General features: G+C 51.3%; 2 protein-coding genes and 1 long non-coding RNA gene across 6 annotated transcripts; 1 reads left to right on the forward strand and 2 right to left on the reverse strand.

The window, feature by feature from the left end:
- Positions 1-1,781: 1,781 nt before the first annotated feature.
- On the reverse strand, positions 1,782-20,928 carry LOC144301048 (uncharacterized). Of its 3 annotated transcripts, XR_013367789.1 has the most exons (4): positions 20,746-20,928; positions 19,933-20,051; positions 3,341-3,491; positions 1,782-2,425 (listed from the first exon to the last, which is right to left on the reverse strand). It is a non-coding gene; the product is annotated as an uncharacterized LOC144301048 (long non-coding RNA). The 3 variants fall into 3 exon arrangements; XR_013367788.1 differs by having other exon boundaries at positions 19,933-20,922; XR_013367790.1 differs by lacking the exons at positions 19,933-20,051; positions 20,746-20,928 and adding an exon at positions 9,819-10,399.
- Positions 20,929-25,341: 4,413 nt separating this feature from the next.
- Positions 25,342-32,351, reverse strand: EMX2 (empty spiracles homeobox 2). 2 transcript variants are annotated; one of them, XM_077877478.1, is made up of 3 exons: positions 31,177-32,324; positions 29,102-29,286; positions 25,342-26,864 (listed from the first exon to the last, which is right to left on the reverse strand). In XM_077877478.1, exons 1-3 carry the CDS (start codon positions 31,583-31,585, stop codon positions 26,697-26,699), a joined length of 762 nt encoding a protein of 253 aa, XP_077733604.1. In that variant the 5' UTR covers positions 31,586-32,324; the 3' UTR covers positions 25,342-26,696. The 2 variants fall into 2 exon arrangements, with proteins under 2 accessions (XP_077733604.1, XP_077733605.1); XM_077877479.1 differs by lacking the exon at positions 29,102-29,286 and having other exon boundaries at positions 31,177-32,351.
- LOC144300840 (uncharacterized) lies at positions 31,584-44,366 on the forward strand. Its single transcript, XM_077877040.1, has 3 exons — positions 31,584-31,691; positions 32,178-32,727; positions 42,996-44,366. Exons 1-3 carry the CDS (start codon positions 31,584-31,586, stop codon positions 43,142-43,144), a joined length of 807 nt encoding a protein of 268 aa, XP_077733166.1. The 3' UTR covers positions 43,145-44,366.
- The last annotated feature ends 25,559 nt before the right edge of the window (positions 44,367-69,925 follow it).

Below are 69,925 nucleotides of genomic sequence, written 5' to 3' on the forward strand. Positions count from 1 at the left end.
AGCACAGGGCGGCCTCTTCATGCCCCAGCCTTGTGCTTCTTTTCCCCCCAACCTTCAACCACTCAGGAGCCCGCCAGGTTTGGAGGAGAGGAGAGGGAAGAGGAAAAGAGGACTTCCTTGTTCAGATGTAATCATGTGCTGCTGGATGTTCAAAACCCACTCATCCTCTTGAATGGGTGGGGAGGAGGGTGCTTTTTCTGGGTTTTCGTGAGACTTTCCTGCTGGGAACTTCTCTCCATCAGGCGTCCCTGACAGTTATGGGGAGGGGATATCTATGAGCTTTTCTCAGCAATTCTAGAAGCTTAGCAGGAAACACACATTTTCCAAGGTAAATCTGCATGGGTCACTGAGACATGGAGTTTCTTTCTTTTGAGCTGAAATTTTATTAGTACTTCTTATCTCCTGCTAATCAACAGGTCTGTTTGGCAGTATGTGGCTTTGATTATTTGTAAATGGAGACATGCATTCATTCATAAGCCGTGGAGTTTAGTCTATACATGGCCCAAAGAAGTAAATTATTATAAGAGTTCCACAGGAGAAGTTTCAAACAGGGAAATGGGCAGATCAGACCCAGATTTTAGAAATACCTTTGCAGGTGCAGTGGAAAAAAAGGGTTAAAGTGATCAAGAATGGAGGTGGGAAAGCCTGACTGCTCTAGCCACCTGGGAAGAGGCTGGTGAGGGACCATTGTGTATCATCCATCCACTTGTCCGTCCATCCATCCATCCATCCATCCATCCATTCAACAAGTTTACTGAGCAGCTATAATGCGCCAGGCCCTGCCCTGTGTGTTGAGGACTCAGCAGGGACAAGCCACAGAAACAAAGCCTGTCCTAACCAGGCACGCTATCCGCGAGGAACTAGTTGTTACACCATCGCACAGATGAATGTGTGGTTAAGGATTGGGATGGGCACCAGGAAGACAAGTCCAGGGTGCTAGGACTGTAGGACAGGGTCCTGATGTTGATCACATTATGTTTTTAAGGTCTGGGGAGATAAGTAGCACGCTGGAAGAATGCATCAGCTGTAACCAGAAAGTCTGCCTCTCTTGATCAGAATGAGATGGGACTGGGTCAGCCTCTTGCACCCCCACAAGGTCCCATTCTCATGAGGGTTCCAGCAGCAGGATACGTGTCATTTAGTATTCAATAAGTGCATGAATAAATAGACACCTACAACCTAGTCTAGCATTTTATCTGTTTAACAAACACTTACATAATAACTAATTTACCATGTGCCACACACTGCTCTAAGAGCTTTACGAACATAACTCAGTTAATCCTCATAACACCCCTTAGCTAGTAAATATTATGACCAAACCCGTATTACAAACCATGACCCTGAGGTTTAAACAGCTTCAGCCTGGCTCCAGGGTCTGTTTACACACAGACTCTCAACAGGCTCTCAACCCACCGCTCCCACACCAGCAGCATCCACGTCACCTGGGAGTTTGTTGGAAATGCCAATTCTCAGGCCCAGCTAAGAAGGTCAGCACTCAAAAAGTAAAATAAAATAAAATAAAATTAAATTAAATTAAATTAAATTAAATTAAATTAAATAAATAAATAAATAAATAAAATAAAATAAAATAAAATAAAATAAAATAAAATAAGTCAGCACTCCTTTCTCCACAAGCCCACGGGCTGACTCAGATACCTGCTGTAGTTGGAGAAACCCTGGGCCACACCTGCAGAATTTACCCAATCAGAAGAACTACCTGTGATCTTGTTAAAGTGACAACTTCTTAACACCACCCCGCCAACCTACTAAATCAGACTGGGTGGGAGAGGCCCTGGGAATCTGTATTTTTTAACAAATTCCCCATGGGGCAAGTTTTGGAAACATTCATCCAGGTTTTAGAAATTCACCACCACACTGGGAGAAAACAGAGAGGGCTGGACACCGAGTGTGAGTGTGGGTGTGCAGGCCGGTGGGTGTGGCTGCCCAATGGCAGGTTTATCTTTCCTGAAAGTCTGGTCAAACGCAGCTGCAGTTCCATCCAGGAGTTGAGAGGACAGCAGGTCGCAAGCAAAGTCGCAGGTGTCAATCTCCCTGGCGGGACCCGGGGTGCAGGCTGTGCACAGCTTCCTAAGCAGAAGAGCAGACTGTGTCTCCCGCAGGAATGTGAGCGCCGCCCCAGTCAGACACTCGCAGGCCAGGCTCGGAAGCCCAGTGCTCCGGGCAAAAGTGCCTTTATTGCTCTCTTGGACAAGCATAGATCATCCTTGCCAGGGATTTCCTGTAATAAATACCTTTGTCATCTTGACCAAAGAAGCTGTTTACCTGAAACGCCCAGGGCTGAAATATTACCTCTGCCCCACTCTGTGCAGTCACCTGGGCTCTTGCAGTGTTGGAGTTTGGGGGAGGCCACCTATGAATAGTGTCATGTCCCCTCCTGCTCCTGGATTTCTGTTTTCACCTACAACTGAAAACCAAGAGGGGAAGGATGAAAAAAAAAAATGGGTATAAGTTGGCAGAACTTTTAAAATTAGCATTTCTACATTAAAAGGATAAATCCGGTCATGTGGCTTTTAACACAACTTTTAACTTATGATGCACTCCGGAATGTTCATGATGCTCAACCGCCCAAAACAGATGGAAATGTGCTAGGCTGGGCTGCAGAGGCCTGGGGTTTAGGTCCTGCTCCTGCCACCAGCTACCAACCAGTGTGGCCTTGAGCAAGTCTTTGAAGCTCCCCAAACTCAGATTATTTAACTGTCAGGTGATGGTAATCACACCCCACACGGCCTACCTCTTGGGCTCTGTAGGGGGCTCTAGGAGAACATGGCAGTGAAAACTGCTTTGCAAACTGTAAAGTGCTGTCCAGGTATAAGGGGTTGTCGTGGCAACAGAGCAGGAATGGGCCCCATGCAGATCCCACAGCTGGAAGTGTCAGACGCAGAAGAAGGGGGGTGGACAGTGAAAAATCCCAGGGTGAGGGTGGGAGACATCCGCTCTGTGGGAACAGCTGACTTTCACAATGAAATCCATGTCCTCAGCTTATCAGTATGACACCCACTGGGCCATAGCCAAATGGACCCAGGGAATCATTTCTCTTCCCAGAATGAGTCCAACTCTGGCAGTACATATGTTACAGACGTAAGAGGTCACATGCAGTGTCTGCTGAGGCCGGCTCACGCTGGCTTACAAGAACCACCTGGGTACCTCTTCCCCACTCCCACTGTCAGTGACATCACTTTGGTAGTATGAATTGGCCATGGTGGAAATGTTTACACCACAGGATTGGCAAACACTGCAAGTTGGGGTGCTTGCTTTCTTTTTTTTTTTTTGCCCCCCCCAGCCCCCCCCCGCCCCAGAGAGCAAGTTGTTAAAAACATACCAGTGCACCGCTAGAACGCAGCAGAGATGGGATATAGCTGTTGGAATCTGAAGGTCACTGCAGAAGTCAAAGTGTGGACAGGAAAGTTCTTCCTCCACTTGGGAGTAGGGGAACCACGAGCCCATTAAACTTCAGATTAGTATAGGGAGACCTTTCAGAGGAAAGAGCATTTATTTCATAAACCACTTACACAATGAGGGATTGCCTTCTCTCTATAAGACACTGAAGCAAGCCCCAGTCCCCTAATGCACATGCTCCAATATTAGACCCAGGGCCACCACCTCCAGGCAGTCTTCTGATATTCCTTACCATACTCTCCCATACTCTACAGGGAATTCCAGAGTCTTCTCAGCTCCTACATAAACAGTAGAAGGTAGTTTCTCAGAGATCGGGTTCTGGAGTCAGAATGCTCCAATTAAAAACTCCGATTTGAAGGACACCTGGCTGGCTTTGTAGGAGGAGCATGTGACTCAATCTCAGGGTTGTGAGTTCGAGCCCCACATGGGTGTAGAGATTCCTTAAATAAATAAATACATGGGAAAAAACATATTCTGATTTGACCACTTACGAGCTAGTCATGGGACAGTCGATGAGCCCATCTGTGAAATGAGGCTAAGACTGGAGAATTGCCACGAAAGGGCAAATAAATGCTTGGGAAGTACCTAGCACCGTGCCTGGCACACAGTGAGCTCATTAACCCTGATGACAGCAGTTCCTCCGAACTACATCATTTCACGTTTCACAGACAAAAGCAGCGTCTCTGCAACTGGATGAAAGTTTCTTGAGGACAGGGGCCTTGTTTTCTCCATGTCTCAGTTGTCCCACAGGGGGAAGGCCTAACCTGTAGGAAGTCCCCTGGAAATCATGTGGGATTCAGTGGAACGAAAAGCAGGCACGTTTTTCCAGAACTTGGCCTCATCTGGGAGAAGCTGCCCGGCCAAGACTACACCTGTCCTGGAGGCAGCCAGTGTCCAGTGCCTGGTCTATACTGGCGTACAAAGAGCCCACCCTCAGCCTTGGCTCAGGATACCTGTGAGGGGCCAGCCCAGCTCCAGGTCCCCATGGCATCCACCAGAGGCTCTGTTACAATTGCGCCGCAGCCCTGTCTCCCTCTGCCCAATCCTGCCTTCCTCACTCCTTCACAGGTTTGGTTCCTAACCCACCGCCCCCCCCACCCGAGGAGAGGTCCTGCATGCTCACCTCTGCTTCAAACCCAAGGCAACACCCAGCACGTCTGCACCCCCATCCGAGCCAGGACCACTCCTCAGTGCCCACCTCCGCCATGTGGAAGAGTAGATGAGATTTCAGACCTCTAAGCTCACTGTCCATTCTCCCACCAATTCCAGCACATTCTCAGATGACCGCTTCCCCACCTGTATGCTGGCCACAGCTTCACTAAGGGCTCCCCTCGAAGGTCAGAGGTTAGCAAAGCAACCCCCACCCTGGCCTCCCCACCCCCACCCCCGTTTCTTCCCTGGTCCCATGTCTTTCCCAGTGTTGATCCTCCGTCTTGTTCAGACCTGTGTGAGATCAGATTCAGAAGCAGACCTTGAGATAAGAATTCATTTACAAGGGATTTAGTAAGGAAGTGCTTCCGAGAGAGAGGAGGGAAGCAGTGGGTGAGGTAGGGCAGGGAGGAGAGAGGGGAGAAGTAGGGTGCCATTCCACGTGAAGCCCCCGTGCCAGCTTGATCCCCCAGGAGCTCTGCAGAGTAAATCACACTCTGGAGTTTGTCTGGGTCTCCAAGCGAGGGAGCCGGGCTTCCAAACTCTTGCTCTAGTCCAACACTGGCTATGGACCACCCAGGGGATGTGAACTCTCAGGCATTTTCAGCCCCATGCTTGGGCAAATAAATGGCTCGAGCGCCTCAAAGAGCCATTGGAAGCAAACCACCCAGAAGCAGGCGGGCGGTCATACACACAGAAGGCAAAGGGAGCCCATGGGTGTGGGCAGAGCTTCCGCAGCACCCACTACAGCTTTGCCACTGATCCCTAACTCCAGAACGGAAAAACGAAGACTTTGGGGGGATCCTGCGCTGTCAGAAATCTCAGCCCTGCCTTCTCCTTGCTGTGTGACCTTGAGCCAGCCTCGGTACCTCTCTGAGCCTCAGTCTGTAGGATCAAGATAATAAGGCAAACAAACCATCGCTACCTCTCAGCGTCCTTGTGTGGTTTAAATGGAATTATGTGGGGCGAAGTGTTTTGCAAACCACAGGGGCTGGATTCCTGTCCTGCAAAATGCAGCCTGCTGTCACCAACATAATCAAGCCCCATTCCAAAACTCAGCTTGGGACTTCCTCCCTTCTCCCCAGCGCACTCCCCCTTGCTGACTTCATTTGCTTTCTCTCCTTAAAGGCTTCTATGTTTGCCCTGCAGGCTGTTAAAACTCCTAATTCAAAATAACCCGATAAAATGCTCTGGGGGGCTTGCTGGTTCCAAATAGATATACAAGGAGCAAGTTGGCCTGAAACACAAAACTTGGAATTCCAACTAGGACAGAGGCAGAAGAATGGCCCCAGATCGCTGAGCTCTCTGCAGCCAGCTCATTAAATCGTGTTCACGGGGACACCCAGCCCCAGGGACGAGGCCTGCTGGTCAGGGGCTGCCAGAGGGGCTCCTGGGGAGCAGTCTCCACACATCTGACCTGGAAGCCAGCCCAGAGAGGACCCCTGGCCTGGGGTTGCAGTGCCCCCACCCACACTGCCCATCCTGCAGCTGAGGGCCCCTTCCCTTTTTCCTGGAGCTCTGCCTAAAGCTGACCCAGATCCATGGGGCGGCAACCCAATGCACTCCTACCCCAAAGCGCTGCTTATGCCTTGTGGAGGAAAATGCACCAGATCCCCAAGGGCAGGTGAAGAGGACCAAGAACCTGCTGACTTGATCCATTTTATCCCGATTTCTATCAGCCTGCTGACACGGAAGCACCACGGCAGCACAGGGACTGGCCTGGGAGCCCAGGTGTTTGGCCTGAGGCCCTCCCTGGCTTCACGGAGGACTCCTGGGCGGGTCACTTCCCTTCTCAGGGCCTCAGTGTTCTCACCTGCACAATGGGAGTATTATGTCTCCCATCAGCAGGGTTCTGAGGAGCACAAGGGAAGGAGGAGGCTGTCGGTGAAGGTGGAGGTAAGAAGAGGCTCAGCAGCGGCTTCCGATTCAGGATCACCTGCCGAGGGTTCTGCACGCAGTCCCCCCAGCGAGCCCTGCGGGATAACCATCACCCCCTCTGCAGATGAAGAAACAGGCCGGCTGGCTCCCAACCCCTGCTCTTTCTGCCTTCGAGGGAAGGCCCAGAGGGGGGCCCAGGTCTGGAGATATCAGCAGGCAAGCATTCCATCATTCATTCACTCAGTCAGGCATTCTGGAGCTCAACCACAGGGTGTGATGCAGGGAGCGTTTTCCCTCCTGCAGAAGCTTGGCTTCCCTTCGGTCTGGGGTCTGATCTGCGGTGGCCTCTACCATTTAGGTCGGGGCCACAGGACAGAGCCTGGGCAGAGGTGCCCCTGGGGGTCCTCGACCCAGCTGCTGTTGGACTTTTGCTGGGCACCTCACCAAGGCAGAGAAGACTTGCCCGTGAACTAACGGGCCACGCTGCAGATCAGCAGGTCTCAGCCTCGTGACAGTAACGACAAGAGCAGCAGTAGGCAGCTGGTGCCAGGCACAGAGCTGGGCACTTCCGATATACGCGCTCCCTCTCCTCTGCCTTCCTGTGAGGGCATTTGCTGTTCAAGTTCGCACAGCCCGTGAGGAGCCCTGCAGGGCTGGCAGGCCCGGACCCCCGTCTTTCTGCCTCCAGATCCCATGCTCTAATCTGCCACCACTCTGACCCTGACAGGCTGATGATTTTGAGCAAATCCCTCCACTCCCTAGGCCTCGGTTACCCCATGTGCAAATGACTAGAGCAGGATCTGCTGAGCTCTCTCGCAACTCTGACCATCAAGGGTCTTGATCTGAGAGACACAAGGCAGAGGGTGGCCGCCAGGACCCAGAAAGGACCTCCTACCAGAGAAGGGGACACAGAGTCCGGCTGGGCCGAGCCTCTGCTGAATGGAAGGGAAAGCCTCGGAATGGGCGTCAGCCTGGCCAGACAGCTTCTCCCTGGAAGCCAAATTTCTCAATGACGCCCAAGTTAAAGCCCCTTTGTGACATCCCCGTGGCAGGCTGCTTGCTGTAAGGGATCCCTGCACTAATGAGCTCGGAATGTCAAATTCCATCAGTCAGGCAGCGTGGACAGGAAGCGATGAAACGTCCCGTTCAGGGAGGAGGTAGGGCTCTCTTGCCTTTTTCTGTTTTTTTGTAACATTTGTCACTGCTACACATGAAAATAAAAACCAGATGGAATCCTGAGGGAGAGAGGGCCTTCTCCACCCCTGGGCAGTAGGACAAAGCCCAAGGTGGGCACCTAGGGTCACTGTGGCCCAGGAGAGGCTGCCTATCAGCTTCTCGGCAGAGCAGCCTCCTGGCCGGGGACACCTGATGGCAAACACCTGGCTCTTACCTGCCTCCTCCCTGCTGGGCCTCGGGAGGTTGTAGAGTAGGTGAGGAGCTGAAGTTTCCCCAGCTCTTCCAAACTCCATCCAGACCGTGAATGCTCCCATCCCCTTTCTTCCTCCTGGTGTCTCTCTGTTCAGCCCCTAGGTACACAGCTAGGGTCACTCACCACACTCGTGTGAGGCCTGCTTGTAAGCTCAGGACACACTGGACGAAGACCCAGCCAGGACCACAATGTGAACCTCACCTCCTCCAGGAAGCCTTCCCTGACTACCTGCAAAGTCATTTTATACTTTATGACCAAGGTACCTAACTTCCCACTTAGCACCAATTTGCCCTGCTTATTAAATATGTCATGTGTGGCTTGCATAGATCCTCACTCGGGCTGCTGGCAGCTCCTAGGAGATACGAAGCACTTGGTACTTGCCCTGGGGACCGCCTTGGTCCTCAGCGCAGTGCCTGATTGATTACCACTGCTCTACAGATGTATGTGGGCAGAAAGCAGTGACCGCGTCACTTGGCTACGCTGTAAGCGCTCACATGCCTGTTGAAGGGCTCGTCTCCCGACCACCTACTATGTGCTGTGCCCTGGGCAGAGTATTTTAACTGCATTAACTCAATCCCACAACAACCCTAGCAGGTGCTATTCCTCCCACTTTACAGATGAGGAGAAGAGAGCCATGACTTGGTCAAAGAAAGAAATAAAGCAGGAATTTGCACTCAAGTCTGCAGGCCCCAAGCCCCTACCCTTCACCACTTCCCATGTATGTATGATTGGAGGCTCATCACGCCTCTGAGGGGGGCTGAGAACCGCTTCCGATCCAGGAGGGGAGAAGGGAGGATAGAGTGGAGGGTTGACCACTGCTCCCTCCCCAAGCCTCAGTTTGCCACACAACTCATTTGGTTTCCTGCACATGGTGGTGCCAACTGACTGGAGCTCCCCCCTCATCTTTGACAGGCTGTGACCCCACAAAACAGGAGAGGCCAGCGGCCAATGTCCTAGAGGCCCCAGCAGAATCTCCCTGGGCCTTGATTTGCTCATCTGCAAAGTGGGAGGGACCCTGCGTGCTCAGAGGGTTGATGAACAAAGAGAAAGAGGGCTGACCTTAGCTTGGGGACCTATGGAGGCTAAGATGGGATCTAAGCTGGGTCATTCCTACTGTCCCTTTTTTCTCTAGATCAGTTCCACCTTGTAAGAGCAGCAGCGCCCCAGGCAGCCACCACCAAAACAGCTGGCCAACAGAGTGGTGAGCAGGGCATTGGTCAGTGAAGGAGGAAGGAGGACCAGCTCTTGGAAGACAGTGCAGCCAGGCCCCTATTCCCCCAGCAAAGCCCTGAGCACTGCTCTGGATCTCTTCCTATATTTTCTCCACTTTCCCCAAGCCTCTAGTTAGAGAACATTCCAGATGAACTGCTTGTCTCCAAGCCAGGAAGCTCTCCATAGGTTTCAGTCCAATTCATCTCAGCCTTGGGGGCCTCCAGAATAGGATTGCCAGGCATCCTGTATATCAGAATATCTTATACCTGCTAAACATGTCCCACACCCCGTGTGGGCCAGCAGGATGTCCTCCACAAACAAGATTTAGCTTTTTTTTCTTGTTCTTTTTTTTTTTTTTTCAGGATTCAGCTTTTATCAATCAATAAAAAACATTCAGCCCTTTTAGAGCTCTTTTCTTAGTTTATCTGGGCATCCTATATTTTTATTGGCTAAATCAGGCAACATCATTCCCAGAAGCCAGGTATTTAGAGACCACTAACCACACCACACACCACACCCTGGGGGAAGGCAAAGTGGGTGGTTTCTACACAGATCACATAAGCAGTTCTGTGTGTGTGTGTGTTATGTGTGTGCCTGTGTGTGCCCCAAACCCCCTGGGAGTGTGCTCTGCGTGTAGGTAAGTATGAGCCTGTTTGGCACAGGGGTTGAGCTATCATCCTCATTCATCGCTGAACAAATCATAGTGGGAGAGGGGGTGGAGGGGACGACTCACCAGGATTTTCCAATCCTCTTTCCTGTTGGAATTGTTCCTTATAGACGAGGATCCCTCCTGTGAGGTCCACCTCTGAGGGTCAGAGGCTCCTCCTGAGGACCTCTACACATGCTGTTCAAGGAGCACCACAGACCTGTGGTGAGCAGGCTGAGCAGATCCTTTGGTCCAGCTCCTTCACTGTGCAGATGAGAAGCCCAGAGAGAAAGGGACTTGCCCAAAGTTACATACCCATCAGAGAAAGGTCTAGAACTAGAATCAGGGCCCCCTGCTTTGAGTCCAGGACTCCTCCTACTGCACAAACTGACTCTTTCTGAGAGCAGGACACAGTCACAAGAAAGCCGAACTCTCAAGCAGTTACTGGCAGCCACTTGATCCCCAAACCACAGAAATGATTATAATATTGGCTAGCATTTACGGAGCTCTTACCTCTTACTGTATGCTGGGCTCATTTAATTTACATGGCCAACTCCATGTCACAAGTTTTATGATTGCCCTCATTTATGGATGAGCAAACTGAGGCTGAGAAACGCCCCAGGTCACAAAGCTGTTAGGTGAGTGGCATGCGCTTTGGGCCCTGGTAAGAAGCTGGCATCCTCAGGCTCAATAAATTGGGCTCCATAGACCATTCGAATGCCTCCGCAGCTGGCGGGAGGGAGGGCCCGTGAACATGGCCATCATCAAATCTCCGGGGTCCAAACCTCCTCTCTCCAAGTCAAAGGCAGCTATATGGTCTAGCCACCTCTCCTCTTGCCCAAGTCATTCATTGCAGCTAAGGTTCTTTTTTTTTTTTTTTTTTTTTTAGATTTTATTTACTTATTCATGAGGGGCATAGAGAGAGAGGCAGAGGCAGAGAGAGAAGCAGGCTCCCCACAAGGAGCCTGATGCGGGACTCGATCCAGGACTCCGGGATCACGCCCTGAGCCGAAGGCAGACACAACCACTGAGCAACCCAAATGCCCCTGCAGCTAAGATTCTTCAACCCACCTGACTGCGAGATCTTCCAAGACTCACGCCCTAGACAGGAGGTGGAAAGTGATCATGTTTCTAACTTGTAAGCCTTGCCTTGCAACTCGCCCCTTGAGACAAGACACTTTCTCCTCTTTCCTTCTGAATGGCTCTTCCCTATGCGTCCCCCACCTCACCTCCCCCCCCCCCCGCTTTCCCACCATCCTCAGCTCAGGCCAGCCACTTAATTCAGCAGCCATTTGTTCCAGCGCCCCTGACACCACACAGGTGTCCTGTGTGCGTACCTGCTTTCAGAAAAGTAAGTAGTTTTTTGGTGGGCAGCCAGTTAAGGGGACTGGATCCGGACAGAGAGCAGAACACAGCCCCCTCCCCAGGGGACTGCCCCTGGGCATGTTATCAGGTGCTCTTGAAACCCAACGCCTGGCCCTGTGGGGCAGCCAGGTGTGCCCCAAGACAAGGAGGCTGGTTTTCCTCTCCAGGAAGAAGCTGCCTCTGTGGGGATGGGGGGAAGGGGCCCTGCTTCCTCCTGCCAGGTGGGATCTCCCCTCCGAGGACCCTCTGGCTGGATCTGCTTGATCTCTTCTCCCCCTGCCCCACTCTATTTCCCCCCCATTCCTCCTCATATCCCTCCTGACATTTCTGGATCACTGGGAGTTAACCTCCTCCCACACTCCCCTGCATTCTGCTCCCCAAGCTTCCTCTAACTGCTGCTGCCCTGTGAGGTCCCCCTTCCCTCTAGGCCAAGCCCCTCATGCCTCTGTAGAGCTCTGTAGAAGATGCAGCTGGGCTTCATTCAAGGTCAGACAGCGCCTCAACTAAATCCCTGCTGTCTCATGTCTGCTGTGTGACCTTGGGTAAGATGCTGAACCACTCTGAGCCCAGGTGTCCTCATCTATAAAATGGGGATTAGAGAGTCCTCATGTCTGAAGTTATTATCAAGAGGATTAAATGAGATAAGGCACGTCAAGTTCAGAGCCCAGCACGGAGCACATTTAACGAGCATCACTGCCAACACTGAAATCCTAATAGTATCTTACAGCACAGCCATGTTCTAACGTCCCCCTGGTCTTGACTCTTCGTTTATGGTTTCCCTAGTATTGACTTATTGCAGCTTTATTTTTACCTTATAATTTGTTTGTACGTCATATGTATCATGAATTAAGCTTAATTATACTCCCTGCAGGCCACCTCAGATGTTTTTTGTCATGAGATACACAGACCCACGGACACCAACAGAAGTAACGGGGAGGGAGAGAGGGAAAAGGAAGAAGAGAGTAGAAGGAGGACTGGGAGGGGGGGTACTGAGCAGGTCTGGCTAGAGCCAGGCACCGAAGAGGAATGAAGATGAGTGAGGCCAGCCCTGCTCCCACATGCATCTTAGAGTCCATTGCAGAGCCTGGATTTACCCACTTAGAGAGAGGTAAGCATTTGGGGCAGCAAGGTGGAGAAAGGGTGGCAGGCTTTGTACAAGCAAAGGCTCCAGAGGGCTGGCTGGGCAATCCAGGTAGACTTCCTGGAGGTGGAAGATGTGGAGCCTGCCCTAAAAGCACAAGGAAGGTGTCATGGGACAGAAAGGGGACAGAGGGAGGCATTTTAGGCCCTTGTGAGCAAACACTGAGATGAGGAACTTAAAGGAATCCCCAGCAGGAAAACACCCTACCCTTCCCCGTTGCCTGGACATAACACACACACACCCACATCCCCACACACATAGACACATACACACCCATACACACACACACACACACACACACACACAGCTCTCTGGAGGGGCCTCTCCATCCCCTCAGCACCCACACTGTCATCCACACACACCCAACAAAGCTCCCAGGCCCTTGACTGCAGCCTCATGGACCTTCTCAGGCCAGGCCTGGCACCTGCTGCCACCTTGGCATGCGACTCATAGGCTGCTGGGAGGGCCGAAAACACAAAAGAGGGTGGAAGAAAGTGAGGGCTGTGGGGAGACATGGCTCAGTGAGTCACCAGGACATCCCGCCTCGAGGGTCTAGACTCCAGACAGACACCACAAGGGCTCCTCCCTCTCGTGTCCCTCCCCCTTTGGGCCTCCTGTCTGGGGCACATGGAGGGGCTGCTGATCTGTCCCCAGAGGATCAACCCAGAAAGTCCCCCGGCTCTGCTCCCCCAGAAGCCTTCGAGGCCCCCACCCCACCCCCAACACCCCACCCACCCCCCAGCACTTCCCTGCCAGCCTGGCCCTACCTCAGCCCAGATACCCATTTCCACTCCACCTTCCCAGCACAGGTAACCAAGGGGCTCTCGGGGCTCAGGGCTCGGGGCTCGGGGAAGAAACTCGAGAGCTCGGCTCCTGTTCCCCTTGAAACAGAGAACGAGGTCAGGAGACACATTTCCTAACTTTCAAAAAGAACTGTTTGGGATAATTAATCAACACATCACCAACACCAAGGGATTGTTTTATATCAGAAGACATATAATTAAGGAAACAATAGCAGGCTTGTTGTCTATTTTGTTCCTAAAGAATGCTAATTATGTTTAGCACCCTGACACATCCAAAGGTTCGCCCCAATTTTTAAAAATCAAACAGAACTTGGCTGCGAGGCATCTCTTCGCCTCTGCTTAGAACAGGGAGGGTCAGAGAAGCAAAACAGGCCTCCAACAGGTCTTCGTGGACTTTTTCGGCCTCTGATTGCTACCCCAGCGAGGACACTCGCCATTGCTAAACTGCACTCACTGTTGCTCAATTACACCTTCGGATCAGCACCTAATTTGCTTAGGGTGCAACTGAGCTGCTGTGGGTGGAATGGCTTTGCCAGGACACTACTTAGCAATGCAGCCACCGCCAGAGGAAATGGGAAGCCAGGCTCAGCAATGCTTGGAGAGGCTGGGGCCCCGTGGCCATCGTTTCCAGGGCCCCAGACCCTGCTAGGCCACAATGGAAGCAGCCCCTTCCCAAGACCCCTGGAGCCCTGCTAATGTCTGCAGTATGGCCAGACTGGCAACCTTAAGATCTTTGCTCCCGCAATGTCCACAATAGCCAAACTGTGGAAGGAGCCTCGGTGTCCATCGAAAGATGAATGGATAGAGAAGATGTGGTTTATGTATACAATGGAATATTCCTCAGCCATCAGAAACGACAAATACCCACCATTTGCTTCAACGTGGATGGAACTGGAGGGTATTATGCTGAGTGAAATGAGTCAATAGGAGAAGGACAGACATTATATGTTCTCATTCATTTGGGGAATATAAATAATAGTGAAAGGGAATAGAAGGGAAGGGAGAAGAAATGTGTGGGAAATATCAGAAAGGGAGACAGAACATAAAGACTCCTAACTCTGGGAAACGAACTAGGGGTGGTGGAAGGGGAGGAGGGCGGGGGGTGGGGTTGAATGGGTGACGGGCACTGAGGGGGGCACTTGATGGGATGAGCACTGTGTGTTATTCTGTATGTTGGCAAATTGAACACCAATAAAAAATAAATTTATTATTTAAAAAAAAAGATCTTTGCTCCCTACGAAGGAAAGGAGAGGCACCCACATTTCTTCCCAAGATGCCCACACAGGGATCTTCCTGGAAGGAAATTCTCCAAATGGGAGGAGGGCATTGGCATGTGCAGATGGGCCTGCCCCCATCCCAGATGGACTGCCTCTCTTCCTCATAACCCTGGGGTGGGGAGCCCAGACCCATGGGAGCATAGGTAAAGGCCATATCTACTCACAGATCAGCTCATGAGCTCATGGAGAGCAGAATTACTAAGGAATCATAGTGTTGTGGTTAAGCTGTTACAAGACTCTTATGAAAGACACAACCTAAAACTGTTACTAGGAAAGGTATGAGGTCTGGGATTTGCTTCAAAACAGCAACAGGATGGTGAGTGCCTGGGAAAGAGACAGAGAACAAGATTGACCTTGAATTTATCATGTGTATGAGTCTGCTCAGGCTGCTATAATAAGTGCCACTGACAGGTTACCTTGAGCAACAGAAATTTCTTGTCTCATACTTCCGGAGGCTAGAAATCCAAGATCAAGATGTCAATAGGATTGGTTCCTTCTGAGGCCTCTCTCCTGACTCGTAGATGTCCGCTTCTTCTTGTGTCTTCCTCATATCGCCTTCCCTCTGTGTGTGTCTGGATCGTGCACACACATTTCCTCTTTTCTTTTAATTTTTTATTTATTTATTCATGAGACACACACACACACACACACACACAGAGGCAGAGATACAGACAGAGGGAGAAGCAGGCTTCATGCAGGGAGCTTGACTTGGGACTGGATCCCGGGACTCGAGGATCACGCCCTGAGCCAAAGGCAGGCGCTTAATCGCTGAGCCACCCAGGCATCCCATTTCCTCTTTTTATAAAGAACACCAGTCATGATGGGATTTTATAAGAACACTAGCCCACCCTAATGACCTCATTGAACGTGATCACCTCTGTAAAGACCCTATCTCCAAATAAAGTCACATTCTGGACTGGAGCTTAGGACATCAGCCTGTGAACCTGGAGAGGACAGGATTCAATTCATAACATAATTTTTGGAGATGGAGGGTGTATACCTCAAACTATGCACTCTGCGGTCTATAAATCTGTATTTTTTTTATAATAATAAGAAAGGGAAGCACACAGGGAGGCAATGCTCCAAACAGTTGTCATGCCACCAGATGAACTCCAGGGAGATGAGACTTATTCTCTAGGCCTCAAAGAAAATCCTAAAACTCAAATCTGTTTCAGAAGAGACAAAGCAACTTTGAAGGTGGTGAACTTCCCAGCCCTGGAAACATCCAAGCCCAGGCTGCGTGATCACCAGTGGGGCCTTCTGTAGGATTCCTTGGAGGGGGGGAGCTAAGCTTCTGACTCATGGTTGCAAAAAAAAGCCAATGCTGTGTTGGGCCACAGTGACAGAAGTACAGCAGCCAAAACACTGGTGAGAGTCCTGTTCTTCGTAGGACTGAAGGCAACCACCTGGATCCGGGTGCTCCGTTCCAGGAAGCCTCTTGCAAAGGAGACATTAAGCATTTAGGAACGACAGCCTTACATCTGGCGAGGGGCAGCCAGGTGCTTAGGGAAGTAGAAAGCATGCCGTGGCACCTAAAAAAGACTGTGGAATCCATTTCCACCAGTTTTTTTTTTTTTTGCATCCTCCTAGAAAGATTATAAGCAACTTCAAACAAATATACACGCCCTTTATGTATTTCTTTTAAACTAATGGTATTCTCTGCGTACTCCTTTTGCTTTTTTCAGTGGACCTTTACATATCTTAGAGATCCTCCCATATTAGAACATTCTTTTTAGCTGCTGTATAAATTCTAGTCTGGGGGTAAATTATTTTACCAATCCCCTCCCGATGGATATTTAGATTGCTTCAAATATTTCCCTATAGCAAACAAGACTTACTAATTAATCTCATACACATATCACTTCATAGATGAGTGATTAAAGCTGTAGAATAAATCCATATAAGTAAAAGGGAAAAGGAAGAAAGGGAGGGTGCCAGGAGGAAAAGAGGGAGGTAAGAAATGCCTAGAGAGAGGCGCTGGGCTCCGGGGAATGGCTCTCCACCCTTCCTGGAGACAGATATGGAAACATGGATAAAAAAAAGCACAATCAGAGAGGCAGCAGAAAGGATATAGGGTCAGGGTGAGCTGTCTTAGTTCCTATCTCTTTGGGTGACCCCAGCACCACCCCTGTTTCGCGTCTTTGGTAGAAGAGAGCAAGTCTGGGACTGGGAAGGAAGCGCACAAGGGCCTCTTCCGCCCCAGCTGCCCTCCATCGCCCCATTCACTTGCACTAAAGAGAGAGGTTGGAGAAAGCAGTGGGCAGGAGGTCAGGGACAAGGGACCTATGGCGGAGGGAAGGCATAGGCAGATGTGATGTAATGCTTCTGAAGTGCTGGCCCACAGCAAGTATTTGAGGCAGAAGCAATGGCTACTCACTCCCTGCTCCCAGTTGGCCTACAATCTAGCACAGGGGCCAGGGAAGGGGTCAGAGCTTCTGAGATGAGCATCGGGGCCAGATGCAAACTCCAGAGGCTCCTGGCCTCATCTGTTCCCTTTCCCGGGGCCAGGAATCTAGTAACTTCTCTGGACTGTTCTTCCTGGGGTTTACACTGAATTTGCTCTGAAGAAACCTGTTCAGACAGATGATGGACAGTGAGCAAATGAGGACCTAGGTCATGAGGCTGCACATACAGATTACACATGTGCATGCTAGTCCAACTGCTCCTCTTCTGGCCTATAGTATATTCTAGATAAAAATCTCCTTCTCAGCTGGGAAAACTCAAGGTTGGGGCAGAGGGGAGCAGGTTGTATGAGTGGCAGGAGGGTGGGCAGAGAAGAAGGACCTTGAAAGTGCTCTGGCTTTCCATAAAATTCAGCACTGACCACCCCACCCCATGCCACCCCAACACACACACAACCAGGAGGCCCCTGGAGCTGAGGAAGACCCTCTGGGTTGTCCCAGATGACCAATAGGGAAAGTGACATCTCCATCAGCATGACATGGTTTCCGAAGCTGTGGCCTCCACTTGAAGCGATCCACAGCATTAGTCACCACTTCTGTTTCTCATGAAGACACAGGCACAGTCATTTAGAGCAGAGGCCAAGAAGCGGTGCAGGGTGAACCCTTTCTAAGGCAGACCAAAGGGGGCCAGGGAGGCCAGGAGAGCTAGGGCAGCAAAGCCAGCTGCACCCCCAAACCCTTACACGGCTCCCACCAACACACAGCCTTGCCCTCCTGCTGTGCTAACCCTATGCTCGCCTACACACACACACTCTTGCAGGCTCTCACGAATGTTCCCAAACACTCATGCACTCCCAAACATTCACATGCACACATGCCCTCGCAGCTCATTACTTGGCTCCTCCCCCTCCCAGGCCTGCAAACATACTTGCGGTTACCACCCCTCTGCCTGACTCCAAGTAACTCCATAGTGGCAGATAACCAGGGCTGTGGCATCCAGAACCCCAGGCTGGAACAAGGGCAAGGGGCAGTCCCCCGCTTCCGCCCTGTGGGCACCCAGTAAAGGAAGGACTAATCAGAACAAAGCTGACTCTCAATAATAAAGGCACCTTCAATAATATCAGAGCCAACACACAGAAAGCCCATCTGAACTCAAGTGTGTGGAATACAGAGTGTGCCGGGCTGCTGCCTAAGGGGGCGGAGGGCTGAGATCCAGCTCACACCTCACTCTCCTAGGTACCCAAGGAATGCCTCTTCCTCAGCTTTGTAGACACAGGAGGGGCTGCAGCCTCCTCGTCCCCATAGCCTTGTGTCCACTTACACATCCATGTGTGTGACCCACCTGCTGTGTAAGCACATTTCAGGTACAGCCACCTGTGCATGCTAGGTACACAATCAAAGTCAGGCACAAAACTCTCTTCCTTAGTATGTTCATTCCAAGGGGCCCAAGCACAGATCCTTCAGCTTGTCCTTGTCCTGGGCTGCGCTGCTGATCAACCCCCATCCCAGGCTGGCACCCCATAGGCAGGGCCGTAGGAAACCTGCCTCAAGAACAGGATCCAGTGAGCAGGATCCCCCACAAATGACTCCACCTGTCCCCTGTTACCCGGCAGTAGGATGAGGCCTCTGCCCACACAGTCCTAGCTGAGGGGAGAGGCTGGGCATTGTGGGGCCCTCTAGGTGGCTGAGAACATGGCCTGCCCACCTTTGGAGTCTGCAGTGGGTGCCTGTGGGTATCTCAGGAGAAAAGGAGGCACTGTCTCCAGGAAGCCCTAACTCCTACCCCTCAGGACCTTGCAGCCTCTTGGAGTTAAACAGAGGGGAGGCTATGTCCAGGTCCACCATTTCTAAAAAGGCCAGGCCCTCTGACAAGGCTGCAGGTACTGATCCACCCCCTTGCCCCCCTAACCCCCCCACGCCCCCCACAGGTGGGCCCAGGGAGCCCAGGGGAAGGACAGGAAGCAGGCCTTGAGTCTCCTGGCTTTAATGACCTCACTATGTGGTGACTGCTGACTTCCTACTTTCCACGAACTCCCTGCGGGAAAGGGGCTCTCCCACCTGAAGAGACCTCATACTGGCCCAGGAGTCCCCACGTCTGCCCAAGTACCCTGAAGACAAGCAAGGGGAGGGGGGAGGACAGAGGATGATGCCCCAGCCAATAACCCCCTCCTACCTCCACCATTCACCCGGGACAGGACAGGGTCCAGCACAGAACCACCTGCCCACTGCTGGGGGTCAGGGGTGGGGTGGGGGGGCAGTCCTGGCCGCCTGCCTGCCCCCCAGTTCCAGACTAGCTCCTCGGGTTTACCGGGGGGAGGGGAGGAGCATCCACGCTCTCTGGGGAGCAGAGCGGAGCCCCGAGAAGTGACCCCGTTTCTGAATGAAATTGAGCTGCCATTTTCATCTTCTTCCCAAATGTCAGCAGCGTTAGATCAGATTAGGAGCTAATCTCTTGCCAAAATTCATTTCCGAACAAGAGAGGTGGCCGCGGGCGGGCGGGTGGAGGTTGGTTGGTTGTTTCAGTATCCCTCCCCCGCCCCCCCAGACGCACACACTCTCCCGCCGCCGCTGGGGTGGCAGTGGGGGGTGGAGGCCGAGCAGCCCGAGGGGCCTGGGGCAGGTGGCCCGCGTGGGGATGGCAGGCCAGCCGCCCGCCGCGAGCCCCGCAGTAGCGCCGAAGCAGCGCGATTCCTCTCCGAAAGCTCCGAGGGCTCCGAGGCCCCAGGATGAGCCCCCAGAGCAGAGGGGGCGAGGCACTAGAGGGCCGCAAGCCCACACCGCATCCGCACCCGCATCCGCACCCGCATCCTCCCTGCTGAGACCGGGGTCCCTCCCCAAACCCCTCCCCCAAACCCCCATCCTCCCACCCCGCCTGCCAGGGCGGTAAAAGGGAAAGGCAAGGCAATTGCACCTAAAGAGAGAAGAGGAAAGGGGGGAAATAAATGCCCAAACGAACTGGTCAGTACCTTGCAGGCCTCATTTGACAAGTGACCAGCACACAGCCGCTGGCCTGAATGCATAATTACCCCCACGCGAAAATTCCCCATCTAATTTGATATTTGGTTCTTTGCAGAAGCTATAGCCTTCGTAAATAATATACAAAGTAAGAAACCTAATCCCGCCTGCTAGAATGTTTAATTCATCATTATGCGAGCTAATTGGAAGGTGATTATATGGTAATTGCTCATTAGTGGTGTATATTTATCGCTGTACCTTATGTCAAGGCCATGGGAATTGTGTAGAGTCTGTTCTCTCATTTCAAGGATCAGTTTCAGAAGCAGGAGCGAAGCAGGCAAGATCAAGTTCTTCCTGACGTCAGGTCCAGCAGAGGGCTATGGAGACCCGTGCTATATATAGGGCCTGAAGTGGGCTGGGGGCAGGGGTGGCCTGGGACTGGGCTGAGGCTGGGAGCCGGGAGGTCCGGGGCAGCCAGCCCACCGCCAGGAATCCCCGGCTTCCCAGGGAAAGAGAGGAAAGATGGGGGCTGGGGGCCTGGATGCTTGTCCAAGCGCTAGCGCATCCCCCACTCCAGGCACCCCCTGGGCCCTACAGGTGCGTCTGGACCTCTGGGCTTCTGCTGGGAGGAGCCCTTATCCCTGCGCTTTCTCTCGGACTCCTCCCCGGGTGTGCCGAGGGGCAGCAGGTGTGGGGTAGAGAAGGGGACGTGGAGGCTTGATGTGGACACTGGGTAGGAGATGGGAGCGAGAAGGTAAGGTTTGATTTGGAGGAGCTAGAATTCGGAGCGCTGGAGGCTTGGGCTTCCTCCTCCAAACGATCCCACAAAAGTGGGCCGCCTCCTACCTCCCAAAATTTTCTCCCAATTCCCCCAAGAGAAGCGGGGCACTGGCCCGACGTGAGAGCACTGTTGGTGCCTAGGGAGGGGAACCGTGAGTCGCTATGGGGGAGGCGGCAAGGCCAGGGCGAAAGAACCCTAGAAGCGTGAAGAAAGGCGGGAGGGAGGTGAGCCCAGCCCGGCCCCAAGGCCAGCGCCCGAGCTGGGAAATTGGGAGAGGCGGGAAGGCAGACCTGAAATCCCGAGGGAGCGGAGGAAAGACGTGTCCTGGGTCGGCGGGCGGAGGTGTGGGCAAGGACGGGGCGTGGGCCTGCGGCCGCAGCTGGGAGGACCGGCCCGGACGCTAGAAGCCCAGCCTCCCGCCGAGCATCCTTGCACGTGGGCGTGATCTTTGGCGCGCTCTGGCGCCCCCTCGGAGGAGTGCGACGCGCCTTGCCCTACCAGGACCCCGGGCCGGGGCGCCCAGCACCCCTGCTTGCAGCCCCCGGGGCCCTCCCAAGCCCCCTTCCCGCTCCCGCTGGGCAATAGGCACTAATGAACAAAAGGCCAATTAGACGCCGGGCGCGGCTGATGAATGGACCTTTCGCTTTCAAGCGTGGCACCGCCTCGGGTTTCCTGGCGAACAGGGTCGCGCCGGGAGAGGCCGCCTCCCCGAGCGGGGTCACGGCTGGGGTCAGCGGGTTCTCAAAACTCCCACTTCCCGCTGGCTGCGGGTTTGGTTGGAGGAGGTCAATCTGGCGGCCAGGCCCTGGGCCCACCAGCCGGCCCGCAGCTCGGCCCGGCACCCCCACCTCGCAGGCCCTCTCCTCTCCGGCCTGCCCGCCGCTGCTCCCAGGCGGCACCCAAGTAAGTCGAAGGCCCGCTGCAGAAACACGAAAGGCCGGCCTAGAAAAAATGCGCAGTTACCAAAAACGGCTGTTGTTTACCCAACTCCGGAGCGAGTGGTGCACCGCGGAAACAATACGTGAACTCGAGCTTCTTGCTAGACACACGCGCCTAGATCCTGAGACGAACAAATGCTGCCCTGGTGCTGGGCACGGACGCCGTCACACGGGGACCTCCACCCAAACACAGAGAATTGTTCCCACGGGTCACACACACGCACACACAGTGAGGCCACTCCCATTCCCTGAGATTCACAACTACAGCAAGACTCCCAGATACACACTCTTGGACCAGACCCTGGCACACAGATTCCCTAGACAAACCGCACTTCTAACCCCCTCACCAGACACTACAGTCACCCAGCTGCACCGTTCTCGCCCTGCCTCAATATGATCTCGTTGCACAAGGCAAGCTGGACACCTTGACACGCTCACTCTAGCCACACAGGTAGCGGCCGCTTCGGCCTCGAACACGCAGTTGGCGTATTCAGCACCTAAGCACCCTGACTTGAGTCCTGGCTCAGACACACAATTACATCTCCACACGGACACAACTGTTTCACAGACCTAAACACGCTACCATAGCCTCTCGCTCTGGCTCCATCCACCCGCTTATTCCGACTTGAAAGAGCCCACAGGCGGGCAGCCCAGCCCAGATGCCCCCACTGCGCAGTGGGCCCGGGGCCCAGCCGCCAGAGTCCCTCCCCAGCCGGCCTGCGCGGCGGAGACTTTGTTTCCTGCGCCTCTGAGGCGGGGACGGGGAGGAGCCGAGGTTTCCAGGGCCTCGCGCAGGCCCGAGCCCCCTTTCTGCCAGGCCCACTTGGCGTGGCTGTCTGCCTGCCACAATCCGCCCCTAGCACAAAAGTGGCCCGGCAGGTTCCGGGCTGCCGCCAACGCTCCCGCTCCAGCTCGGCTCGGCTGCCAGGAGCAGGGCTGGAAGGAGCTGGGGGCACCGGACACCCAGAACGAAAAGCAGAAAGGGGTAACTGTCCCGGGGTCCAAGGCTGCTCCCACCCCCGGAGTTTATGGTGCCTTGAAAAAGCCCGGCCGGCGCCCACAGACCCGACCCTTGGCTGCGGAGGAACAGGACCCCAAGCTAGAAACGCACACGGAGCCCACGTGTACCCCGCAGGAGAACGTGGCTGGAGCACACATGCACTGTACGCTCCGCTTTACTTCCTCAGGGCAACGCATCTGAAAACCCACCCCCAAATCCACTTGGCACAGGGGGGCTACTCAGGAAAGGCCCGCAAGCAATCCACAAGGGAGCAAGATGCAGATCCACTGTAACCCACGCCTCATTCGGGGTAACAGGCGGGCCGTAAGGCAACTCGCATTTGGTTCCACCATGTGCAGGCAAGAACGCAGAACCTGCCCCTCGATGCCCGCAGAGCCCTGCCAGGGGCATCCAGGCCTGGTACCCGTATACCACGCAGGAGTACACAGACCTGGGGCACACGGCTCCCACGTACCCCAGCCCAAAGGGCTCCCTCCAGTCCCGCATGCGCTCACTGGGAAGGGGACTCAGCCCCAAGACACACGCGCCCCGCACCCTGCCCCGCGCCCTGCGCCCCGCGCCCAGATAGTCATCGTGGGATGGCATCTCGCAAATATTTATATTCCTCAACGCCACGGCAGCCCGCGTCCACATTAGACGCTCTAATCCTGCCACTTTAAATAGATGAATTAATAAAGCAAACGAGCGGCTAATAAGCTGACTGTCCTGCCTTTTTGAGGCGGGGGAAGGACTCGAAAGTGCGCCAAATTTGTTTGCAGTGGATCAAGGCGAGCCGCCTCTGCTTCACTTTCTTTATCTTAATTCCGACTTGAAAAGATATAATTATCTAGTTTGAACAGAGCTGCTATCAAATCCTTCTTTGGGCCGGGAAGGGGGGCGTTGGAGTGGATTGCGGCTCTCTGAGCCGCTCGGTGCAGCCGGAGATAGCGCGTAATGAAGATGTGGAGGCCTGAGATACAAAGGGCATTAACCTCATTAGCATGAAACCTTTTCTTCTTACCATTGTGGGACCCTTTCAGCCGCCTAATCCCCCCTATTTTCAAAGCTTGGTTTGTAATAAAGCTTTTAGTTTTTTTTTTTCAAAGCTAATAGTATTCTCTGATGATTTTATTGCTGTTACACTACATAGGACGTTTACCAAAAAAAAAAAATCTTCGTCACCTTACCCCTTTCTTTGTACTTAAAAAAAAGTATATAGTTTCTGCAAAATTAAGCCTTTTACTAAGATGGGAAAATTTTTTTTTTCTGGAAAGGTCATTTGGAATTTTGACATGTCTGTGCTCCGTGTTTGAGGCATTCTGGGTTTGGGAAAATGAGTGGAAAGAGAAGGTGACTTGTTTAAGAAAAGGGGAAGACGTACTGTAGCAGTGACTGCAAAGTATTGGGAACAGCCATCCGACAGAGAGCTCTCGCTGTCAAAGCGGTGGGAAAACCAACTTGAGTTTCCAGGATACCCAGGGTAGCACCTGACCCTTTGAGAAGCAAGCCTGGATCTCCCTGGGCAGGTTGCCTCACCCCAGCATCCTCCTGCAACCAAGTGTCCCCCATAATACACACACCTTCCCAGAACAGTCTGCGAGAAAATGTGCCATGGACAGCCAGAGTTCTCCAAAGGAACAGAGACGGAGAAAAAAAAAGAAGAGACAGGCAGAGATAAAGAAAAAAAAAAAAGACAGAAACCAAGAATGAATTCTACTTTAGAAGAGAGGAGGGGAGGAAAAAAAAAAAAGAAAGAAAGAAAAATTTCCATAGTGCCCTATAGTCCCCACACGTGCACGGAATGTCTAATCTTAACTTTTCAAGGCAGGATGTTAACAAAGCTTGTATTTTTGCCCTGCATTGTAACTTGGCCTTATCACAGTGTAAAGGGTGGGGAGATTGTCCTAAATTATGTCCAGGCAGCCCCCCTGGATCCGTGGATTAAGAGATTAAAGGAGACCACTGGGCCAGGCCTCCTCTTTCCCCTTCATATTCCTGGTATGATAATTGCTTAAACTGATTTGCACTTTCACAAAAGCTCGCAGGACGCTTTGTAGCTCGAACAGAACAGACGAGGTTTCTCTATCAATGGAAATAAAACTGATTAATGCAGCCTATCAGGATAAGAAGCAAATGAAGCATGCAAAAACAACCTCGTACCCCCAGAAGGGGGAAGGAGGAGGGAAAAAAGCTAAGTTTCCTCCAAGACTGGTTACAACTTTTTCTTTAATGTTAAAATTAAGAGTTGAAGGTTTCTCGGAATGCTTGCCTTATAAGGCTGCAGAGACCCTTGGGCTTGCCTCCTCACCTCCAGCAGACTGGGGCCTGAGAGAGAGGAAGGTAGGAGGGAGGGAAGGAGGGAGGGAAGGAAGGAAGGAAGGAAGGAAGGAAGGAAGGAAGGAAGGAAGGAAGGAAGGAAGGAAGGAGAAGGGAAAGAAGGAGGAATGTAGGGAAAGGAAGGAAGGAAAAGATTGGTGGGAGGTGGGGAGGAGCTTGTACTTTGGGGTTTGAAGTCAGAAGCAGTTTAAAAGTCCCAGGATTCTGATTCTGCTAAGTGCTTCCTCCAATCCTAGGGGAATATCCTTCAACGCAAAACTTACATGTCTGGATTAAAACAACAACGACGACGACGATGACAAACTAGAAGTTAAGAGAAGTAAGCATTTTTAACCTGAAATTCAAACCAAACTCCCTCGGGGAGCCTTGCAGTGGGCAAAGATCTGGTTGGAAAACTTTTCTCCCATTCCTTTTCTGAAGGACTTAAGTTTTCCTAATCCTCTCCCTTTTGCACCCTCATCTCCCTTTAAAATGCCCAAGAATCCATCAGTCTGGCCCTTTGTGGGTGAGGAGCCTGGGTTTCTTGAGCCTCATTGGAGAAGGACCACACTCAAATTATAGATACTTAAAAAAAAAAAAAAACTCACTTCAATTTCTCAAAACGACTACTCTGAGGGCATATTGATAAATCTTTATTGACAAAATATTGACATTGACATACTTCTTGGAAGTATATAGTGTGTTAGAATTCTAACAAATTAACACAAAACACAAAAATATTTACATTCTGGTATAGAAGACATTAAGGAAGCATTTGTCACTCTCTTTAGTAAGTCTATGATCTTGGAATAGAAACTCAGTGCTTGAAAACTTGCCGCCATGTCCTTGGCCACACTTAACATCATCCCCGCTAACTACAGTCCTTCAGTTTTTGCAACAGATAGATTTAAAGTTTGGGAATGGCCTTTACAGCAAATGGTTGAATTTGGCCAATCTCTCCAACCACCAAAAGGAGTTTACTTCATGGTTTTAAGCCTTCGGGATGTTAGGAAAAGGGAATGTTCAAGAAATAGAATTAATTTAGGGTTTTTCTTTCCCAGCACAAGTCCTGACTCCTCTCATGGGCACCCTCCCCCGCCACCCCCAGCCCCCCATCCTGCTCCCCATTTCTCTGTAAGAGGACCACTATCGCCGAGCCTACTTCATTTACCTTTCACAATCACTTTGACGTCAGAAGGTATCAAAAAGTGTTTACAGACTGCACATTTCTCAAAAAAATAAATCAAAATAAAAAGCACATAGAACCTGTCTTTAAAAGGAAAAGAAAATTACAATTCATTTTCTGTCTTTAGACACCATTCGCCCAACAACTGCTACATGCAATTCAAGTTTTTGAACAGGTGTGGGATGGGGCTGGATACGGAATTTCGATTGCTATTATTACTGATTATTTTTAAAGATTGGGGGGGGGGGGCGGGAAACTCTGCGAAGTGCAAAAGAAAAGTCCTGTGCCTGGTTGGGGTTTTCTTTTTTAGCATCATTATATCATCATCATTTTTTTTTTTAATCAGGACTGCGATAAACGGAATACCTGCCAATCATCTTGTCTCGCTGGGTTGGTGTTTGACTGGCAGCTTCCCTTGTTCAGAGCGCCTTCGGGCTGTGCCACATTTGGATCTCTCTCTCTCTCTCTCTCTCTCTCACTCTCTCTCTCTCTCCCTCTCTCACTCAGCTGCCTCTTTAGACAAGGGTTGCATGTTGATCAAGAAGCCTCCGTCCTCTGCCATCTCCACGCAGCCTGGGATCAGGACCCTGTGCCCTCGCTGCCCAAAGTCTGCGACGCGCCAACGCTCTCTCCGAATCCCTCTTCCTCTTCTCCGTGCATGTGTGTGCGGTTTTTTGTTTTGTTTTGTTTTGTTTCATAGGGTTTTTTGTTGTTGTTTTTGTTTTGTTTTCCTTCTACCCCTCCTCTCCCTGTCTCTGTTTTGCTCCGTGTTGTCCGTTCAGTGGGGTGCGGTTTATGTCTTTAATCGTCTGAGGTCACGTCTATTTCCTCGGGACTCGCCTGCTTGGTGGCGATCCTCCACCGGTTAATATGGTGCGTCCCTTTTTTCTTTTGTTGCGAATCTGAGCCTTCTTCCTCCAGCTTCTGTCTTTTGAACTTCGTCCTTCGGTTCTGAAACCATACTTTTACCTGTGGCCGAGAGGCAGATGGGGCACGTTAGTTCCTCCACAGCGCCCTCCTCCCGCTCCCTCCTGTGAGCGCGCCTGCGAAAGCCCAGTCCCCCAGCTGTGCATCCAAAGGGTGGGCCTCCCCAAGGCCTCCCTTCTGGGAGCCGAGCCCTTACTGCTGTCAGCTAGGAAGCCTGGCTTTCGTACCCTTTGGGGCCCTGGCAGGGTGCTTCCTCGGGGCCAGGTGGCCCAGGGTGCACAGGGCCCCTGCTCCCTTGCCTTGGAGGGGACTCCCACCTCCTGCTGGGAAGCCAAAGTCTTACAAACCCTGGGAAACCCCTACAACAATAATAAGCAAGGTAAAATAAAAAGAGACAGGTCCCTGACTCCCTGTACCTAGCCAGTGCAGGGAAGACCTCGTTCCCTGCCGCAGCAGCTTTCTTGTGCAAGGCCCAATGTGCTTCCTATTTTGCCTGTTTCCGCAGCATTGCCTAAATATAGCGCCTCCTCTGCAAGGCCTCGGCCTGGGGTAGGCAGTCAGGATTTGCCTGAGCTTCCTCTTCCTTGCCCAGGACTCTTGCAGGTGAGCAGGAGTTGGGGGGTGCAGGAGTACTGGAAGAAGGCGAGGGGATGGTGGGATGCAGAGGCCTGGGGACCAACCCAGCTGTACATTTCCAGCTAGGAAAAGACGCTCAAAAGTGAAAGCTTCTGAAAGACCTTTGGATAAAGAGGAAGTGAGAGAGAAACTAAGAAAGAGGAGAGGAGAGGAGAGAAGAGATGGAGCACCCTCATCCCTCCCTTCCCCCCCCCATCACCCCCAGGACCCACCAGGCCCAGGCTCCCACTCTGGTCACATCACTTCCCAGCAGAGTGGGGCTGGTGGCCTCATCTCCCCAGAGCAGCTGCTAAAGGTGTGGGGAGCAATGATGTGGGGCTGCGCTGCAATCCCCATCACCCCCTGGGAGAGCTGGGCAGCGAGTCCCCACTCAGCCACCAGAGGAGACACCAACGTTGTTGTCCCACCTTCCCACCAGTGTGGTACAGTGAGGGAAAAGCGGGTGACTGCACCTCCCCTGCCCCCAGGCCGTCCAGTCCCCAAAGCAGCAAGCAGCCCAGGCCCCTGAAGCCCTCGCCACTCCCTCCTTTTAGAAGGCCGGCCCAGGTCCCGGCTTGCTCTCCCCAATGCCCCAGTCCCCCAAAGTGCCCCATGAAAAAGCCGAGCTGGAACAAGGCTGAGTTTAATTTGCTTTGAGTTTGCTAATTGAGGGGGAGGACGGTTCATTTCTCCCCGGCGCTCGCCCAAGGCGCGCGTCGGTGCGCTCCGGGCTTGACACGCACACAAAGACTCCAGGCAGCGTGGGCAGCGAGGCGGACAAAGACCACCGCGGCCTCGGCTATCCAGGAGAAATCAGCCGGGCCGCGCCTTGTGCCGGGCCCCGCACCAACCCGCGAGGCCCTCCTCGGTTTTGTCCAGGGGGACGTTTTAAAACAAAAGCCTCGACCTCTTTGCGCCTCCCAGGAAAAGTGTTACAACTTAATCTGCCCCAAAACGTTACTGTTTGTCGGGAACTTTGACCCCGCCCTGCAGCTCCATGTACAGTAGCGCCTACTGTAGCCCTAAGCCCCCTCCCCGACCCCAGCAGGCCAGAGCCAGGCCCGCCTCCGAGCCCCGTGGCGCCGCAAGGATCTGTCCCCCGAGGCAGCCCTTCTCCACAGCCTTCAGCTCTGTTTCGTTGATTTAGGGACGCACCTAGGATGTCTGGCCTCTGCCTTCTGATTCTCTGATCCCCTCAAGGGGAGAAACCGGAGCCGCCGGTGTGAACCTTGGGTCTGCAGTGGCACAGAACCCGCGCTTAACCCACTCGGAGACACCTCCAGATTTGAACCTCATGCATCCACTCCGCCACCGCCCCTCACCTCCTGCCTCTCCTTCTTCCAGTACTCAGCCGAGTCCCCAGACTTTAACTGAAAGTGTCACCAAAAGTGCACAGGTGCCTTAGCCAGGAACTGTAAGTCATGCCCAGTGGACAGAAGGAGCTACTCCGCCTGTCTCCCCAGAGCCTGGGGTAGGTCGGCTCCTGCAGTCCCTTGCTGGAGCCCAGGGAAGCCAGGCGCCTCCAAACTTCTACATTATGAACTCCAGCGTGGAGCCAGCTCCCCGGCTCTTCGCCAAAGGCCCTCTCCGAGCTCCGCACTTGTGTGCTAGCTGCGTGGGGCCAGAGTTGTGGGCTGGGTTCGCAGGGTGCACGCCTCGCTCACCTGAGTTTCCGTGAGGCTGAGGCTGTGCGCCAGCTGCTTCCTCTCGGCGCCCACCACGTAGTGGTTCTTCTCGAAGGCGTGTTCCAGCCTCAGAAGCTGGGACGGGGAAAAGGCGGTTCGGATCCGCTTCGGCTTTCGGGCCAGCGCGTTGTGCAAAAGGAAGCTCTCCGGGCTTGTGTCGTTCCCTGCCGGGGACATAGCAGAACTCCCGTTAGAGGGGGCCGTCCTGGCCCGGGCCTCGCGCTTCTCCCGAGCCGGGCTGGTGGGGCACAGCGCTCGTGGCCTTCGCGCAGCCGATGCGACACGGCCCGTGGGGACCCGGGGGTGCGGGAGGAGGACGACGGCCCAGCCTCCCTGCGCGGAACACCGAGCCTCTACCTGTGCGGCACCCACCCAGCAGCTGCCTGGCGGGCCAAGTCCCCAGGCTCCTGACCTCCGCGGGCTTTGCAGCCGCCCTGGCGCCACGGTCCTCACCACCTCGGTGCCGCGCTCTCCAGGCAGAGGAGGGGCAGCAGATCCAGGCCCGAAACTTTCTCCTCTTTCTAACCCCGGGGAACTTTAACCCTTGGGTGGGGTGGGGGGTGGCCCGCTATCCAGAGTTTTCTCGGGGACTTAATTTTAAATTATTTAAGGCTCTTCCCCTCCAGGAAAGTGCAGCAACCAGGCGCGTGCTTGCGGCCCGGCCGGGACCGAAATTTCGCCGGCGGGTGCGCGGGTTTGCCGGGGCCACCGCGGCCCGAGGACCCGGCTTCCTCACTGCCCCGCTCCAGAGAACTAGCAGACGCGAGCGAAGGGATCGGAACCCGGGGCTGCCGAGCCGCGGGCGCCCTATGGGACTGTCCGCGGTCCCAGAAGATCCCGGCTACTTCGGGCCTGCTGGGGGCACCAAGAGCGAAGCCGGCAGAGAAGGAGGAGAGGAGCCAGAAACTTTGTGGGCAGAGCTAGAGTAGTTTCGGGTTCACTCTGGAGGGTGGCTAATCGATTCGCTAAAAACCCAAAGAAAAACAAACGGACAGTTTAGGCGAGAAGGGAGGCAAATCCGGCCCCAAAATTAGGATGAAAGGTCGTTTTTGTTTTTGTTTTGTTTTGTTTGTAATTGGGGGGTGGAAGTGGCATCTCCGGATTCTAGGCTCTGGCAGGAACGCAAAGGGTTAATGGATGGACCAGCCGCGGAGTATTGATCGGCTGTCGCGGGGAGGAAGGTCTCTTCCCGGTGCTCCGACCGCTAAACTAATTACTCTTCCCCTTTTCTGGAGTTTTAACTTTTCTCCTACCTCCACCCAGAGAAAGAATAAATAAAATTAAAAAAAAATAGCAGGAAGGGAAAACCCCCAAAGAGATCTTTTTTGTCCAGCCCGTCTCCCGATCCGGTTCGTTTCTTTTAAAACAAAAACAAAATCAGAAACAAAACCCAGAGCGAACCCGCCTCCCCGCCGCGGGCGCCCCGCGCCGCGTTCGAGCCGCCGAGGTCACTACCCGCGAGGGTTCCAGGGCCCTCCCCGGGCCGACAAAAAAAAGGGGGGAAGAACCGCCTTAGACTTCGCCCTGTGGGCGCGGGGGTCTCCTCGCCGCCCGAAGAGGGTCGGAAGCCGAGAAGTCGCAGGGCTGGGCTCGAAGGCGCGAGGAGTGGGTGACAAACTGGGTCTTGCGCAGGCGACGGCGAACCTGGCGGCCGGGCCGTGGTCGTGCGCCCTCGGCGCGAGGGCAGCCCGGGCGCCGCGGAGGAGGCGGAGAGCCTGGGTACCCCGCGGGCTCCGGGACTGCGCGGAGGCCGGCGCTCCGGGAAGGCTGCCCAGCCTGTCCCCAACGCGAGGGCGCCCCGGGGACAGCTCCTCCGTCTGCGCCCCCTCTCTAAGGGGTCCAGCGGCCCCAGGCCGGCCCCCCAGCGCGGCCGCAGCTCCGGAGACCGCGGCAGGCGCACCGGGCCCGGCCCCTCGCCGCCCAGCTCCCGCACCGGGGCGCGCGGGCCCGCAAGCTGCAGGCACCTCCTCCCAGGCCTTGCCAAGCGCCCACCCGGCGCAGGCCGAGGGCAGCGCAGGACGCGGCGCGCTGCAGCCCCGCGACGTGGCACGTACCTTGGAAGCGATGGCCCAGATACCGGTAGCGGTGGATGAGCCAGGGGTAGAAGGTGGACGGGTCCCGCTGCTGCGAGGCGAAGAGGGGGTGTGGCGAGTGCGAGGAGGGCAGGGGGTGGGCGGCCAGGGCGTGCGGCGGCGGCACCGGGTGCACGGGCACCGCGGGGTTGGGCGGGTGCGAGACCGCCTCGGCGAACACCAAGTCCGGGTTGGAGTAGACGCCCCTGCCGGCGGCGGCGGCGGCGGCGGCCGAGTGGAAGCCGTTGAGGAACGGGTTTATGGGGCTGGAGTTGGCGTAGCTGAGCGCCGCGGGACGGATGGGGTCCTCGGAGCGCGAGGCGGGCAGGGGACTGTCCTTGGCCACCAGCGACTCGATGGTGAAGCAGCGCTTGGGCGCCGGCTGGAACATGCTGCGCCGAGGAGCGGGCGCCCGAGGCTCCCGGCTCCCGGCGACCGCGGCGCGCTGCCTCCGCCGCCCGCTGCCCGCGGCGAGCACGGACGGGAATTGGGGACTTGTTTGTTTGGGGTGGGGGTGGGGGGAGGAAAGGAAGAAAGAAAGGAAAGGAAAAGGAAAGGAGGGGGGAGGGGGGAGGGAGAGGAGGCAACGCCGAGGATCCCGAGAATCTTGCACCAAACGCGCCCAACCTGGAGAGAGGGGGGAAAAAAATCCTTCCAGAAGAATTTGCAGGCGCGGATTGGGGTAATTTTTTTTTTTTTTTTTTTTTTTTTTGGCGAGATGGCGTGGGGGGATCGGAGTTACAGGCAGGGAGGAGGGGGGGGAAAGTTTCTCGGGGGAGGCAAAAAAAAAAGTTTTCTCTCCTCTGCAAAAGGCGGGCAGGGCGCCCTAAGTCCAAGGACAATCCATGGAAGTGTTCGCTTCTTCACAAGTTGTGCAAACGATTTGTTAGTTCATGAGCCTAATTAGTGCGGGGATCACATAAACAGCTTCCTCCGAAGCCTGGTAAATGGCTTGATGATTGGTCGCTATTACTCGCCCTGAGGTGGAAGGGGGGAGACTCTTTAAAGTGCGTCAGAGGGAGGCGAGCGCCTGGGAACCCGGAGGCCTGGATCCCGGCCGAGAGTGGAACGGAGTCGGCGCCGCGGCCTCGGCCGAGCTCCCGCGCCCGCCAGGCCGCCCGCTCGCCGCGCCTTCGCCCCGCGCTCCTGGCCCCGCGCTCCGCGGCGCCCGCTGCGGCTTCGCCTCCTCCTCTTTCGCCTCCTCCTCTTCCTCCGGCCTCCTCTCCTCCTTCTCCTCCTCCTCCTCCTCCTCTTCCTCCTTCTCCTCCTCCTCCTCTCCTTCCTCCTCCTCTTTCCCCACCTCCTCCCCCTCTGCCACCGCCTCCTCCTTCGCCACCACCACTCCCTCCGGGGCACCCCGGTCCCTGCAGAGTCCCCGGCCCGCGCCGCCTCTGCCGCGGCCCCCTGGATCCCGAGCCGGTGGGACGCACGGACGCACGGACGGACCCGCGGGTCCCTGCGCCCAGCTCTCGGCCGCCGCCCCCCGCGGCCCCGCGTCGGGGAAGCGGGGCTCGCCCCCGGAGCCCCGCGAGGGTAAGCAAGGCAGGGGAGGATTCCGGGCGAGGGCTAACGGGGCCGCTCGGCTTCCCCAGTCCCCACCCCCCGGCAGAACGCGGGGCGGTTTCCCAGGTGAGGAGGGCGCCCGGGCTCGGGGGTGGGGGCGGAGGGGGTCCTGCAACCGCGCCTAGCCTTGGGGTCCCAGGGTCGCCGCGTCCGCGATCCTCCACCGGGTTCCTTCGTTTGCAACTTGAGACACGAGTCAGCGACCCTGCCCGGGGGACGCGCTTCCCACCGGCCCCACGGGCTCCCGGCTTCTTTCTCTCTGGGAGGGTGCTCCCCTCCTTCCCCCAAACTGTTCCTTTCTGTAATATGTGGGACCAAGGGGTCCAAGGTCAGGGGAAAGACGGATGTGGTGTTACTCTTATCGTTACGCTGTCGGTATCACTTGCGTTAGTTTTGGCATTATTATTATTGCTGCTGCTGTTGCTGTTGTTGTTGTTTTATTATTATTATTATTATTTCTATTATTATTCCGCCATCTGTCGTCCCAGGGGCGGGTTGCTGAGCAGGGTTTGCAGCTAGGGACTGCAGATCGCGTCTCCGGTCCCGGGCCGTGTCCGCATTTTCGAGCTCGCCTTCGGTTTTGGGATGATTTTAGGGCCGAGTTCCCTCGTCCCCATTGGCTCGCGCCGCGGCATAATTATGATCACATCCCCCAGGCTGCTGGCGCTGCTCTCTGTTTATTGGTGGTTAAAGATCTATTATCTATTCATCAGCCGCTTCTTTTTTTTTTCCTTTTTTTTTTTCTTCTTGCCAATTGCATTCTTCCTAAGTGAAGTACCAGCAGGTATTTTGCACGTTTACAATTAATGAGGGAAAAAATCCGGCATCCTTTAAATCTATCACTTAGAGGTCCGTGCCATTTCTCTTAAGGAGGAAGAAATGCCAGTGTTTGGTGACTAGGTTGCCGTGAGACCCAGGAAAAGTCGATTTGGGAGGGGGAAGAAGAGCAAAGTCCTGAGAGGGAGATGGCTACCACCACCAGCTTCATCAGTGGAGGGTCTGGGTCTTTGCACTTAGCCCCCTGCTTGCCCAACCACCCATCTCCCTGCCCTGGGATCTCCCTTGACCCTCTCTGGTTTCATCTGATGTATTTTTATGTTCACATCAATCTCTTGACTTCTTTATTCCAGGCATAATTTGTTTCGGGGTAGGGAGGGAAAACCCTTTAGGAAAACTCTCCAGGCAATAGAAGTTAGAAGTGTGTTTTCTGGGGTTGTCTGGGCACCTGACCTTAACTAGCAGAGATCATCTGCCGCACTCCCCACCACCACCACCAATTTTCCCAGAGCATGCACACATGCACACATTCACACACAAGACAGGTGTGGGCCTTGGCTTTGCCCTCATGCCCTGAGAAACCTGACCCTGTCTCAGACTTCAGACCTCTGACGCCAGCTCTGGGCTGGGGTGGTGGCTGGGTTTTCACCCTTACCAGGTTCCTGTGGTTTTGCTTTGCAGCATCCCCCTATCCTTTTCCCCAGGCCCAAGGATGCAGGGTGTTCAGTCCAGCCTCTTGTAATGGGGTACATTTGGAGATGTACCTGCCTGCCTGTGGCGTGAACCACCGACCTCCTCCAGAAATATCCTCTCCTCCAGAAATATCGTCTCCAGTTCAGAAATCTCTCCCTCAGTTAAGCTGTAGGGACACAAACCCCACCATGCCCAGGCCAGCAGGGAACCTGAAGCCACCTGAAAAGGCAGTTGGCTCTTGCTAGCCAGAAGCCTGGGGGGTGGAGGGTAGCGGTCAGCCCTCCATTTCTAAAGCCAGAAAAGGACACCCAATTTAGGTGGGCTTACATCATGGATCCTGGAACCAGGGGGAAAGGTCCTCCTTCTCCTGGGCAGGCTCTCCAGGAAAGACGAGGGTCCGAACTAGGGGCACTTAGAAGCCCTGCCCTGGCTGCAGGGTGGGAAATGACAATTTATTCCACAGTATTCGTGATCTTGGCTAGGGACATGAGAGTAGATGACCTTGAGGGCAGATGGGTTCCAGTTAGTGTCTGGGAGGTGGAGTGAGGCCGCCGTGGCGTGTGAAACTAGGGCATTTGACCTTTTTTAAAAGTCAGAGGCTAGGCGCTCAAGTATTGGTGGTACTCCCTTAAACTCTTTCCTACCTTTGGCTAGAAGCAACCAGAGTGCCGAAGGGAGTGAACCACAGTCTGGAGCCCAGACCCCTCCTCTTCCTGCCGCCGGAGGCAGGAACGTTTAGCCCTGGGGCAAAGGGCCCAGATTGCTTGGAGCCTCCTCTCTGGTCACGGTCACGCAATATCCTCTGCAGGCCACCCGCCTCTTGCAAAGTGCCCAGAGATTTGCCTCAGGGTCTCTTGTGGCGGCAGGTGGGCAAGGGTGGAGGAGCAGCAGGGTCCGTTTCCTCTGGCCCAAGTGCTGGGGGCCCCAAGTCTCACTCAGGCCCACAGGAGGGACAAATGAGTTTGAGCCTCGTAGAAGCCGGGGAAGCCAGATAATCTATGCTAATTCATGCGGCCAGAGACCTGAGGAACTCGGGAAGGTTCGAAAGGCGGCCGGCCCGACATACAGGAGAATTAACGAGGACAGTAACTCATTAACCAAGACCAGTGGGAGAGGCTCAACAGGGCACTGGACACTCTGATCTGGACTCGGACCCTGGGCCAACTCCACCCCTGCTCCTTGCACCGCGGCTGCCACTTACTTTCCTCGCCACTTACTTTCCTCGAGCCTTAGGCCTTTGCAGAATCCGGCCCCTCTTTGTTCCCTAGCTGCCCTAGCAGGATGGGGGTTTGGTGAGGTATTGGAGTATGCAGTGAGCCATGAGGGGATTTCTGAGGCTCCCTCTTAGGGCAAGGGGCTCTTTTTCCTACATGCCCCAAACCACCTCAAGTGGGACTCTGTAGATTCAGGAATCTCCACTAAACAGGCAGTGGGACTAAGAGACACAAGATGAAGGTTCGAATCTGAGATGTGTCACTTACTGTCTGATGAGGGATCTGGGGCAGACACCCAACCTCTCCCGACCTCCATCTTGTCATCTGTAAAAATATGGCCAATGCTGCCCCCAAGACAGTGGAGCCTAGAAGTCAGGCTTGTTTTGAAGAGTGATAGAACCCTTCTATTTCTTGATGATGGTGGCAATTACAACTCTAGGAGCATTTTCCAAAACTCATAGAGCTCTACACCATAAAGGGTGAATTTCACTAGATGTTAGACCTTAATGAATCTGCCCCACCCCAAAACAGCAGTCAGATCTGGGTGACCTTGAGCAAATTACCTGACCTCTCCGTGCCTTTCTCTCCTGTGAACTGGAGATAAATAATAGTATCTTGGCCCTTGGGGTTGTTTAAGGAGATAAGCCAAGCAAAGTGCTTAGGCTGTGATTAGCACATCATGAGCTGTAATAAAAGTTAGCTCCTGTTCCTGCGTTGCTGTTATTATTACCTGCCATCTCCAGGGCTTGTTCCTGGGCTTCAAAACTGAACAATATAGTTGTGCAAGCATAAGCCATTGCTGGTCTCACACTCTTGCCACTAGCTTCTCCATGCTCCCCCAAAAGGCCAAGGACTTCCCTGGGCTGGTGCTGAGGTGAGAGAAGCCTGGATTCCTGGCTAGTGGGAGGTATCAAAGGGCAGAAATGTGTGTGTGTGTGTGTGTGTGTGTGTGTGTGTGTGTGTGTGTGGAGAGGGGAATCTCCCACAGCTCTCTGCCCTGAGTTTCCTCCCTGGGGTGCATTCACTGCCTCCTGCAATTCAGGATAGACGCCCAGGTGCTGCCTGGGATCACTACATTTGCGACCACCTTCTCGAGGAGTCTCGGTTGGTTTTCTTATCCGTGAACAGGAGATAGCATTATCCTAACAGTTGTTGAGGGGTATGTGAGCTAATGTTTGGCATAGTCACCGTTCGTCAAATATTATTGTTAGGTCATGGCTTGGGGTGGTCCAGCCGGCCTCGTGCACCCCGCGATGTCCAGGGCCCTCCCTGGGAGCCGGTCGGGGGTCCGTGAGCCCTCCAGGAAGCATGAACGTCGGCGAAGGGTGAGCCCCTTCCCCGGAGAGCCCCTTCCTGGGCCCAACACAAGCAGAAGGTACCTGGGGATGGTCAGGGCCTCGGGCTCCGTTAACAACTCCTCCCACCCACCGTGATTCCCAGTAACCCGGCCTCTTCGAACGCGCAGGGAGAGGGTGGGAAGACGAAAAGAATTCATACCTTTAAAAACATGTTTTTTAAAAATTGTTATTAGAGCAAAATCCCTCCCTGGCGTCCTCCCCAGGCTGCTCCCTGGGCCGGGATCCGCGTGCGCGCAGCGGCGCCTAGTGGCGAGGGCCGGAGCGGGCTGCATAGCCGCGGCGCCCTGAGCCCCGCGCGCCCTGGGGAGTGCTGGGGTGCGCCCCACTGCCAAGCTCCTGCGGGGCCCGCCATCAGGGCCGGAAGAGGCGGTCTATGGAGGCTCACTGACTACACAGTAGACAGGACGACGTGGAAATGGGTCCCTCCTCCCTCCATCAGCTCCAGCTCTTGCAATCTCAGCTCCTGGAGGAGTCGGGCTTCTTTCCGAAGAGTGCAAGGAAGGGGGAACGGGTTCAGTTCTCAAAAGGACCAGGAGGGCCGTGATCACCTGGGCCAGGGCGATGGCCAACTACTGCGCAAATGCACCACAAACCCGTGCCTGAGGTCCCAGATCCCGCTGCCCAACTGCGGTGGTTCAGAGAATGGACCCCTGTTCCCCAGCGCTGGCCCCACGCGCGGTGGAGTCGGAGGAGCTAGGGGCGCGGGGCGCGGCTCTTCCGGCTTCGCGCCCCCTCGTGGGCGGCCAATGATCGCTCGAGACTGGGGTCCTGGTGATTATAGCCCAGGCGGCGATTGGTCATCAGACGAAATTAGGTGGCCCCGCCGCCGCGGGCCGGGTGACAGGCTCCTTCTTCTTGGAGCCCGCGGACCTCCTCTTGTCTCCGGGGCAGGCTAGCCTCTCCGGTGAGGTGAAGCCGTGGCATCCTCGCGGGGGTCTCTGGAAATGAGAGAGGCACTCCCCAGGTAACTGTTCAATGCGTCCACCTGGGGGCCAAGCCCTCACCGCAGTGTCTGGACCCTGGCCTCGGCCTCTGCTGTCCGGGGCGACTGCAGGAAACTGGTGCTGCCCTTCTCTGGATGTTAGCAGGGGCTTGTGAACCCCTGGGGCTCCAGAGATCTATCCAATTTTAGATCTAACATTTCACAGCCAGGAACTCCGCACTGGTTGGAGCTACAGGCAGGACCTGACCCTAGAGATTTACCTCACTCATCAATCCCTCAACACACAGGCTGTCTGGACTCACTACTGAAAGCAAAGAAACAGAATCAGAGGAGATGCCGGTCTCTGTCTCCCTCAGCTGCCTTCAAATGAGTCTAAGGCCAAGCAAAGAAGCGTGAGGGACAGACTTATGGACACAGACTGGCAAGCGGGGATTAGGAACCACTGGCCTTGCTCTAGGGACTGCTCCGCAGGGGTGGAGATAGTCCTGTCTCTCCTGCACTGCCCCCTCCCTGTGTAGATAGAGTTGTCACACTCCCCTCCTCCCACCCCTATAACTATGTCTCTTTTGGGACTCAAGGGCGCCGACTGTTGCCAGGTGCTCCAGGAAGCTGGACAAGATGTCCAAAAGGCCACGGGGCCAGCATGGAAGGTGGGGGACACACCTTCTAACTCCTCTACTGCCTTCTTTGGCATCTTTTGCTTTGAGACTCTGCTCTTGCCACCTGTGACCGACCTCGTAAATTGGGGTTCGGTCCTTTAAGGAGCTCCTTGAGATTGTCAGCACTAAGGAACCATCAGACCTGGGGATGGCTTCTGAAACACTGGAGCCCCACCAGACCCTCTTTCAGGAATTTGTGTCTTCTCTCGGTATCTCTCCACTTTTTTTGGACTCTAGGGGCCTGCAGTAGGGCTGAGAAAGGGATCCTGCCATTTGAGGAAAGAGGGAGACTGGAAACTTTCTCTTGAAGGCTGCAGCTCTCCTTGAAACCTGGAGGGGATGCCTGGAAGGTTTAGAAGTTGTAGCATTTAAAAGCCCGTTTTCTCACATTGGTAATCTCAGTGAACTTCAGAATCTGATGTGGAAGGAGCCATAATACCCGTTTTCCAGATAAGAAAACTGAGGCTCAGCGCAGCTCTGGTGGCTCAGCGGTTTAGCACTACCTTCAGCCCAGGGTGTGATCCGGAGGTCCCTGGATCGAGTCCCACATCAGGCTCCCTGCATGGAGCCTGCTTCTCCCTCTGCCTGTGTGTGTCTCTCTCTCTGTGTCTCTTATAAATAAATAAAATCTTAAAAAAGAAAGAAAGAAAGAAAGAAAGAAAGAAAGAAAGAAAGAAAGAAAGAAAGAAAAGAAAACTGAGGCTCAAAGAGGTGACACAAAGCATTCTCACCTCCTAGCCGAGCATGCTGTGGCCCTTCCAAGAGGGGCCCTGGGACCGACCCGTCCACCCCCACCCCCCAGTGTTGCCAGACACCTACATTCAAGCCAATGAGAAAAGAAAGCGAAGAGCCCCACCCCCCACCCCCGCTGGCAGACCGGGGGCGCCCCAACCGTGGCGGCAGGGAGGTTCATCCAGGCTCCAGTTGGCGGAACTCTGGCGCCTGCCTGGAAGCCACTTGCCCACCGTTGTCATCCAGGCCACCTTTTCAGGCCTCGCCCACACACCCTCTTTCTCTTTCCCTGGTCCCTTCCCGCGATCCAAGCTCAGGGCCGACATCCGCCTCACTGCAGCCGGGGAGCCGGAGAGCTGTCAGGGCAACGCTGGTGGCCCGGCGGCGGCGGAGACTCCGTGCGCCCCGCACCCTGGGGTGGCTCTCGTGGGGGACTCGGAGAGGCCCTGCGCCTACAGAGCAGCGCCTGCGGTCGGAAAGGGCAGAGCGTGGTCCCAGCTCCCCTCCCAGGCAGCAGGGCGGCCTGAAGGCCCCTCATCCAGCTACCCCTGCCTCCCTAGCTCCTCCGGCGAGCGCGGACCCGGCTAGGGGACAGAAGAGTGCCCAGGGACAGGGAGCTTCCGAGGAGGCCCGCAGAGACGGCCTCCCCCCACCCAGCCCGGGTCCTGATGAGACCCACTCCTGGAGCCTGGGCCCCCGCGGCCTTTAATTACAGGCGGCGGCCAGGCTGCCCCCAGGACTGGTGGGAGGGAGCCCCTCCAGCTGGGGCCCCGCAGCTGCACCCCTGCCCACCACATTCACATTCCGGGACTCCTAGCGCCCGGGGGTTGGACGCATCGGGCCCGGCTCCCCCGTTTGCGTCCGCTCCGCGTCCGAGCGCGGGGACCGGCTGTGCGCCCAGCATCCGCGCGGCCGGGTGGCCAGCCAGCCCCTGGCGGCAGGCGGAGTGGCGCCCGAGGGGACCTCCGGGGCGGCCTCCGGGGCCTCCGCGCGGGGTCCGCCCGTCTGCCCCACCCGGGCGGGGACGGGGAGAGGCCGGAGCGCAGCCGCCCTCCGCTTAGCCGGCCGCCCGCGGCTCGCCGGGAGCAGCGCAACAAAGGGTGGCATCGCGGCGGCGCGGGCAGGGACCTCATTGGTTCAATATTAGCTTTTCATTCCAGTCTATTGTGCCCATCTGAGATAATATTGACTCTGAGGTGAGAGCCCACAGACGACAGAGCTTGCCTGACGCTCCGCGGCAGGGCGCTCGAAGGGAAGAGAATCAGAAATGGAAAGTTAAAGGGACGGCAAACAGAAGCCGCCGGCGCGGCGGCGCGCCCCGGGACGGAGGACAAGCCCGCAGCCGGGCGCTCTCCGCGGCGCGCCCCGGGCCTCCGACCCCGGAGCCGGGGTTCGGGAGGCCGCGCCTGGGGCCCGGCCCGCCCTGGGGAGAGCGCTGCGCCTTCCCACCAGAACCACCCTCGCTTAGCACACGCTCCCACCTCCCAGACGCTGGATTTTGAGGTGCCGCCTCTAGGTAACTGGAGAAAAACTGGCTCCCATTCACACGGCTTTGGCTTGCCAGGAAGCCAACGTCGGCCTGTAAGATATTTTCCCCTTTTAAAAGATGTAACTCTTCAGGGTAAACTTCTCTGTCAAAGCGTTTCTCCTATTTCTCCGGCATGAGAAGAGTAAACACTCGCAGCAATTATCATTAAGCTGCATTACTTGGAAGTGCGCGGTTAATATCAAATTTCTAACTGTGCGTTTTGCTTTGCTTTGAATCGTCTCCTTGCAGCCCATCCACGGGTTTCTTAGCTGCCTTTCTGACCGCAGCTTTAAAGGGCCTCCGAAACGTCAAGTCTTGCATATAAAGATTCGTTTCAATTTCCAAATTGCCTCTAAATGCCGACATTCGAAAATGGCACTTTAAGTTCTTACGTGTCTGAGACAGAACACTTAGGTTGACGCTGGGGGGACCGAATGCCAAGTGCTCAGGGCTTTCAGGCGACGTAAGGAAGGATGCCCTAGGGTCTCATTTACGAAATTTGTGTCGCCCCACCCCCCTCATTGGAGACTGACCTCTATAAGAGATAATCTGTTAACTCCATTACTCCAATAAGGAGCTAGTCATTTGAAATCTTTATGTCCACCCCAAGACACGTGGGCTGGTGGGGAACTGGGATGCGGCAAAGACTGGGGCTGGTGCCACCAGCATCCAGAACCATTGTACACCTGCCTCCTTCTCAGGCTTCCTGGGGGCTCTGGGATATTTCAGAGGAGGACATTCTGTTTAATCTATGTGACCCATCATGTATTACATTGTATCTGGTCCGTTTGGATTATGCATCATTCCTATTATTATATATAATATATAAATCATGTGCTATATATTACATATTATTTAACATGGATTATATGGTTTCATCATATTACATGCTGTTTGACGTATATTTAACATCTAGTTTTTATGTTACATTATATTACTTATTAACGTGTGTTTAATTACACAGTATGTATTGTATGCTGTATACAGTTCTGGATGTATAGGCACATGGACATACATTTATTATATATGTGTCCTGTGTGCAAAAAGTACTTGGGGGAGCCTTATAATCTCCCTGAAAGCGTATATTTGATTGTTTAATGCAACGTTACAGAGTTCTGATCGAAACCACCTTGACGCCAGCTCTGTCTTTATGACAAATAACCCGGGGGTCCAATTTTGGCCCTGGGGACGGGAGGGAGGACGGTCCCTCTCTGGAGCGCGCTTTTCCAAACGCCCCGTTCCCCCGGGGGACGGAGGAGACTGACGTTCTGGACCTTGCATTTGCGTGGCGGTGGCTGTTTTGGATTTGAGAGAGGCCGTTTAGAGGCTCGGACGGTCCCTAACCTGATGTCATGAATTAAAAATGAATTTGGGGAGTGCGGCAGATGCTCCGCCGAGGCCTGGCGGAGGTTCGGGGCTGCAGACGCCGCAGCGGCGGGCTCGGGCCTCGCGGGGGGTGCGGCGGCGCGGGGCGCTCTGGGCTCCGGCGGGTCCCGGCCTCGGCCGCCTGCGGGCCGCCGCCCTCCGGGGCCCGCGCTCCGAGCAGCTGCCCGGGGCTCGAGCGCCCGCCCGGCCGGTGCTGCCCGCGGCCGCCCGCTTCTTCTCGGGGCCGGGGTGAGCGGGAGTCGCCAGCTCCCGCAGGACGGCGGCGGCGGCGTGGGCCGGGGAGAACCGGGTCGGGCATCTCACAGGTCGCACGCGTGCGCCCCTGGAAGAGGCAGGAACCGCACCCGAGCCCCACGTCGTGGTGGGAGGGGGCGCGGACAGAAAGGAAAGGAAGAGACTGTGGAAGCCAGGTATGGCCAAGACAGCTTCAGACCTGAGAAACGCCCGAACTTTCCAGCTGGGGAAGCGGCAGGCGGCTCCTTCCACTCCCAGGCCTGGGAGTCCGGGAGAGGGGCTGGGTTAGGTTGGGGTGTGGGGGGAGCAAGAAGACCTAGCGGCCAGACGGAGGTTCCGAGGCTGCCAAGGTGCGTGGGCCATTTCTTAAAAAGAGCCCCCACCCCCACCCCCAATGGCTACCTGGTCTTGTGAAATAAAGCAGTGAAAGTTGTAATCACACACACACACACACACACACACAGCTCACCAAGAGATTTGGGTTTCCCATTTCCAACAAAAACCTGAGCTCTGCGAGACCGAGCCCAACTCTGATCTGGGTCCAATCCCCAGCCTTCGGGAAAGGTTTTGGTGGAAGTCACAGGGGTGGAAGATTGCAGGTTGGGGCCTCCCTGCTCGGTCCCTGAGGGGGCTCCTAGGACGAGCTGGGGACTGGGAGTGGGAGAAAGTCTTCATGTTGCTAAAAATAAAACAGCCGACCTTCCCCCTCCCCAGTGGTTGCAGTCTCCAGGCCTGGCTGCATGGCGAGGCGTCTGAACACGCAGGGGATGCCAAGCCTTCCAGATGAAGAGTGGATCACAGTGCCAACCATGTGGACGTGGATCTCCCCCAGATGGGCTTCAGCACATCTGGCCCATCTGTAGCATTTTCTCCATCCAGGTGATCCATCTTGCCTCTGCCCAGCGTGGTGGAAAACTTGATTCTCATTGTGTAAGCATGAGAGTTCCATATTTCTGCCCCTTGCTCTGAGCCCTGCTGACTGATTCAAGGGGCAGCTGCTCAGGTGTGCTGGGAACAAGATAGGGTCTATTTCATTGCTCATTTGCTGCGGGGGCATCTTGCATGAGAAAGTCCACTTCTATCACTGATGGCACCTGTATAGATGCTGTGCTACGCATCCATTACAAGGTTCTATCTTATCCAGTCTTCTCAGAAATTCATGGAAATATCAGTCTATTCCCACTCTCCAGATGTGAAAACTGAGACTTCAAAAGAAAGGGATTCACCCCCAAGATCACACACACACACACACACACACACAGTTAGTTAGTAAATGAAGTTAGTAAATGAAGGGGTTTGGATTCTAACCCAGGGCTGTGTGATTCCAACAATTTGTCCTCCTCCCCCTAGCCCCTGCATCCTAACATAATGCTCCTCTTCTCCCCAGTGAGGAAATCAGGATAACACTTTGTGAGAAAAGGGAGAACACTTTGCTCCGAGTCCCCCAGTAAGTGAATTATCACAAAATACAGATCCTAGATCCCACATTCTCTCCGGAGCATTTATTCCAGATCTGGAACAGACAAGAGAGATGGCATATGGGTAGCATATATGGCTTGCAGACAGCCTGCTCACACCTTGCTTCAGCCACCTTCCCACATGCCCAGCGAGGTGGATACTGCTGTTACTAGCCAGTTAGAGGCTCAGTGAAGTTGAACAACGTGTTCACTGCCCAGGCAGTTCACGCAGAGCCCTGGCACTGGCCCGGGCCAGCCCATTCCAAGCCTCCCAGCTCCGCACACCACATATGGGACCATTTAACCAACAGAGTCAGGCCTTGCATTCTGTTGTGAAATTGCTAGGTTGTTTTCTCTTTAAGTGTTCCTGCAAATATTATTTGGGGGATTCAAAACTTTCTCTTCATTTATGCCTCTCTTGTACTCATTCCTTCTCCATGTGTGTACCCGGCTGTGTCACAGAGCCATCAAAGAAACAAAACAGGGAATTGCTTCTTGCCTGTGTTCAATGATATTCAGAGATGACCATGTATAGATTTTACCTACACTTACATATTTTGCTCTATAATCATTTGCCCTATGCTCATCACTGAAGCTCAGATGTATCATAAAAATTCAAATTTACGTATGTGTGTATTTTTCATGATTTTAATGGAATTTTTAAACCTTGCTTTAGACAGTGTTTCCTATTTGCTAAGATCCAAAGGGAAGAGTTTAAAGGAGGAATCTTTTGGTCAAATGATTCCGTATCCAAAAGCATAACCAAGAATCCAGACAGGAAATTACTTGAGAGGTCTCTAACCTGGAGGGGATGTACCAAGTACCCTGCCACCAGGAAGAGCCTTGCCAGGGAATGGCATAAGCCTGCAGACAGCCAGGGCTCCATCTCCATGCCCATCTGAACCTCACTTCCGCACTTCTCCAGGAGCCATGTCCTTCCATTCCATGGAAGAGCTTTGTCTCATTATTTATTATAAAATTACATGAATATTTTCATACAAGAACAGAATGTGTGAAGAAGTAAATAAGAGCACTTGAATTTCCCCTAGCCAGAGGCCACCACTGTCAAACATTTGGGGATGTTAACTTTTGACACCTTGAAAAAGAAAAGAAATTTGATTATGTCTACACATTTTCATTATTGCTGTTCCAGTAAATAAAGAAAGAAAAGAAACATGCCATGTAGTTCTGTTTTTATGAAATGCATAACTGGATGTAGAAGTCAGAACAGTGGTTGCCTCTGGCAGAGGTCTGGGTACAAAGAGGCACAAGGAAACTTTGAGGGGTGTTAGATATGTCCTCTTTCTTGACTTGGGTGATGGTAACATGTATGTATATAATTGCCAGAACTCATTGAACTTAAGACTTGTGGACTTTACTATAGAATTTTATACCTCAATAAAGAAAAAAGAAAGAAAAGGAAGAATCTTGGGCAAATATCATAGCCAAAGACCAAGCTGGGGAGGTAAAGGAAAAAAAGCATAAGATGCTCAGCTAAGACATACCATACACAGAACCTGGACCTTTACAGAAAGGAATACCAGACTTGGCCCCATAAAGCAGCCGCCCCCAGCAGCCCCCTTTTGCAGGCCCACGGCTAAATCCAAGAGGACCGGATCCTTAACAGGGTAAGCAATCTTAAGATCTTGCTGGGACCCACCATCTACCAAACTCTCTCTTCTTTGATGCTGTTTCTCCTCCATGTTTGTAGTCAGGAACTGCATTTCCTGATAGAGGCCTGGTGTCCCTTGGATCCTAACAAGAATCTGTGCTGAGTCAGGAAGGAAGCTGGAAGGCCTAAAGTTTCAAATAGATTATGTTCCAAAAGTTTCTCTCTTCATCACTGTCTAGGACTCAGAATGTTGTCCCTCACAGCAACAGTGTTAAAAATGGTAAACAATAGTCAAGGTTTCAAGTTTCTCCACCCCTCAAAAATCTATTGGCTGCCTACTCCTAAGATAAAGGATTGTAGGCTTGGTAGGAATAGAAGTGTGTTGAATTGTACTGGTTGTACTGCTATGAAAAGCAAATTCCTTCCCCCTCTCCCCGCCAAAATGTGCCTGCTCTCTGCCAGACACTGTGTTAGCATTTGGGATTCAAAAATGAAAAATCTCATGATCTTTCCCCTTAAAGCAGTTCACTGTCTAGTAGAGGAAGATGACCTTGTAAATAAATAAGATTCATAGATGTGGTGACAGAGGTTGTCATAATTAAAGAAAACAAAAATAGAAGTGAATGCTAGTTGGCAGAGGAGAACACATTTTGAAGCGGTGTGAGTTGTTGGGACAAGGAATTAGATGAAGCTCTGTAGGGACACCCTTCAGGTCCTGGGGCACTTTGAAGGGTTGTGGTCCTAGATCTGATTCTACTTCAAAATATATGTCTTTCCTTCTCTTGGCAGAGCATGACAGTTGGACCTCTCAGTCATGTTTGGGGTTGGTTGGTTTTGACTTTCAAATTAGAAGGGAGCAGAGGTGGGCAATACCTAATATTCCAAAGAGAAAAGTAATGGGAATTTAGAAGATGTGTAAACCTCGGAAAAGGATTGTCACAGGTAAAACTTGACCCAGTGGTGAAACAGGTAAAAGCATCAACCCCAACACAGGGGAAGAAGGAAAGGCCATTCCCCATACCAGCCACCAGGGGGTGAAGTTGGGCCAGGATAGCTTGGTTGCTGTGTTGAAAACAAAGTGGGTTAGTAGACTGTGCCCACAGATGTATGGCACCACTTAAAATCACATATTTAGGGGCACCTGGATGGCTCAGTCGGTTAAACATCTGCCTTCAACTCAGGTCACAATCCCAGTGTCCTGTGATCAAGCCCCACATGGGGCTCCCTGCTCAGCAAAACCTGCTTCTCCCTCAAAAATCAATCAATCAATCAATCAATCAATCAATCATGTATTTATAGTATTTGGGAATCATTTAGTCATTCAATCAATATAGCGCATTTACCATTTATAAGGAAATTTGCACCTGACCAGCAATTAACAGGGCTTAAACAATTTAGTGGATCATGATTCTTGCTCTCAAAGATTATTTGGGAAACTAGATAACTACTATTTAGTGTGCCCAGATATAAAATCCCCTATGTTTTTTTCCTCCTGATGCTGTTCTATCACCAAGTTGGGGGTAACAACAATGTAGGATCTACTGACTTCACACAGTTGTTCCAAGGACAGAATGTGATTAGGAAGCAAACATGCCTCTGTAAAGTTCCAGCATTAGACAAGCATTAATGTTAAAATGGTTTGCAGCTATGTCCTTCTCTTGCTGGTCAGTTTTTCATCCAACAAATATATACTGTGCACGGCTGCCGAGCAAGCACTGGGATGGGCGCCGAGGACATAGAAGTAAAGAAAATACAAAATCTCTGCCCTTGTGGAGCTGACATTCCCCAATAGGACAATCTGCTGACATGAATAAAAAGATTCATCAGCCACGTGATAGAGGCAGAAAGCTTAAGGCTGAACAAAGCTGAGAATATATATATATTCTGTCGTATATATACCTGCCCCTGTCGTAGGGCAGGTCTATTTTTAACTCTGAGGAACCTCCACAGTTTTCCAGAGTGGCTGCACCAGTTCACATTCCCACCAACAGTGCTAGAAGGTTCCCCTCTCTCCGCATCCTCTCCAACATTTGTGGTTTCCTGCTTTGTTAATTTTCCCCATTCTCACTGGTGTGAGGTGGTATCTATGTAGGATATTGAAAAATTGGAAGAAACCCATGTGTCCTTCAGTGGAGGCCTAGTAAAAAATTGTGTTGCTTCCATACTACAGAAAATCATGTTACCATTAAAAAGATGGGAGTAGCTATCTATATGTAGTATTATAAGAACATCTCCAAGACCTGTTACAGGGGGATAAAGCACATTCCAGAACAATACATAATATGATCCCATTAATGTTTTAAAAAACATTTACCTAATATACAGTTACATGTATATACTTAAATGAGATCTTAGAGAAAAATTCTGGAAAGATACACAAATGACAACAGTGCTACTTCAAGGGAAGAAAGGGGAACGGGTGGGGGAATGGTGTGCACCAGGCACGATTACTGACTCCAGTGTATGTATACAACTGTACAATGTATACTTCTTGATGGTTTCGCTTCTGACAATGAAAGTACATTGGTGTATGGCCTGTGTAATTAAATAAAGTGTATGCATGTGGGTACAACTGAGTTATAGCAATATGATTATGGATGACAATTGTTGCTCTTTTAATCTCCTTTAATGTTGTTTTAATATGTCTATAGAGAGATATATACACGTAGATGAGATGATGCCAAAACATAAAAGGTGGAATTAAAACATGGTGCCCTGGCTCAGAAATCTTGCCTCTCCCCACCCCACCTGCAGTTTATAGTGAAACCTTTTTTTTAAGAGCATCATGGGATGTTGGATAAAAATCCTTGATCTCCTAGTTCTGAGGCACATGTAATTATTTCACAGGTAAGTAGCCTCAAGGATCTTTTCGATAGATATGACTTCATTATGAGAGCATCATGCCTCTCCCAGCAGTAATTGAGCTTTGGCTGGAGCCAATGTGGGGGTTCTGGTATGTGCTGGGTGACTCCCAATCAGGTTCCCCTGGCTCCCAACCCAAGCCAAGTGAGCTGGCCTTGGCTTTGGCTGATCTCTGAAAATCAGCTTGTTCATCCTGCCCAGATCTCCTCCATTGCTTCCCTCTCCTTCTCTCTCTGGGATCGTCGGCAAATCTGGGTTCCAATGGAGGGAGCTGGCCTGTGTAGCCTATAGTGTCATTTATACTCCCAAACTTTATACTACCCAAATTCATTTCTACTGTGGCAGATTGTTACAAGAGCTCACATTCATTCACATGCACCTGCCATGCGCTGAGGACAAACAGAAGCAGAAAAGCAAGGTCTCTGATTTTAAGGGGCTGCTCTTGGTGGAGTCAAATTCTGGGGAAGTTGAAGCCAATGAAACTACTAGAAAGGTGGGCTCGGAATAGCTCTCTGGATACCCTCCTGCCATTCTCTGCAGCCTCTGGCTCTATGTCTCTTGCACAGAGCTGGCCTCTGCTCCTCCAACCCCTTTGTTCTGAATGTAAGCTCGTAGTGTCCCTTAGCCATGTGGCATTGCTTCAAGTCCCAGAGACTGGCCCACACCCATGCTATATTGGGGGAAGAAGAGTCTCAGGGTGGGGACAGGGATAGCCTGAGGTCAGGGTGAGATCCAAAAACCTGGAGTGGGTACCCAGGATCTTACCAATCTACTGATTCAGCAAACCTTTCCTGAGCACTTGCTGTATGGCAGGCATTATTCTAGATTGATGTAGCACAAGTGGGAACCAATGCCTCTTGGGGCTCCCAGACCAGGTTCTGGTGGTTAGAAGCCTTTCCTGGGCAATGATAACCTCTGTTGGAGAATGTTCAGATCTGTGCGCTTCTCCTGGGCCCCTTAAACAGTCAACTCAACCAGTCTTAGCTGCCAAGGAGAAAAATGCTGGCAGAGAAGACCCAGGCATGCTAGGCACTGGGGTAGGGGCTGGGGCCAGAAGTCATCCTAGACCACGCAGAAAACTCCACAGTGTCCATGGTCAAGGCCAATCTCCAGCAAGGGGAACTTGCTTCCAGGCACCGAGGGTGGGTGGGTGTTTTTCCAGAAGAGAAGCAGCAGTGTGGCAGGAGCAGGGAATGAAGGCCAAGCTGACCCAACCTCTCATTCCTTCTTCCCCACCTCCCGGCTGTATGACCTGGCCAGTGGCTCAGCCTCCTCAGTCTCAGTGGTTTCCTCTGGAATGGGAATAACAGTCCGCTGATTCTTCTTTCAGGAGATGATTCTGGAAATCAAATGAGGTAATCGATGGAAAAGCACATTATAAAGCACTTTACAGTACAAGCTGACATCATGGACTTTGAGGCCCACCTCCACCACCCCACCAGGAATGCCCTGTGCCACCAGCTTTGTGAGGTCTCCCCATATAGCAAATCCAGGAACATTCGTGTGGGTGGCAGAAGGAATCCCTAGCCGACTCACCACTCCTCAGCTCAGAGAGTCCTTCTATTTTTTTTAAATAATAAATTTATTTTTTATTGGTGTTCAATTTGCCAACATACAGAATAACACCCAGTGCTCATCCCGTCAGGTGCCCCCCTCAGTGCCCATCACCCATTCAACCCCACCCCCCGCCCTCCTCCCCTTTCACCACCCCTAGTTCGTTTCCCAGTTAGGAGTCTTTATGTTCTGTCTCCCTTTCTGATATTTCCTACCCATTTCTTCTCCCTTCCCTTCTATTCCCTTTCACTATTATTTATATTCCCCAAATGAATGAGAACATTTAATGTTTGTCCTTCTCCGATTGACTTACTTCATTCAGCGTAATACCCTCCAGTTCCATCCAAGTTGAAGCAAATGGTGGGTATTTGTCGTTTCTAATGGCTGAGGAATATTCCATTGTATACATAAACCACATCTTCTTTATCCATTCATCTTTCTAAGGACACCGAGGCTCCTTCCACAGTTTGGCTATTGTGGACATTGCTGCTATAAACATCGGGGTACAGGTGTCCCGGCGTTTCATTGCATCTGTATCTTTGGGGTAAATCCCCAGCAGGGCAATTGCTGGGTCGTAGGGCAGATCTATTTTTAACTCTTTGAGGAACCTCCACAGTTTTTCAGAGTGGCTGCACCAGTTCACATTCCCACCAACAGTGCAAGAAGGTTCCTCTCTCTCCACATCCTCTCCAACATTTGTGGTTTTCTGCTTTGTTAATTTTCCCCATTCTCACTGGTGTGAGGTGGTATCTCATTGTGGTTTTGATTTGTATTTCTCAGGGGGTCCTTCTAGAACCACAGACGCCCTCACAGGATTTCCTTAGGAGGCAAGTGGGCAAACTGGCCCTGGCACTGACTGAGCTGTCCCATTACAACGTCCGGCTCATGGCCCCACTTGAAACCCATTAAGCCAATGCCATGCATGGCCGACAGGTGGCGACAAATGGCATTTTTCAGGGTGCTTCATGGGTTCCATGGGGGTGAAGCTCTTCCTCAGCAGGAAGAAGGAACCTTGGGGGCAGTGGGAGCCTGGGCATTGGGACACCCAGAGCCGCTGGTCTTCACGTACTGTCCACCTTGGGCAAGTTGCCTCACCCCTCTGGGCAGAGCTGTCAGATGCGCGTTGTTTTTTATTATAAAAGCGATACATGATCATAAAAAATGTAAATGTGACAGAAGAGGAAAGAGTCAATGAAGACGCCTCCCCCATTCCACTGCCACTGAGAGTCCGCTGTAGAAATTCTTCTCAATACACCAATAGTTTTGCCTACTTCTTTTTTTTTTTTTTTTTGCCTACTTCTTAAACAGAAATTGAGATCACAAGGATATTGTCTCTTGGACTTTCTTTTAATCTTCACATAGGTAGGTCTGCCTCTTTCCTTCGACCAACTGCAGAGTGTTCTACATCTCTTGGGCCATTTTGTAATATTTCCATTGGATCAGTTCCCTGTCATGGGTCAAAAATATTTCTCCGCATCCTCAATACGTTGAGTACTCTCTTCCTTTTTAAGACTTTGATAGTGATGAGGGAAAATATTATTGTCTTCTCATTTTAAACTGCTAGTTAATGAGGTTGAGCTTCTTTTTTTTTTTTTTTTTTTTGGTACATTTAGTGGCTATTTGTATTTCTTCTTCTGTAAAATGTTCATTTCTGTCTCCTGATCTTTTTATTGATGTGATGGTCTTTTTCTTATTGTAATGCAGCCCTTTATATAGTAAAGCTTTTAACCAGTTGCTTGTCATATCAGTTATACTATGTCCCTAGTTTGTCTTGTGTTTATAGTGTGTATCTCCCATACCAAAGATTTGAATATTTATGCAGGTAAAATTGTTAGTTTCTTTTCTTTTTTCTTTTTTTTTAAGATTTTATTTATTTATTCATGAGAGACACACACACACAGAGAGAGAGAGAGAGAGGCAGAGACACAGGCAGAGGAAGAAGCAGGCTCCATGCAGGGAGCCTGATGTGGGACTCGATTCCGGGTCTCCAGGATCACGCCCTGGCCTGAAGGCGGGCACTAAACCTCTATGCCACCCAGGGATTCCCCTAGTTTCTTTTCTTTATGGATTCTGAGGCTTGTCTATTTTCAAGGAAGGCTTTTCACATTTTTAAGATTATGGAATTATTTTTATCTTGTTTCTTTTGCAACTTTTATAATTTTGAAAAATGTGCGCATCTTTAAAACATTAGGAATTTTTTTTCTATAAATGTGACATGAGGTGAAAACCTATTTTTTTCCCCTCTTGAATGGGTAACTGATTATTCCAGCACCATTGATGCACCGAATGTAGCCTTTCTCCACAAATACAAATTACAATCTCTTTCACATCACTTACATTTTATTCCATTAGCCTATTTTATTCTAGTCTACATTCTGTTTTATTTCTTTATCTATTTGATATTTGTACATTAGCATACTGCTTAATTATTCTGACTTTTGTAGTATTATTCAAGTCCAATGGGGCAAGCCCCGTCTCATTTTTCTTCTTTTACAAAAATTGTCTATCCTCATGTATCTGCCCTCTGTAGGCAGATAATACTAGATAATATTGCGAGTCAACTTGCCAGTTATTTTAATCAGAAACTTTATTGAAGTTGCATAAAATTTATAAACGAGTTAACTTGGGGGGAGAACTGAGATCTTAACAATATTTCGACATTCCAAGCAGAAACATATTTTATTTAGATTTTCCTTTTGTTTAAGATTTCATTTATTTATTTAAGAAATCGAAAACAATGAGAGCATGAGGCGGGGGAGAGGCAGATAGAAAGGAAGAAGCAGACCCCTGCTGAGCAGGGAGCCAGATGTAGGGCTAGATTCCAGGACCCTGGGATCATGACCTGAGCTGAAGGCAGATTCTTAACCGACTGAGCCACCCAGGTGCTCTATTTAGATTTTCTTCAGTATATTCAAACTTGCTTCTAAACAGGTCTAAGGCATTTCTTACACAAATTAGGGTATTTCCAATTTTTTGGTGATTTATGCTTTGTTTTGTTTTTGCTGTAGCGAAAGGAACAATTTTTATATTTTCAACTGGCTATTTCTATTATATGAGAAAACTGTTTAGTTTGTGTCTGGGAATCCTTGCAAATTCTCTTATTGTTTCTATTAAGTAATCTGTTGAGTCTCTTGGATTTTCCACTTAATAGCTGCTTTACTTATTACGAAAGGGAAACATATCTATCGTAGAACATGAAAACACACAAAAGGAGAGGGACAAACAGGACCTGTAAAATCTACTCCTTAGGAAAAGTTATTCTTAGCACTTGATGAATGTCTCACCCCCCAAAAAGATACAATATACACATATACTGTATATATTATATACATTTATGTATATGTATATATATATACATAAAATAGTATAACATATATGACATTGCACACATGTCTACTGAGGTGTATAATGCATAGGTCTAAGAATTAAGTAGGTATATGTATGCAGAGTTGTTCAAATAGCATCATACTATGCATAACATTTTCTAACCCACTATTCCTATTTAATAAACTATCACAAACCTTTTTCCACAGTGTTGTTATTCTACATTATCATGTCAACAGCTGCATTAAATGCATGAATTTATTTAAGTAACCCCAAACTGCAGACATTTAGAGAGTCAATTTCTTTAATTTTAGAAATCTATAGAGAACATCTTAATTACTGCAAACTCTCTGAGTATTCATGATTGTTTCTTTAGGAGAACTTTCTAGGAGTGGATTTCTGGGTCCACAGGCATGCAGAAATCTAAGGCTTTGGTGACAAGTTGACAAATTGCCCTCCAGAAAGCTTGTACCAATTTATTCTTCTACCTCCACTTTTCAATACATATTTCTTCTTCAGATCCCACTTTCTTCTGTAAACATTTGTACCGTAGGCATTTCCTAAGTCTTAAACTCCCAGGCAATGTCATTTTAATGGTAACAGAGTGTTTTGTCAGCCACCAACCCTCTGTTGGAACCCCCACAGTTCTGCTTCTGGGATAAACCCCTAGAGTTCCCAAATTCCAGACCAAGCAGCTTCTTTTGAGAATGGAGAACCACAACTTTGGGCTCCAGTTTCCAGAGGAGAAATAAAATGGTTAAATCAGCCTCAATTTCCTTTGCGCTCTGCTGCAGGAAGGTGGCCAGGAGGCTCCATGAAATGTTAATCATTCTGAGAGATCACTAGCTACAAGTAGCAGAAGACCCATTTGTGCTTGAAATAAAAATGCCCCTTCCCTGTCGTTTTTTATCAGTGAAAAAGGTGTCATATTTCTCCCCATCAGGTGTTCACTTGGCAAGAAACTCCTAATTCAGAAACCCTTCCAGCAAGGGGATAAGTTTTTCTAAGCAGCAAGTGACTACAAACACATCTGCATTGACAAGTCACAACTTATATCCTTCTATGGTGTTTCTGCTCTTTTGAAAATGTTAATAAAAACTTAATGTGGAAAAAAAACAACTTTTTCCAAATATGTGTACCAATGAGCCCGAGGCAACTCATACTTTCTTATAAAATAAAGTAGGTCACTCACATCAATCATGTTGTCTTAGCACATTTTTTCCAAATTAGGAATTCTCAATCCATCATACCACATTATGGCATCTCTTTTCCAAACATTTCCTTTTAATATGCTCTTTAACATGATAAGCAAATCTAATAGAATACATTAGTGTCACTCCTCAGTGATGGAGTGTTTCCTCCTGTTGCAATTCACGATGGGTTCAGGGGAACATTTTTACTAGCTCACCCTCTAACAGCAATCACTTGTTGAAAATAGGACGGTGTCCCCAGAGCTGCCAAGGCCACACTTGGGTGTTGGTCCACAGACTCCTACCTCACTTCTGCACATGTTATATATGTAGAAAACCCCAAAGATGTGTGTGTCCCAAAGCAAAGTAATAAACCCAGATTCTGTATGGGAAAGAAGCATTCAGTTAGCCTGTCGATTCAGGAGGGTTGCACATGCACACATACTGTCCTATATAGATCAAAAGCTTGTACTGGGCTTCGTTTTAAAACCACATTGCTCACAGCACAGTGCCAAATCTCCTGGATCACACAGAAAGGGAGGATCCTTGGCTTCATGCGTATGAGATTCTCCAAAACCAGTTACCATCTTTTTGTAAGTGAACTTGGACCTCGAGGGAGATGCATGCTTTGTTTACAACCCACTTGAGATAAATATATTTGCATGTTCCTATATTTGACAACATCTACCTGGCAAAGACAGGGTATTTATTTCCACTCGGATCTCTGGTTCTTGGACTCATGTGTTCAGTGTTAGCACTTGAGTTTCTTTAGGGATTTTTTATTTGGACAGAGTTTTGGAATAAAATATTTGGGAAAGTTGGGGATGGGAGAGGTTTGTAGAGCGCCCAGGAATTCAGCTGTTTCAGGCTTTTGGCCACCCAACAGGAAAACATCTGAGTAGAAAGGGGAAAGTTCAGTTTGTTTTCTGGACCCTTCGTCTGGACACGTAGAATCCTGTGGACACTGGTTTAGATTCCCCAAACTCTAAGCCACAGCACTCCCTCCTCATGTCTTGGGGAGGGAGAAGTTAAGTTTTGGATTCTGCTCAGCATAGCTTCCTGACCGTGCCCCATTCTTGGGCAGAGCTCATGACATGAGGCTGTGTGTGCCCAGGAAACGTCATGAACTCATTTATTGCAGAAAATGAGGCACAGCTCCTGCCCTTATGGAGCATGAAGTCAGGCTTGATATCAAGTCTAACATGATGAGGAAAAGAAAAAAAAAATGCCCAGGTTGTTTGGAGGAGGTAGAGATCACTGCCAGGTGGGGGTAGACGTAATAAAAGTCTGACAAGGAGATAATCTTTGAACCCAGCCCTGACTGGTGAGTAGGCTTTGAATCTATAAGGTGAGGGAGGGGCATTTTAGGTCAAGGGCTTCTTGAGAGTAAAGGGACAGGCATAGGGAAAGCATGCAGGGAATGGGATGCATGAGAAATAGTTTGGGACCAATGGGACGCAGGCTGCATAAAAAGAGGCAGGAGGAGAACTCGAAGGAGGAGTTTAAAGCAAGTGTGTGAGGAGTCTTGAGTGCCAAGCTAGGATGCAAAGGCTCTGGGCAATGCTCCCTCTCCCATGCCTCAAAATCATTCTCACCACATCAGCACATTTACCAGGAACAGCATGTGATTATTAGGGTGACGATATTGACATTGGCACATTGGAACCCCCTCAACCTTCCGTCTCTTTCACACGTCTCCTGCTATACGTAAGCAGTAGCTACAGCAAATTAAAGTTTCCGATTGTTGGAGACCCTGAGCAAAAGCATTGCTCACAGAGGTTTAGGATTCTCCCCAGTTTCAGTGTTTTCCATGAGTTGATTAAAATGTGTAGAAGTGGCCTGTTTCCTGCTGGCCCATGGACCCAGAGGGGACTCTGCAATGCCAGGCTTCAGTTGCCTTGGAAAATTCGTTACTTTGTTCCACAGACACCTACGGGGCAACTACCACGTGCCCTGACATTGCTCTATTAGCTGGGGACAAAGTGAGTAAATGGCACCAACGGGGTCCCTGTCTTCATGGGGCTTACTTTCTGGTGGGAAAGACAAAAAGTGAATGGTAATTTCAAAGTGAGGAGGAAAGAAAGGAAATCGGCCCCAGCCACTGGAGGGTGGAGGAGCGCACCCATGTCAGAGAAGGTGGTCAGAGCAGGCTGAGAAGGAACCAGCTAGATGGGGAGAAACAGGCAGGCAGAGGATGCAGCAAGTGCAAATGTGTGGAGCTGGAAGCAGCCAGTAGGCAGGGGAGAGGCAGCAGGTGAGGCTGGAGGGCAGCAGGAGCCGATCTGGGATTCGAGGTGCAGTGTTTTAAGCTGGAGGGTGGCCAGGCTGTGAATGTTGGGGGACCCACTGTAGAGCCCCCATCCAACCACCATCTGCTCCGGCCCCGCCGTCGCTGACTTTCCCTACAAAGTCAAAACAAGCACTCGGAGTGCATCAGCTTTTATTTTTACAGCAATCTTTGTACCCAAACCACCGTAGCATTTTTAATAACAAACTGGCAGGGAGTCAGACATCTGTACTTGAAAAAAACAGCACAAGCCAAGTATTTCTAAATGTTTTATATTTACTTGTAACATTAGAATAACCATGAGGTTGCTTTTTGCATAATCGGAACCATTCTCATTAGGGTTCGACAGATCTCGTCCTTCATGGGCTTGGGTGGTGGTTTTCATTAGGGCACTGACATTGATCTGATGGGAGTGAATCTTTCCTTGAACGTTTATGGAAAAAGGGAAGAAGTTGAGAGAAGCCAGGACAAGCTAGGAAAATAAGAACTCCGCAAAGATAACAATTGGCTTGGAATTGGGGTGCCATGGAAAAAGGCCAGGCTGGGCAACCTTGGGCAGGTCACTTAACCTCTCTGAGCTTCCATCCATTTGTAGGCAAAATGAGAATAATAACAGAACCCATTTCATGGAGTCGTGGTAGGGTCTAGATGAAATAGCACGGGTAAAGGGGCCTGAGCAAAGCTGTGTTCTGGTTGCCTATCTTCAAAATCAGTATTTAACATGCAAGACGGAAATGCTACCCTCTACGGATTTGTGTCGTTTTTCTAATTAAGGTTGTAAGATTCATCAAATAAAAATACACCATGCCCAGTTGAATTCAAACTTCAGGTAAACAACAGTTAGGCAGTAAAAGGATGGCCCATGCAATATTTGGAACATACTTACAGTACATAAGTATTTGTTATTTATCTGAAATTAAAATGTAAGCATTCTGTATTTTATCTGGCAACCCTGTTCTAAAGATTTAATGGTCCTAAGAAGGGAATAAAGGGGAAAGGAGAAAAAATGAGTGGGAAATATCAGAAAGTGAGACAGAACATGAGAGACTCCTAACTCTGGGAAACGAACAAGGGGTGGTAGAAAGGGAGATGGGCAGGAGGGTGAGGGTGACTGGGTGATGGGCACTGAGGGGGACACTTGATGGGATGAGCACTGGGTGTTATTCTATATGTTGGCAAATTGAACACCAATAAAAAACATAACTAACTAACTAAATAAATAAATACCTTAAGAAAAAGTGTTTTTGAGACCCGGTCCAGGGTTGGTACCCTAAAGGAGCACCTGTATCGGAAGTGGTTTAATATCCTTGCCAAGACTGTGTCTTTCTTGCTCACTGAATCCCCAGCACCTACAACAGAACCTGTCACACAGTGGGTCCCCAATAAAGACGTACTGAATGAGCTGCTGAAAGACTGTGAGACCTTGTTGTAAGTCAGACTGGGTAAGAAGGTATATTTTAAACATGTCTGTGGATCAAGCATGTGCTTTACCTGAAGGAGGTTAGAAGACAGACCCTGCAGCTGCTCCAGCCCTCACTCCCCACCTCCAGAGTAGACCTGGAATGGGAAAGGAGGCCAGGCTCCATGCTCTCGTCTTCCCTTTCAGCGACCTGCGACCAACATGAAGCCAGATCTGTGCAGCATACTTCTCGGCCCCTGCCCTTAACCCCCCTCCAGGGCTCCCCGCAAAACAACGTGGGCTACAAGAATATTTCACACCAAACTCACTTCATACTTCATTTATTTTATTAAAAAAAGAAGATGAAACGTTGGGTTCAGCGTCCGTTCTTTTCTCCCTCTTCCTTCTGGCGACCAAAAAACATCTGGGCTGGGAACTGGGGAATGGTGGGCTTTCAGGCTGGGAGAGGCTGCGGGGTGGTGGCGAGGGGGGCAGGTAGTCAGGTGTGGCCCCTCCTGGGCTTCCCAGGCCCGGGAATGTCTGCATTCCCCGGGAAGTCATGAGTGCAGAGGATTTCCCCAGGAATCTGGGCTGGGCTTGTAAAGATATGATCCCAACATCAAGAAAAGAAACCAGCCAGTAAATTCCTGGTTAGTTCATTTTCTAAGACTTCTGAATGTGTTTTGAATTTTCTCTAAATTAAGATAATCATAAAAGGTTAAGATATTTAAACAGAGCCCCACCTGATCCCAGGGCTTGATTTGTATGCTTAATTAGTTCCCGAACATATGGTTCAGAGCTTCTTATAAAAACAGGGTAATGACTCGAGGTATATTTGGGTATTAGATTGAACGATGTTAAAGGGACATTCAGACCCATCTCAAAGGCCTTAACCTGCCCTTGATCTGTGCTGGAAGCTTTTGTTGACATCTGTTTCAAAGAGATATCAAAAAAAACTTTCCAGTGGCCTCATGATAAAACAAAAATCCATACGGAGATAGGTATCAGGCATTAAAATACTTAGGATTCAGCATGGCCTGAGGAATGTGCGGCCCCAGAATATAACAGTGGGGGGGGGAGCATCGAGGAGGGGCTCATGCAAAGAGGCGACAGGGCCTCTGGGAACTATTGACAGTGCAGTGCCTGGGCTCAGTATGGAGACAGAGCAGCTGAGTCACAAATGTCCCCAGGGCCCTTTGTTCTTTCCTGGGTTTCACTCCCTGATAATAAATCAGGTGCTCCTGTGTATGGCGCATAATTCAGGTCACCCCCAGCTCCCAGGCAGCCCGGCTGTTCCCCACTCCCTCCCAGAAAGATACTTTTAGAGACACCCCATCCCTCAGGCGTAGAAGCGAGGTGTGGCACGGACTCATCCCCAGCCCCTGGTCTAGTTGTATGGCCAGGCCCGCCCTTCACCCGCATGGTCAATAAGGGGAGATCTCTCTGTATATTTGCTCTGCATGACACGGCTTCCAGACAAGTCCCAGCCCCAGCCACCACTCAGATTTCTGCCCTCAGCCCATTCTGTTTGTGAAAATTTGGGCCCATGGAGGAAATGGCTGTCTGGGCTGGACAGAGCCAACTGGGACCATCCCTTGGCTGCACAGGGGATGGATGGGGCCCATCTCCGACCTCAGGGCTCCATGACTCTGCCCAAATGCGTGCATTCGTTCATACAATCACCTGTCCCCTCAACGAACACACATCGAGCACCCAGTGTGGGGGGCTAGGTGGAAGACCAGAGCTGATTCCAAGGTAGCCCTGGCCTCCAGGAGTCCAAGGAGACATACGGCAGATGTTGGAAGACGGGGATGATGTGAGGCTGTGCCCGGTACCCTGTTACCCTGCAGAGACGTGTAAGCAACACGACACAGAAAAGCCGAGACAAGAGATCAGCTCAGGCAGGGCGGCAAGGGCAGCTTCACAGGGGACGTGGCGTTTGCCTGGGCTCCAAACACGTACCCATTTGGATGATGCTAAGCGGGGCGGGGGGGGGGGGGCGGGGGGTGGGGACGAGGCAGACCGGAGGGTGGAGGGAATGGTGAGAGCAAAGCCCCAGGGAAAGGAAACCATCGTGCAGCCCCCAAACAGCGAGTTGCTTTCCAGGTGGACACACGCCACGCATCTGACCCTCAGACATCCTTGTGAAGTCGAGAAGGCAGGTGCAATCATCCCTGCTTTACAGGTAAGGAAACCCAGGTGCGGAGAGGTTCTATACACGTGCCAAGGGTTCACAGCTCGGATGCAGTAGAGCCCGACCGCATTCAACCTCAGGCTGAGACTCCCCAAGTCCATCTCTGGCCGGAAGGTTCAGGAAGGGTCAGATGGCCAAGGGTCTGAAAAGCTGCAGAGAGCTGAGCAGACCGCCCTTTCCCCCTGCAGTCTCGGGGGGCCGCGGAGGACTTGCCACAGGGCTGGGACATCCTCGGGGCAGCCGGGGGCAGGAGGAGCCAGAGCAGAGACAGGCTGGGTCCGGAAGGTGAAGGAAGGGCCAGTTCCCTAGAGGCCATTCCATCCAACCCGGACCGGGAGCCAGAAGAGAGAGGACAACAAGGATTTGAGAAAGAGGAGTTACAATTTTTTCATGCAGAAGGCAGGTTAAGAGGCTCCAAGGACCAGTGCAGCTCTGTATCCAGAGGGCTGGCTCCGATTCCCCCGCAGTCGGCTGAGACGGAGACCTCAGTGACAGCTAGGGTACAGTGTCTACCATGAGCCACCTGCCGTCACATACATCCCTTCATTCCATCCCCATAACAAACCATGGGAAGTGGTTTATCCTCCCAACTCCATTTTACAGATGAGCAAACTGAGGCACACAGTGGTTAAGGAATGTGGCCACAGTTGCTCAGGGAGGAAATGGCTTAGACTGGTGTGTGAACACGTCTCCCCCTTGTTCAGGCATCTCCGAGCCTGAACCCCTGACGACTACCCCTCCACCCCTGAGCCTGAACTCTTACTACCCACGAGCTTCCCCACTGGGTCTTACATGCCACTCGGATGGTCATGAATGGGGGGGCTCTCATTGCCCATGGAAGTACGTCTGCTTAGCAATCCTCAGCCTGCAAAACCCTCTCCAGTCTGGCCCTAGGTTCCGTGTCCCCCCTGTTACCTTCCCCTGGGTCCCCAGGGATCCTGCTGCCACAGCCCAGCCGGCAGGAGGCCAGATCCAGGCTATGATATAGACAAACAGAGAGAGTCCCTGTGAGCTGGAGACCCCGCCTGGGGCGTCACAGCAGGAGACCTCAAAGCTGGTCCAAGCTCCCTGGGACCTAGATCAAAGCCAGACGGGGGGGGGGGGGGGGTGCCACAGCGGCGAGGAACAGAAATGAGCAGGGGTGGGACTGGTCCGATATCATTCCTGTGGCTGCATCCAGCTGGGCTGGGGCTTCTTTGAAGGCCTGGGACACCCCCGACTCAGGGTACAAGGCAAAGGCCCCCTCTCCTCCCTGGGGTCCCACGTTAGGGATGGGGGGACCCATGACCTGGGGGTTGAGAAGTTGTCTGTGAATAAGTGAGAGTACAGTCTCCCGGCCTGGCTTCGTTGACCTCTCCTCCTGGTCCCTTCAACATGCTACCTGTTGGTGGCACCTCTGGAGGCTGTGTCCCCATTCAAGCTCTTGGGTGTAGCTGCTTCCATTTTTCTGCATGGGTGTGGATCCCTCGTGGCTCAATCTGTTAGGCTTATCATGGCTGTGAGCACAGCACCGGGCACATTGTAGGCCTTCCATGAATCCCTGGGAGCTGCCTGCTGGAGAGACACAGGCTTTGTGTGGCCCTAGGTCTGTAAAAGCACTCGGAAGGGGCCTTTACTGAGAGCCAGAGTGAGACACAGCAGGGGAAGAGCACTGTCCAGGGAGTCCATACCCAAGGCTCTACCCCGGCTTTGCTACCAGCTTCCAGAACAAATCACATCAACTCAGCTTTCCTAAAGAAAGGCTAGCTGGTCCTAAAGTTTCCCCAGAGCTCTGACCTGCCAAGTTGGGGCATCTATCTATGCACCCTCATCTTTACCTTGCCCTTGAAAGATGGTCAAATGCAGCTCCTCCTCAGCTTCACCCACCGGCCAGCTCTTGACCAGGTCTTAATCCTGGGTCACCTCCTCTGAGAAGCCCTCCTTGACCACTCAGCCCACAGCATCCCCCCTGCCCCAGGCAGTCTCTACTATCACCCTGTTTGTTGTCTCCATCTGATCTTTTCCTGTCTGGATGTTTTTCCACTAGTTTATTAACTGTCTCCCTGAGGAGGATATAAGTTCTAGAACATCCGGGAGCCTGTCTGAGCTTTGCCTCTGCTGCTCCCTGCCCAGGAAAGAACCTGCCAGAGTAGGTACTCAACTGATGTTTGCTGAACAAGTGAATCAACCATGAGCACTTTTCTGTGTCATTAGCTATTCTTCAAAACCATGTTTAAAATGGTTATAAAATACCTGCAAGTGTGGGCGCATTAAAATCTATTAAACCAATCCTCTATTGTGGGACATTTAAATTGTTTCTAATTAATAACTACCACTTATTAAGCACTGAGAGAGTCCCTTTCGTTTCCCTACTTACTGTCCCTCTCCTGTGGTAAGCACGTCAGCTCCGTGGGAGCAGGGACCCTCTCTTCTTGTGCGTCACTGTCCCCACCCCCAAGGACATGACCTGACATGCTGTGCCATGCAAAGATATTTTTATTAAATTAAGGGCTTTCCTCCCACCAAGAACACTTTCAATTATTTTCTTCTCCCTACAGTTCTGCACTTTGAAAACTGTTTGCCAAACTAATGTGCTTTATTAGGTACGAATAGCTTCCCTATTTTAAAAAGTCCGTTCTAGCTGCAATCCTGCCATTAGGGCAGCTTCCGATCACCACGAGAGAATCAGCGTCTCTGTGTCCAGCTGATGTCATTCCAGATCACTGCAAAGGAATGTGAAGCGTCACTCAGCCCGAGTGACTTTGTTGGGAGTCACTACACCGGTCCATGAGACTCTTAGAAATTGCAAAAATGCTCAGGAATCCACAGAACAATCTCTGCTAACCCTGGAGCCCTGGAATCACCAAATTGTCCATCCTCGGGCCCACCAGGGGTGCTGTGGTGTCCTAGGGACTGGCCAGCTTTGATCTCTGCCCCTTTACCCCACTGCGGGCCATTGAGGAGACCTACAGACCAAGTACTGAGACCAAGCAGGGAGGGAAAATAGGACAGCTTCTGGGGAGTGGTCTGGCCCCCAAAACCATGGAGGGCAGAAACCTGGCTGCACATAGAGGCCTCTCTGCAACTGTATGAAGCAAGTCCAGATGGCACAAGATACCAAGAAACCCTGGGGGTGCCCCTCTAAGGGCAGCCAGAGTGAGGAGGGCACGGTGCCCTTCTGGATGGATGGCCGGATGAGCACAGAACCACCAACCTGTAAAGAAGGTATGCTTTAAAAAGAAAAAAGAAAAAAGAAAAAAGAAGGTATGCTTAAGACTGTTACATTATGGTAACCTGAATGTGCTTCCATAGTAGTAATAGCACGTCTTGGAGGTACCCTCTGACTTTTCCAAGGCTTCCCAGAGACAGTATCTCTTTAAGCCTTATTCAGGAGGAAGAAAGATATGGTGACAAATTTGAAGCTAACCAGCAAGATAGGGGTGGAGAGGCCAGGATGGGAGTCTATTCACATCAGGCTTCCTCCCAAGGATGCAGATGGGGACTGTGTACCGTGAAGGGGCTGTCAGAAGTTAGGACCAGGATCACCCCATCCAGTTGGGCAGATTGTGCACTGCATCAGGGCGGCCTCACTAAAGGAGTACCAGGCACATCTTGCAGAGCGTAGATCTGTCTATTGATTCCATTTCTCTGGATTGCAATAAAGTGTCTATTCTAAATAAAATCAGTTTATTATGACACTTTTCCAAAAGTGTCACATTTTCACATTTCCAAAAGAAATTTTCACATTTCCAAAAGACAGAAGCAACATGTTTTGAGGAAGCGGCCCTTTTCCAAAGACGCTCAGAGGTACCGTATAATTGACAGCAATCCCGAGAGAAGCCACTTAACTTTGGGAAGCCTCTTCCTCTCCGGGCAAACAGAAAGGAAGAGTGGTGGTCTCACCACGCCCAGAAAATAAAGCTGCCCTAATGGCAGAGGGGATCTGGGAAAGGGAGTGTGCAGGTTAAAGGAATCTCCGAATAAATATGACAAAAGACAAGCTGAGAGGATAATGGATGAAGAGCATGATCCACTGATTGACAGATGCAGAAAGGGGCATTGACCGTACGAAGGTGGGTTGTGGACACTTGTCATTGTTCCCACACAGCATCCCAACCCCATTCCTCCTGACCCCCGGCTGACCTTTCAGGGCACCGTGGCCTTTCTCCACTGCAAGATATCATGGGGAGACCCAGGCTCCCCCCCTACTATGGAAAGCTGAAGAGGCAATTCCTGCTTCTTCGCACCCCTGCGGCCACGGGGCCAGGCATAGGAATGTGCTGGGCCTTTGGAAATTGGGCTAGCTGACAGATTCCAGAGATGGCACGCAGATGCAATGCTCAACTTCATGTAATCAAGGGAACACGAATGAAATCAGCACAGATTATTTTTGAACCCACGGGAATCACAAACTGATAGTAGGCACTGCGGTAAGGTTGCAGAGAAACGCATACTGTCAGGTGCCCACCGTGACATGTCAATGGCAAAGCCTCTTTGGAGAAGAATTTGACAGCATTTCTTACTTTTTTTTTTAAGATTTTATTTATTTATTTATTTATTTATTCATTCATTCATTCATTCATAAGAGACACAGAGAGAGAGGCAGAGACACAGGCAGAGGGAGAAGCAGGCTCCCTGCGGGGAGCCCCATGTGGGACTCGATCCTAGGACCCCGGGATCACAACCTGAGCCGAAGCCAGATGCTCAGCCACTGAGGCACCCAGGTGCCCGAGGGAGGAGAAAATAGCACAGCTTCTGGGGGGTGGTGTGGCCCCAGGTGCCCAACAGCATTTCTTAAAAAGCACCTATTCTCTCAGTACTCATTTCCAGGGATCCGCCCCAGAGAAGAGGTCACAGGTGCACAAAGACACAGATACAGAAATATTCATCATAAGAGTGAAAATTTATAAATGAACCCAAGGTTGAGAAACAGGGCCAGGAGATATAAACAGGAGTAGCTGGCTGGCCCATGGGGTAGCCGGGCAGGGGGTAGAGACACAAGTGGTGCTGTGTGCACGGACATAAAAGTACGACAGAGACACATCTGTAAATGACACCGGAAAAGGCAGATCCCTTTTATGTTTCACCTCCGATGAGCATAAACACAAAAGAGGATCTTATTCCAACTGTATCCGTGTTCTGAATACAGGGAGAAAGGTCTGAATAGACATTTTACAAACCGTTGACAGTAGTTGAGCCAAGGAGGAAAAGTGCAATTTTGCTGGATTTTTACAAATGCTCACAAACGAGCCTCCCCTCCCTCTATCTGTAGGTTCCTGGAAAGCCAAATGGGTAAGCCCATTGACTCTGCGGTTGAGCTGTCTTGAGTTCAAATCCTTCTCTGCTTTCTCTTAGCCCCCCATCTCTCAAAGCCATAGGAGATGCTAATAAATGTTTGCTGGGTGAATACTTTTGCTGATGACTGTCTTTCTGAGGTCTGCAAATATGAAAGAGTGTAGGCTAGGGACCAGACCTTACTATTTTCACATTTCCTCCAAGTCAGTGTTTTTCAAACTCTAGGTCATAATCAACTAGTGGATCATAAGTCAATTTAGGGGGTAGCAACCATCATTTTAAAAATATAGAACAGAAAATATCCAAGTATAGGTAAGAACAAGCATTGTTTCATGACATTCATTTCAGGGATGTGGGTATGAGGTTGCAATGTAAAATGTCTTTCTTACTGTTGAGCACAGTCAAGATTACATGGGGAAACCCTGTGTCAAATGCAGCCTTCCTGAATAGTCTGGGCGTATGGTACCCAGCCCATTGCTGCCCGATTCCATGCTCAGCGTCATGGGCCAGGGAGAGGCAGTCTCCTGCAGCAGCCTCATGAGCCTCTATGGTGGGACAAAGTGGGACCACATGGTAGCCGCCTTCTTCCCTCCCTTCCGGGAGTCTTTCTTGAATCAAGATGGTTCTGATGCTTGGGAGACCAGAAGCCTCATGCCCTCTATTAGATTCCCAGGGCTGCCGTAACAAAGTACCACAAACTGGATGGCTTAACACAGAGGAATTTATTCTCTCACTTTTTAGGAAGCTAGAAGTCCAAGATTGAGGTGTCATCAGGATTGGTTCCTTCTGGAAGCTCCAAGGGAGAGTCTGCTATGCTTCCCTCAAAGCCACTGGTGGCTGCTATAAATCCTAGGCATCCCTTGGTTGATGGCAGTAAAACTCCGATGTCTGCCTCTTTATATCGCTAGGTGTCTGTTTCCAAATTTCCTTCATCTTATAAGGACATTGGATTAGGGCCACCCTAGTCCAGTATGACCTTGTCTTAACTTGATTATATCTCCAAAGACCCTATTTTTTTTTTTTTGAGAGAGAGAGAGCACATGAGCAGGAGGAGGAGGGAGAAGCAAAGGGAGAAGGAGAATCCCAAACAGGTTCCACGCTCAGTGCAGAGCCTGACACTGGGCTCAATCTCACAACCCTGGGATCATGACCTGAGCCAAAATCAAGATCATGACCAGAGCTCAACCAACTGAGCCACCGAGGCACCCCTCCAAAGACCCTATTTTCGGGGCTCCTGGGTGGCTCAGTGGTTGAGCATCTGCCGTGGCTCGGGTGGTGATCCTGGGGTCCTGGGATTGGGTCTCAATCGGGCTCCCTGCATGGAGCCTGCTTCTCCCTCTGCCTGTGTCTCTGCCTCTCTCTGTGTGTCTCTCATGAATAAATAAATAAAATCTTTTTTAAAAAGACCTTGTTCTCAAGTAAAGTTGCATTCATAGGTTCTGATAGATATGAGATTTTTGTTTGTTTTTCTTTTTTTGGAGGGGGGCAGGGAACAAGAGCCAACCCTGGGCCTCCAGGTCCAGAGAGTGATTAAGGAACCACATTGATGCTTCAGTCAGGGAGGAATCAAGATAGGGGCGCTAGCAAGGTTCTTCTCTGGCCCGGGTGCTGTGAGCTTCAGCTCAGGATTCTAAACTTGAGACCCTTGGACTAGAAAGGATAAGCTCCAGGCTTGTTGAGCCTGTGTCCACACTTTTGGAAAAGCCAGAGTGGCTTACCTAGCTGACAATAAGGCCTGGGCCATTATTATGGACACTGAAGTGTTTTGCTCGAAAGATAGCAATTAAACCCACTACCTTCTCAGTTTTTAATGGAAAAATGTGAAGTTTAATTATTTTCCTTAAGTCTGACAGTTGAGATCAGCTGGGTCAATCCTAGATTCCAGCACTGGACTCTGTTCAGTGTTCTTTGTACATGGCCTTGGTCTTAAATACCTACTTCTAACAACGGTAGCGGGTGGGGGGCTTGCAGGAATGAGGGAGACTCCAATTCCTCTATAATCTTCATCAGCCTCCCCTCAAGGATGCTTCAAATTTAACAATAATAATGTTGTTATTTGGTATAGACAAGCCCTCAACCTTACAAAAGTGTGAATATGAGCATCTTTAGAAAACTTTGCAAATATCTTGATGCTGTAGGGCATGACCAAAGCTGATGCAGTAGGCTTGACATGCAAAGGTTGCGGCGTCAGTACATGACCCCTAGGCACCCCTCTTTCCAACCAGATTGTCCCCCCCCCACCCCTTCCAGCATGGAATTCTAGACGCTAATGGAATAGTGGCAATGCCCACTGCTGTCTCCTCAGCGCCTAGGACATGCTAAGCACAATACACGGATCGCCTCATTTTTCCTCCTAACAGCCCTTTGAGGGGAGGGGGGAGCTTCTATCTCTTCCAACAGATGGGGAAGCTGAGGTCAAGGCCGGCCTCCAGGCATGTTTTGGGTCTCTTTAACCTGAATGTCTCTGGCAAGGCAAGGAGTCCCCTGCTGTCTCAGGCACTGCCATTTTCTATTATAACCACATTCACTCAAACACACTCGTAGGACAGGTTTCTTCTTCCCAGCAGCATTGTTGAGATATAAGTCACACACCGAATAATTTGCTCACGTAAAGTGTACAATTCAGTGGTTTTCAGTATATTCGCAGCTATGGGCAACCAGCACCAAGGTCTGTTTTAGAACATTTTCATCACCTCATAAAGAAACCCTGAATCCTTTTAATGATTAGGTTATTAATGATCAGACCTTTCTATCACCTCGACCCCCCAACCAGCCTGCGACAGTCATGACTCTACTTCTGATCTCTATAGATTTTCCCCTTCTGGGCTTTTCTTATCAATGGGACCATGCTGTGTATGGCCTTCGTGTTTGACTTCTTTCACTCAGCATCATGTTTTCCAGGTCTTTCGACACAGTCCCATGTATCGGTGCTACGTTTCTTTTTAGGGGTGAATAATATTCCACTGAATGGTTGGATATACCACGTTTTGTCTGTCCGTTCATCAGCGTGGGAGATACAATTTTCTTGCTACTATGCTGTCAATCCCCGTTATGAGTGCTTCATCTTTACTTAATCCTCACAACAACCCTATGAGTCAAGTGCTGTTATTACCTTTATTTTATAAAGAAAGAAATTAAAGTGCAGAGAGATTACCTGGTTTGCCCAAAGTTGCACAAGTAGTGAATCCCTGCTTGGCCACTGAGTTGGTTTGTAATTTCCAGCGGTACCTGATTCTCCTTTGTGTTGGGGTCTTCAGAGGCAACTCACACATGCCTCCGCTCACTCACGTATCCCTTCATGGAATCCAAAATTGTGCACCACATGCCTCCCCTCCTCACTGCCCACCTGCCCACTCCTCACCCCCATGCCTATCTTGAACCCCACCCAAACTGTTCAATCACTCCCTCAGTCAGGAACATTCCGGAAAACTACTGTGCAATACAGACAAACACCTTTATTCAACAAATGACGTTTGGTCAACAAACCCCTTCAAGGCGTGTCATTTGAGTCCTGTAAAATCCTCATTATTCGGGACCTCACTAATTCAATATTTGTGATCTTTTCAAGAGCCTCTGCTGGGCTAGAGTATGATTCAGTTAGCAAACTTTTCTTCACTATGAATTCCAAATTCATAGTGTAAACAAGATGGTAGGAGGTATGTTTAAACAAGGTGTTTTCAAACCTCTTCAGAAATTGCAGAAACATCCAAGAGCCACCCAATAGGTGAGATGCAAGTCACATACAACTGTTACCCACTCTTTAAGCAGGTCCCTTAAAGATCCAATAGCCAGCCTTGCTAAATGGGATAGTGGTGAGACTCTCAGTATTCAACACACTGTGACTGCCTCCCATGAAAATATGTGGTGTATCAGACTCATTCTGATTCTCTGAACCAGTCCTGGTCCTCAGCCTCACTTCTCTCATGGAAAATCAGACTCAGCAGAACAAGGAGAGAGCCCCAAATTCCCTCTTGGGCCACACTGGGCCCAAGAGATACATTTAAGATGGGTCTGGGGAAGGACCAGCAGGAAAGGGGTTTTGGAGAGAACTTCCAAACTTGGAGATGCCTCCTCCCCTTCACCAAAGCATTATTCTTCCTACTGAAAATTCCACTTAGCTGAAAAGTCTTAGGAAGGTGTGACCACCACCTGAGACAAGCACTCTATGCCTTCAGCCCGCTGAGTGCTGGTGCCTTTGATGTAGGCATTTCCTGCAGTCCAGCAAGCAAAGAGAAGTGGGAGAGGCCAGAGTGGGGCATGTCTGCTGACCGGAGTGTTTCCAGAATGAAACCTTCTACTTCTTTCTCTGGACTGTGAGATATTGTGGGTTCAGGTTGGCCTCACCGTATCCCAGTTTGGGAGTTAACCATTTTAAAGTAAGAGAGAGATTTCAATCTTCTGCAGCCTTCTAGGGGACACCTTTTATCCTGTTTGCAGAGCAGCATCTGTGACATTCTTGAGGGTGGCGGGGTGGGGGTGAGAGCATACCCA

Source organism: Canis aureus, chromosome 29 (genome assembly GCF_053574225.1).
Source record: "Canis aureus isolate CA01 chromosome 29, VMU_Caureus_v.1.0, whole genome shotgun sequence".
Taxonomy (NCBI): domain Eukaryota; kingdom Metazoa; phylum Chordata; class Mammalia; order Carnivora; family Canidae; genus Canis; species Canis aureus.

Bases quoted from the DNA above. Each gene is read 5' to 3' on its own strand.
- LOC144300840 (XM_077877040.1), top strand. From the start codon at position 31,584: ATGCTGCGCCGAGGAGCGGGCGCCCGAGGCTCCCGGCTCCCGGCGACC. The intron at 31,692-32,177 runs GTTTGTTTGGGG...ACTCGCCCTGAG, and splicing joins CGGACGGGAATTGGGGACTT to GTGGAAGGGGGGAGACTCTT. The intron at 32,728-42,995 runs GTAAGCAAGGCA...CCCCCTCCCCAG, and splicing joins GCCCCCGGAGCCCCGCGAGG to TGGTTGCAGTCTCCAGGCCT.
- EMX2 (XM_077877478.1), bottom strand. From the start codon at position 31,585: ATGTTCCAGCCGGCGCCCAAGCGCTGCTTCACCATCGAGTCGCTGGTG. The intron at 29,287-31,176 runs GTACGTGCCACG...TGTCCCCGGCAG, and splicing joins TCTGGGCCATCGCTTCCAAG to GGAACGACACAAGCCCGGAG. The intron at 26,865-29,101 runs GTGAGCGAGGCG...TCTCGGCCACAG, and splicing joins TCAGCCTCACGGAAACTCAG to GTAAAAGTATGGTTTCAGAA.